At 39.2% G+C, this 72,089-nt stretch overlaps 1 protein-coding gene across 1 annotated transcript; it reads right to left on the bottom strand.

Annotated features, from left to right (window-relative positions):
* Window positions 1-20,684: 20,684 nt before the first annotated feature.
* On the bottom strand, window positions 20,685-69,850 carry has2 (hyaluronan synthase 2). The gene is made up of 4 exons (XM_061914743.1): window positions 69,326-69,850; window positions 34,925-35,551; window positions 25,499-25,600; window positions 20,685-24,453 (listed from the first exon to the last, which is right to left on the bottom strand). Exons 2-4 carry the CDS (start codon window positions 35,549-35,551, stop codon window positions 23,527-23,529), a joined length of 1,656 nt encoding a protein of 551 aa, XP_061770727.1. The 5' UTR covers window positions 69,326-69,850; the 3' UTR covers window positions 20,685-23,526.
* Between the last annotated feature and the right edge of the window lie 2,239 nt (window positions 69,851-72,089).

Below are 72,089 nucleotides of genomic sequence, written 5' to 3'. Positions count from 1 at the left end.
ATTTTACGGTAATGTGTTAATAATTTCACACATAAGTCGCTCTGGAGTGTATGTCGCACCCCCGGCCAAACTATGAAAAAAAAAAGCGATTTATAATCCCAAAAATACGGTACTTAATGTCCGAACTGGAAAACTTGGTTATTTTTTGCAAATATTAGTTCATTTGGAATTTGATGCCTGCAACATGTTTCAAAAAAGCTGGCACAAGTGGCAAAAAAGACTGAGAATGTTGAGGAATACTCATCAAACACCTATTTGACGGCGTGGCACAGTTGGGAGAGTGGCTGGGCCAGCACCCTGAGGGTTCCTGGTTCAATCTCCACCTTCTACAACCCTTGCAAGACATTTCACTCTTGCTCCTGATGGGTCGTGGTGAATGTGTGTGTGAATGGGTGAATGTGGAAATAGTGTCAAAGCACTGAGTACCTTGAAGGCAGAAAAGCGCTATACGAGTACAACCCATTTGGAACATACAATGGGCTGATTGGGTACAGGTAGGTTCCATGATTGGGTTTAAAATCACCTTCCATGAAATGCGCAGTCTTTCACAAACAAGGATGGGGCGAGGGTCACCACTTTGTGAACAAATTGTCGAATAGTTTAAGAACAACATTCCTCAACGAGCTATTGCAAGGAATTTGGGATTTCACCATCATTGCAATACTTTTTCATAACATGGTCACTACTGCTTAGTTTCTCTTGTTATGTTCTTATTTTACTGTTATATTTGTATTCTCATTGTTGCTTTTATTTTCATTGTAATATTTTTCTATTTTGTTTTCATTTATAGCCCCATTATTTACTTTTAACTTTTTAAATTTGATCTCAATTATGTACACTGCTGCTGTAATTTAAATTTTCTTGAGGGAACTCTCCTGAAGGAATCAATAAAGTACTATCTATCCATCTATCTATCTATCTATCTATCTATCTATCTATCTATCTATCTATCTATCTATCTATCTATCTATCCATCTATCTATCTATCTATCTATCTATCTATCTATCTATCTGTCTGTCTGTCTGTCTGTCTGTCTGTCTGTCTGTCTGTCTGTCTATCTATCTATCTATCTATCTATCTATCCATCTATCTATCTATCTATCTATCTATCTATCTATCTATCTATCTATCTATCTATCTATCCATCTATCTATCTATCTATCTATCTATCTATCTATCTATCTAACCATCCATCCATCCATCCATCCATCCATCCATCTATCTATCTATCTATCTATCTATCTATCTATCTATCCATCCATCTACCTATCTATCTATAGTCCGTAATATCATCAAAAGGTTCAGAAAATCTGGAGAAATCACTGGCCGTAAGCGGCGAGCCTGAAAACCAACATTGAATGCCCATGAACTTCGATCCCTCAGGCAGTACTACATCAAAATGACATCAGTGTGTAAAGGATATCCCCACATGGGCTCAGGAACACTTCAGAAAACCAGTGTCAGTAACTGCAGTTGGTCGCTACATCTGTAAGTGCAAGTTAAAACTCTACTATGCGAAACAAAAACCATTTATAAACAACACCCAGAAACGACGCCGGCTTTGCTGGGCCCGAGCTCATCTAAAATGGACTGATGCAAAGTGCAAAAGTGTTCTGTGGTCTGATGAGTCCACATTTCAAATTGTTTTTGGCAACTGTGGACGTTGTGTCCTCCGGACCAAAGAGGAAAAGAACAATCCAGATTTTTATAGGCGCATTAAATTCTAAGTTAATGATTATTTGCAAAACAAAACAGTATGTTTTTCAGTTCGAACTTTAACTATCTTGTCTTTGCAGTGTATTCAATTGAATATTAGTAGAAAAAGATAATATACAAATTGCTGTATTCTGTTTTTAATTACGATTTACACAATGCGCCAACTTCACTGGTTTTGGGGTTAGTACTTTCAATTGTTTTCAGGACAGTTTAAACAATATATATCTAATATAAAATACAAATGAATCCTTCCATTATAAATCCTTTGTTGTTGAACAATTTACTGGTTTATAATGGATTTAAGACCACCCAGAATTCCATTAAAGATTGGGTAGTTTGTTACATTGACATGTTAGGGCTTTTTGAGTCAATCTTTCATCTAACTTCGTCTAAGTGGTATTAATTTCAAAAGGGACTTAAAATCTGGAGTCTTCACAGCGGAGACGTTGGTTTGCCATTCTGAAAGAGTCTCTCATTTCAGCCATTGAGTCACTGTGTGATTAATGTGTTTGCTTTTGCTGTTTCCAAACGTATGTGATAGGCGGAGCTGGATTTCCTCCTTTTTGGAAATTGGACCACAGGGCAGGTGTGAGATTACATTTGCCGGAAGAAGGTGATGGAGTGGCCGTGGATGTTTCAAGACCTGAACACAATTAATCACAAGTAGGACAGTCTCAAGGGGAAGATGGAGTGAAGGGTGTCTAACATCCACTCGCTCTGTGTTTAACAACCTGTGCAGTTTTGGTAAAATCTACGTCCAAGAGGACTGAGCTTTGTTTGAGCCTAATGATGCCAAATGCTGCACACAGGAGTAAACACTTGGCAAAACATGCGCCCCCTATTATGTTGCATATGCTAGCATATTTTATAACATTTTTGGAGCACAGAACGCATGCGCTATCGCAAATGTTATTCACGGTCATGTGGGTAAAACATAAATAGGTGTTCTATTTTTTCATATGACTTCATATCCATGTTTACACTTATTATAGTAAAGCTGGGTATTGGCAAGGACTTCACGATACGATGCATAGCACAAGATAATACGGTATTGCGATTAGTGTTGTCCTGATACCAATATTTTGATACTGGTACCAGTACTAAAATTATTTTGATACTTTCCAGTAATTTTCTAAATAAAGGGTGCCACAAAAAAATTGCATTTATGTTAACAAAACATCTTAGAGTACATTAAACATATGTTTCTTATTGCAAGTTTGTCCTTCAATAAAATAGTGAACATTCAACAAAACTTGTCTTTTAGTAGTAAGTAAGTAAACAAAGACTCCTATGTTGCGATCCGCTACTCGGATCTTTACATATTCCTTGTTTATTGTTCCTTTTCTGTATCACGTTTTGTTGTTTGACCTCCTTAGTTCCTGTTTAGTCTGTCACCATGGTTTCAGATTGTTTTCACCTGCTACTCACGGTCCCTGCTCACCTGTTGTACTAATCACCTTCCTTATTTAAGCTCGCCCCTTTTGTTAGTTCAGCCTGGGTTCCTAATTTGCCTACGTGCAACAGAGACGACTACTCATAGGTATATTCTCGCTAGCTTTCATGCTACACTCTTTCCTTTTTCTTAGTGCTCATGCTAATTGTGTTGTTTACCTTTTTGTGCCTACGTGCCAAGTTTAGTTTAGCTTTTTGTATTCCTAGCCTTCTATGCTAGCGTTTTTATTTGCCTTTGTGCTTAGCTCCAGTATTTTTGTTCCTTAGCTCTTTTTGTTACTTTAATACATTCATTATATCTTACCTTACGGCTTATGCTGTGTTCATTGTCGACGCATCCTTGGAAGATCGAACTCGGCAACAATATGCCACATAGCCGTTTTTCATCCTAATTAGTCCGCTGACGTATGCAGTAACATATTGTGTCATGTATCATTCTATTATTTTGTCAAAATGATTAAGGACAAGTGGTAGAAAATGAATTATTATTCTACTTGTTCTTTCAAAATGACTGCGAACAATAGGCAAAATTCCCCCCCAAAATGTGCAGTCTCCTTTAAGTCACCCAGCAGCTAGCATCCCAGCATCCATATATGTTGCATTACTGACATCTTAAATTGCATTTTATAATTACAATAAAGTCTCTCCTTGAGTCCACTGCAGGATAAACTGCAGTTAGCTCTTGGTTATGACTGCTAAAAAATACTTTGTCGACGTTAAAGCTTATACTAACAACATTATTAATATTTGTTTAAATATATATAATTTTTTACAGATTTTGGTTGTTGTTTTGTGGGCAAAATAGAGAACCCCCATAGCTTCCATTGTTAGCGTACTTTTGATGTATTTATTTATTTATGACTCAGAAAGCATAAAAATCTAAAACATGTGTACATGCCTTATATAGAGATTGTGAATGATACACAGCATCTCTTTCAACATGTTTTTCAATTTTTTGTGTATTTTCAGTATGACCAATCTGATACTATGGTCAGAGTGCAGAAGTGTTAGTAAAGTGACATAAATCTCTGGAAATAGCCGAAGGTATTCGGAGCACAACATAAAAAATGGTTGACTGAATTGATGGCATATTGTGAGGTTTAGACGGTATTGTAGTATACTTTGCGGATTGTAACACAATTAAACATGCATGGTCAACTTGTTTTTCCACTCTCGTACTTTAATAGATCAGCTGTGCATGTGCTATCAGGTTTGCACGTGTTTCAATACATGCAAACCTTTAGTTGATCAGGCCATATGTGTTTGGTCGATGTGTAATGATAACCTAATGCAAACCCTCAAACATAATTTCTCCAAAACAACACAACCAATATCTTGACTAATGCCAAATTATCAATCATCAACAATAAATCCGTCCTCCTTCCTCATTTGACTTTGTAGAAAGTCAAATCATGCTCTAATATCGATTTTCACAATAACATTTTGATACTTTTAAATATGTGGTGAATTTTGATTTATATCAGCAACACATTAAATTCACACATTTTTAAGTCTTACCAGACACATTGAAATATTTGCACAAAACATCGGATTCGAATCCAAGCCTGAATTTTACTCTGTATCAGATCGCAAAGAAAATCTGTGGTATCGCACATTGCTAACATTTGTAATAACTTGAAAAAGGAATGCATGTCTAAACGTAGCGGCCACATGCTGAAAATTAAATTTCGGATCAGCGACACATGTTGCATCATCTCTCCACCAATAATAAAGTCCAGAGAAACAATTGTGCTTCTTCAATTGCCAATAGTTCACACTGTAATCACTTTGGCCAAGACGCTTGCAACATGCAGCCATGCCAAGTCACGTCTTTGGAACTGTCACTTTGAAAAGTACAAACACATCTGTAATTGTTGAGGTTGTTCAATACTGTCCAGAATAAATCCATGGTTGGTTTAACTGATCCCTGTGACTTCTCTTTGTTATTATTAAAACTGGATGTCAGATCAGCCTCTATTGAAATAATCAGATACTATAATACTCAAATATGAACTGCACATTGGAACTTCCAACTTCAAAATACATATTGTGAAAAAATTCGAAAAAATGGCATTTTCATTCATATGGGAAATATTGATTCATTGAGTAGTTTATTGACATCTTAAAGAATTTAATCTATGTAATGCTTTAAAAAGGCAAATGGATGGCACAAAAAGCCAAAAGGCTTGTTTCTTTTGTGGTCCATTAACTATTCATCACATTTGATACATTCAATGATAAAATATATATAACCTGCAACATTTATATAAAAAAAATATGTTAAAAAATGGATAAACTATGTACATATACACAGTATACATTTCAGGTGATTTGAAAAACAATATATACAAAAAATAGGGGTATGGGAGGTGTACACACTATGCACATGTTGACTACGAGAGTGTGCAAAAAAAAATGAGAAACTTTAAATACACTATAACCACATATAAACCTGTTTGATGCTTCGGAAAGTTACTGGGGATCAGTTTTGGTAAAGGTTGAGCTGAGCCAGGATTTTATGGCAGTTTTAAAATTTAGTACGGAAGTTTGAACTTTAAAGGGGAACATTATCACCATTTCAGAAGGGTTAAAACCAAAAAAAATCAGTTCCGAGTGGCTTATTTTATTTTTCGAAGTTTTTTTTCAAAATTTTACCCATCATGGAATATCCCGAAAAAAGGCTTTAAAGTGCCTAATTTTCGCTATCTGTAAATCCACCCGTCCATTTTCCTGTGACGTCACATAGTGACGCCAATACAAACATACATGACGGATAGAACAGCAAGATATAGCGACATTAGCTCAGATTCAGACTCGGATTTCAGCGGTTCAAACGATTTGACAGATTACGCATGTATTGAAATGGATGGTTGGAGTGTGGAGGCAGATAGCGAAAACTAAATTGAAGAAGAAACTGAAGCTATTGAGCGAATAGCTATTGAAGCTATTCGGCGATCGCGTTCTAACCAACGATTGCGTCTTTTGACCATCCGTCGATTGGTAAGTGTTTGTTTGGCATTAAATGTGGGTGGAGGGAAAGGCTGGATGCAAATATAGCTACAAATGTACATACAGCTAGCCTAAATAGCATGTTAGCATCGATTAACTGGCAGTCATGCCGTGACCAAATATGTCTGATTAGCACATAAGTCAATAACATCAACACAACTCACCTTTGTGATTTTGTTGACTTTATTGTTGGAAATACATCTGCTGTGAGTGTCGCAGGATATCCACACAATCTTGCCATTTCTGCCATGTTAGCATCGATTAGCATGCCGTGCTAATCGATGCACACTCCACATAAATCAACTTGAATCCGTCCCTGATCGTGTTGTTACACCCTCCGACAACACACCGACGAGTCATGATGTCTCTAAGGTATGGAAAACAGGCGAAAAAACTGAAAATAACAGAGCTGATTTGACTTGGTGTGTGTAATGTGTTTGAGAAAATGGCGGATTACTTCCCGTTGTAACGTCACGGGTGAAAGGTCATCGCTCCAACAGCGAACAATTGAAAGTCGTTTAAATCACCAAATTCACCCTTTTAGAGTTTGGAAATCGGTTAAAAAAAACATATGGTCTTTTTTCTGCAACATCAAGGTATATATTGACGCTTACATAGGTCTGGTGATTGTGTTCCCCTTTAAGGTCTGTTGGAAGTGCAATCCACTATGTGGAATTCCACTAGAGGAGAGAGATTCATTTTGTCGGGGTTTGTTAAAGTTAAAGTACCAATGATTGTCACACATACACACACACACACACTAGGTGGGGTAAAATTAACCTCTGCATTTGACCCAACCCCTTGTTCACGTACCGGGTAGTGAGAGGAGCAGTGAGCAGCAACAGACGCCACGCCCAGGATTTTTTTGGGGTGATTTAACCCCCAATTTCAACCCTTGATGCTGAGTGCCAAGCAGGGAGGTAATGGGTCCCATTTTTATAGTCTTTTGTATGACTCGGCCGGGGTTTAAACTCGCGACCTACCGATCCCAGGACAGACACTCTAACCACAAAGTTACTAAGCAGTGACCCATCACGTTTAAGAAAATTAACCCCATGTTATGCCAGGGTTCTTTGTTAACATTGACAACTTCACATTGTCAGATTATAACCAGATTAGAGTTTTGTGCTGCGATGAGATGGCGACTTGTCCAGGGTGTACGCCGCCTTCTGCCCGATTGTAGCTCAGCGCCCCCTGCAACCCCAAAGGGAATAAAATGGATTTATGGATGGAGTTTTGTAATTAAAAATTATGCAATAAATCTGACCTACGATATAATTTTTAATTGTGTCACTCTGTCGTGAATCTGTTTATAACACAGTCTCGTCGTGTACCACAAAATTAAGAGCCACAAACTGCAACTGCTCCTCTAAGTTCCTAATACTTGTCACCACAGTGGTAAATAGGCTTCAACTAAAGTAGCACTATCACTGGAAATAACACACAGAGTAAAATAGAGCAGAAGGAGGCAGGAAGCCATGCTAATTGCCAAACTAGTTTGAATGTGAAGTAGCAAAATAACAGTGCTAAGCACACTCGCACACACAGAAATTTAGTTTTAAAAGTTAAAGTAATTAAGATTTCTGGAGTAAGCACTGAGCAGTAATGAACAGGAAATTAGAAATTGGATTAATGCGAGTCTAGAGAGACAATAATACACAAATCAACTACACTGAGGATTGCAGCAAAACATGTAAAAGGTTTTGAAAGGGTTGTATTATTATCTATATGCCAAATACTACTTAATATAGTGGTATGCAGAGGTGGGTAGAGTAGCCAGAACTTGTACTCAAGTAAGAGTACTGTTACTTTAGGGATTTATTACTCAAGTAAAAGTAAGGAGTAGTCACCCAAATATTTACTTGGGTAAAAGTAAAAAGTATGTTGTGAAAAAACTACTCAAGTACTGAGTAACTAATGAGTAACCTTTTCGTTTAACGATTACGGCAACAAATAATGCACAAAAACATAAAAATAGCAATGAGCAAATTCAGAGCCAGGAGTATTTCTTAAGCAACTAAAACAATAATATATATTAAATAATATAATACATGAACATAAAAATAAAAAAGGCACATTGAGCCACAATAACTTAACAGCACCATAGGCTCAGTAGGCATTCATTGATTGATTGATTGAAACTTGTATTAGTAGATTGCACAGCACAGTACATATTCCGTACAATTGACCACTAAATGGTAACACCCCAATAAGTTTTTCAACGTTGATCAATTACTTAATAAATGACCAAGTCGAGGTGATCTACCTCATATATACATACACACACACACACACATATATTATATATACACATTTATATATACAGTATATAATTTATATGTATTTATTTCGCCGTTTTTGTTCACATGTCAAAGTGTTTTAATGAATTTACATGCATGTTTAACATATAGATTCCTATCTTTCATGAAGACAAGAATATAAGTTGGTGTATTACCTGATTCTGATGACTTGCATTGATTGGAATCAGACAGTAGTGCTGTTAACGTCCACGTTTTCAAATGGAGGAGAGAAAAAAGTTCCTCCTTTCTGTCTAATACCACATGAAAGTCGTTTTTGGCATCTTGTTTGTCCAGCTTCCATATGTGTTTTTATACAGTTTACAAGAAATACATTGGCGGTAAACTCCTTAGCTTGCTAGCTTGTTTGCGCTGGCTTTCGGAGACTCTTATTTTGTTAGCGCAGGCGCGATGGAGTGGCACTTTTATTGTGAAGACAGGAACTGTGCGATCAGCCTTTAGGCTTTTGATAGGAAGTACGGTTGAAATAAAAAGTGTCTTTTTTCCTTTACACTTTTGATTGATTGATTGAAACTTTTATTAGCAGATTTCACAGTACAGTACATATTCCGTACAATTGACCACTAAATGGTAACACTCCAATAACTTTTTCAACTTTTTTAAGTCGGATTTGACGTGTGACGGTCACGTGACCCCCTGGCTCTGTTTGATTGGTCCAACGTCACCAGTGACTGCATGTGATTGGTGAAACGCAGGCCTGCGTAGATCCTACTTGGAATGTGTTTCTGACGAAATCAAAACAAACGAAGCGTGCATTAATAGATTGATTAAATAAAAGTAGCGAGTAGCGAACTGAATGTAGATAAATGTAGCGGAGTAAAAGTAGTGTTTTTTCTCTATAAATGTACTCGAGTAAAAGTAAAAGTATGTTGCATAAAAACTACTCTGAGAAGTACAATTTATCCCAAAAGTTACTCAAGTAGATGTAACGGAGTAAATGTAGCACTTTACGACCCACCTCTGGTGGTATGTATCGTTATTGGGGACGGCGTGGCGCAGTGGGAAAAGAGTGGCTGTGCGCAACCTGAGGGTCCCTGGTTCAATCCCCACCTAGTAACAACCTCGTCACGTCCATTGTGTCCTGAGCAAGACACTTCACCCTTGCTCCTGATGGGTGCTGGTTAGCCCCTTGCATGGCAGCTCCCTCCATCAGTGTGTGAATGTGTGTGTGAATGGGTAAATGTGGAAGTAGTGTCAAAGCGCTTTGAGTACCTTGAAGGTAGAAAAGCGCTATACAAGTACAACCCATTTATCATTTATTTATTTATTGCAAAATGCTGCAAAATACATCAGAAATGGGATTACCGGCACGTATCACCGATCCCTAGACCAGAGAGATGTTTATATTTGGAGCCACTACCATGGAAACTGGAATACACCAGGTTCCAGGAAGGAATCATTTAAATTAAATGCAGATTCAGGTTTAAATTTATTTATTTTTTAAAGTTGGACGAGCTGGAATAAAGTTGGAGTTAGATTCAACAATAGTGTCATTGTGGTGCCTCTCAAAGCAGCCTCAAACAATAAATCTAATTACTGATTATGAGTCATGGTCTCTGTCTCTCTTGTTTTCGCCCATCTTAATTGTTTCACTTTCGTTTCCCCCAGAGGGGTTTTGGGGGGTTTATCCCTCCAAATCTCAACATCTTCATTATTCACAGCTACCAAACAGCAGTAAAGGACTGCAAGAACTGCAAATATGATACGGATATTAGTTGAATCCTTAATGTCATCGATTGTAAGAATAACATTATAACACCATTCAAAAACCAAACTCATGGCAAACAATGCAAGAAAATTCCAACAGAGATTTAGTTTTTATTTACTGGGTTTCATTTTTGCTAAATTAAAATCAGGAGGGGATGGTCGCTTTGTTTCTAAACTGTCATTAAAGTGTAATTCTGAGAACATACAAAAGGAGGCGATAAGAAGGTCCCACCAACTTGGGTGTTGGTGTAAAAGAATAAAGTTTTGTAAACACCCTTCACCTTTTTTCAAACATTGTCTCCTCTGAGCGCATTTGTTGTGTTGGCTTCAAACTCGCACAGGAGAGTGATTGAACCCTTCTGATTAAAAGTTATTCACAGAGTTTTAATAACTGCTCCAGTTTTGATTTTACGCGCCTTCAAAGAACCCCTGCACAAAGTTTCCTAAAAAATGTCATTTTTGCCTCTTTGAGCTGTAATTTGACCCCCTTAAAATGCTTCAAAGTGCAAGTTAAAGCTCTACTATGCAAAGCGAAAGCCATTTATCAACAACATCCAGAAACACTGAGCTGTAATTTGACCCCCTTTACATGCTTCAAAACTCACCAAATTTTACACACATATCAGGACTGGCGAAAATTGCCATCTAATAAAAACCAAACCCCAAAAATCTAAATTGCGCTCCAGCGCCCCCTAGGAAAAAACACAGACAAAACTACTTGTAACTTCTGTTAGGAATGTCATACAGACATGAAACAAAAACCTCTATGTAGGCCTGACTTAGACCAGGGCTTGGGTAGAGAAACAAACAGCGGTATTGGATAGAACAACAATCGATAAAAGGTACATTTTCTTGAAATCCTCCGCTTCCTCTTTCACATTTAAAAAACAGAACATCGTCTTCTATGACATGAGTAAATAGTGGGTATCGTCCAACTCCAGTTCCTTGGTGGCCCATGCCAGATGGTTTGTTTCACAAGAGTTGATTTCCCCATTTCTTTTGAAAAGAGCCGATACATAAAAGATGGGAATAATTAACCACATATTTGAATTGGTCATGTTATGCAAAACCCACTTTTCTTGCACATCGGTACCAGGGCTTTAATTGCATTTTGTACTGAAAGAATATCGGTGTGGGCCCCTCTACCCCATTTATTCCCACCTTCAAAGTTCTTGTTTTTTCATTGTTCTAGACCAGGGGTCACCAACCTTTTTGAAACCAAGAACTACTTCTTGGGTACTGATTAATGCGAAGGGCTACCAGTTTGATACACAAATTGCCATGAAAAGCCAATTTGCTCAATTTACCTTTAACCCTTTGTTGTTATTAATAATTAATAATATTTATCTTTGTGGAAACACTGATCATTTTAACGATTTCTCACAATAAATATATATAAAAACAGATAAATCTTTTTGTAAATATATTTTGACTCTTTAAATTCAAAATTCAACCAAAAATAAGAAGAGAAAAACTAGCTAATTTGAATCTTTTTGAAAAAGTTAAAAAAAGAATTCATGGAACACCATTAGTCATTTTTTTCTGATTAAGAATTAATTTAAAAATGTTGATGACATGTTTTAAATAGGTTAAAATCCAATCTGCACTTTGTTAGACTATATAACAAATTGGACCAAGCTATATTTCTAACAAAGAGATATATATATTTTTTTATTTTACTCATACGTTTGAAGAGGTTGAAAAACACTGACCTAACCACAGAGATGTGTTTTAAATGTACATTTAATTAAAAACTAGTTGACACTTTATTGTCATCATTTCAAATTCTAAAGGACAGACGATAACATGTTTGTTTCTTGAATTTAGGTCTGAGTAGGAAGTCAAAGTAAGAAAATGTACCATAATCTATTGAAGTTCTTCCACACAGAAACATGCTGATATAGGCAGAAAATTAAGTGCACAAAGGTCTACAAAAACATGACTCCTACATTCAGAATGATTCAAATAAATGCAGTAAAATCTTATCACAGTTGAATCAGAAGAATATTTGAGGTAAAACGATAGAACATGCTAAACTGTGGGTGGTCATTATTTGTCATTAGCAGATGTTTGGACTCTACTAGTGTCATCTACTTAAGAGTCACTCTGCAAATTCAGGGCTGGATTATTGTAACATGAAAAACACAAAATAATATCAAAAGTTTTGTTTAATGATTGTTCACAAGATGAAAACTTACACAACCAATGGCAATAAGGTATTCCATGTGCTAATAAAAAATGTGCACTCATCAACAACCCTTTGAGTCAGAGAAAAAACACATGGGAGTTTTTAACTCAATTAGCCCAAGTGAAAGAGCTTCATTATGTGGTTAGGCGGGTCAGATTAGAGGAAAAGGAAGAGAGAGGTAACTTGGCTGCTGCATTCTACTTATATTACCTGAATAAAAGTAGCTTTGACCTATTGTGAGAAAGTACTCTGGGAGGGGTGCATGGAATGCATCAAAGTGACGAAAATACTCCACCTTGACAAGTCAATTACTGGAGTCTGAAGTCCAGACGGACTCAGATGGCATGATATCATCAAATTTTAAAAAAATATATGCAAAACCCAGAACCAGTGAAGTTGACACGTTGTGTATTTAGTGAATAAAAACAGAATGCAATGATCAGCAAATCGTTTTCAATGTAAATTTAATTGAATTGAGAGCAAGGACAAGATATTTAATGTTCGAACTGAGAAAATATTCTTATTTTGCAAACATACATTGTGGCAGAGGGGTTAGTGCGTCTGCCTCACAATACAAAGGTCCTGAGTAGTCCTGAGTTCAATCCCGGGCTTGGGATCTTTCTGTGCGGAGTTTGCATGGGTTCCCTCCGGGTACTCCGGCTTCCTCCCACTTCCAAAGACATGCACCTGGGGATAGGTTGATTGGCAACACTAAATTGGCCCTAGTGTGTGAATGTGAGTGTGAATGTTGTCTATCTGTGTTGGCCCTGCGATGAGGTGGCGACTTGTCCAGGGTGTACCCCACCTTCTGCTGGATTGTAGCTGAGATAGGCTCCAGCACCCTCAGCCACCCCGAAGAGAATAAGGGGTTAGAAAATGAATGGATGGATGGATAGATTAATTAGAATTCATGGATAGGTTGATTGGCAACACTAAATTGGCCCTAGTGTGTGAATGTGAGTGTGAATGTTGTCTGTCTATCTGTGTTGGCCCTGCGATGAGGTGGCGACTTGTCCAGGGTGTACCCTGCCTTCCGCCCGATTGTAGCTGAGATAGGCGCCAGCGCCCCCCGCGACTCCGAAAGGGAATAAGCGGTAGAAAATGGATGAATGGATGGATGGCAGCAACACATTGCAAAAAAGTTGGCACTGGGGCATTTTTACCACTGTGTTACATGGCCTTTCCTTTTAACAACACTCAGTAAATGTTTGGGAACTGTGGAGACCAATTTTTCAAGCTTTTCAGGTTGAATTATTTCCTCTTCTTGCTTGATGTACAGCTTAAGTTGCTCAACAGTCAATGGGAGACAGGTCTGGACTAAAGGCTGCCCAGTCTAGTACCCCCATTATTTTACTATGAAACCACGCTGTTGTAACACGTGGCTTGGGATTATCGTGCTGAAACAAGCAGAGGCGTCCATGATAACGTTGCTTGGATGGCAACATATGTTGCTCCAAAACTTGTATGTACTTTTCAGCATTAATGGTGCCTTCACAGCTGTGTAAATTATCCATGCTTTGGGCACCAATACACCCCCATACCACCACAGATGCTGGCTTTTGAACTTTACGCCTATAACAATCCCAATGGTTCTTTTCCACTTTGGTCCGGAGGACCAGACAGCCACCGTTCCCAAAAATAATTAGAAATGTGGACTTGTCAGAACACAGAACACTTTTCCACTTTACATCAATCTTAGATGACCGCGGGCCCAGCGAAGCCGGCACCATTTCTGGGTGTTGTTGATAAATGGCTTTTGCTTTGCATAGTAGTTTTAACTTGCACTTACAGATGTAGCGACCAGCTGTTGTTACTGACAGGGGTTTTCTGAAGTGTTCCTGAGCCCATTTGGGGATATCCTTTACACATTGATGTCACTTTTTTACGCAGTACCGCCTGAGGGATCGAAGGTCCATAATATCATCGCTTTCGTGCAGTGATTTCTCCAGATTCTCTGAATTTTTTGATGATATTACGGACCGTAGATGGTGAAATCCCTAAATTCCTTGCAATAGCTCTTTGGGAAGCGTTGTTCTTTAACTGTTCGACAATTTGCTCACCCATTTGTTCACAGAGTGGTGACCCTCGCCCCGTCCTTGTTTGTGAATGACTAAACATTTAATTAAAGCTGCTTTTATACCCAATCATGGCAGCCACCAATTAGCCTGTTCACCAATAAGTGTTTGATGAGCATTCATCAACTTTCTCAGTCATTTTGCCACTTGTGCCAGCTTTTTTGAAACATGTTGCAGGCATCAATTTCCAAATGAGCTAACATTTGCAAAAAATAACGTTTTCCAGTTTGAACGTTACGTACCTTATCTTTGCAATCCATTCGATTGAATATAAGTTGAAAAGGACTTGCAGATCATTGTATTCTGTTTTAGAATACAATGATCTGTATTCTGTTTTAATTTACGCGTCGTGCCAACTTCACTGGTATTTGGTTTTGTATACATAATGCATGCGTGTAACATGGTACAACCTCTATAGAACAACATTTGTTTGAAAAAATAAGAATGATTGAGAATGATTCAAAATGTGGTCTCGCTGTTGCTAAAAAGGACTGTTTATTTGTAATTGTTTTTTTCAGTGTATATTTGTAAAGTTGTTTTTTTTTAAATGTAGCATTTAATGGGAATTGGCTTAAGATATAATCCCCCTTTTGCTTCAGTATTATCGTCACGTAGAAAAATACCAGTTTTTACAGATGCTTTAAAAATGGGCGTAAGTCAGTGGCTTTTTTTTTTTTTTTTTTTTTTTCCAAGATGGCGCTGCTGTAGTGGCTGCTGTAGGCAGGAGCTCTGTGCTCTTGTGTCATCCTTTTGTGTTTCCCTCTTGTTTTCATGTGGTATTATATTTTTTTGCATTTTGGTCTGGGACCCTTTGGGACTGTGTAACAAGGGGTGGCACTTTCGTGACCTCTGTGGTGCTTTTTTTGTGGACTTCTGGATCTGCCTCCCGGGAGCCTTTTGGCCATGGAGACCAGCTGCAGGGTCTCTGCTACACAAGAGTCTGTTTGGATGTACTGGAGGAGATGCAAATGAGGGGACAGGACTGTGGAGCTAGCACTGAGCTACTGGGACGGAGAGGCTTCGCGGTGTCTTGACTGGGTGAGCAGGTGTCGGACACCTCAGTCACCTTGGACGTATCTTCGCTCATCCATGCGGACTGGACATTGGCCGAGAGTGGAGTCGGCTGTCTTGGTTGCTTTGTTGGGTCTGCTTCTGTCTCTGGCCATGCTCCCTCCACCCCAGCGGACGATGGCGTGGAACACCGCAGGGGCCACCACAGTGGATATGTTTCTTTTACTTTTTATTTATAGCTGTATGTAGAAGTGTCTGCTTGTACCTGCTGCTTTAATGTCTTTAATGTCCTCTGTGTTCTTTGTTGTTTGATGTTTCCCTCTTACACGCATGGAAGAGGGATGTGTACTATGGCTATGAGTGCACCCCCACTCCAGGGCCTAGGCTAAGACCGATTTTTTAATTTTATTTTAATCTTCTATTCCCCCCCCCCCACCCCACCCCCACCCCACTTGTTTACCTGTATGTCATCTTTTTTGTAAGGGGCGCTGGAAGCCGGCAGACCCGTCAGCGATCCTGTTCTGTCTCCCTGTAATGTTTGTCTGATCTTGAATGGGATTGTGCTGAAAATTGTAATTTTCCTGAAGGAACTCTCCTGACGGAATAAATAAAGTACTATCTATCTTCCTGAGTGGTATGGAACAAGTGAAGGCAAATGGTTGCAGAGAATTCCTTGGCTCAACATACTGCTGCCATATTTCTGTCCAGAATGGCTACTGCATGTGTGTGCAGTGGGGTGTGTGTTGCAGCAGCAGAGCTTTTAATCGCACATGCATTTTGCTACTGCATTAATATGATATACACGTTTTATATTCTCCGGTCTGGAGGCGCTAATTAAGTTGCTATAAAGCTAGTTCATTATTCTAAAGCAGGAGTCACCAACGCGGTACCCGCGGGCACCAGGTAGCCCGTAAGGACCAGATGAGTAGCCCGCTGGCCTGTTCTATAAATAGCTCAAATAGCAGCACTTACCAGTGAGCTGCCTGTATTTTTTAAATTGTATTTATTTACCAGCAAGCTGGTCTCGCTTTGCTCAACAGTTTTAATTCTAAGAGAGACAACACTCAAATAGAATTTGAAAATCCAAAGAAAATATTTTGAAGACTGTTTGAATAAATTCATTTATTTTTTTTACTTTGCTTCTTATAACTTTCAGAAAGACAATTTTAGAGAAATAATAGAACCTTAAAAATTATTTTAGGATTTTTAAACACATATTCCTTTTTCCTTCTTCCCTGACAATTAAAATTAATGTTCAAGTATTTATTTTTTATTGTAAAGAATAATAAATACATTTTAATGTAATTCTTAATTTTAGCTTCTGTTGTGAAATATTTCTTCAAATTTATGATTAAAATAAAAAAAAAAATATTCAGGCAAATCTAGAAAATCTGTAGAATCAAATTTAAAACTTTATTTCAAAGTGGAATTTTACCTATCTAAAACATGTCATCAAAGTTCTAAAATGTATCTTATTTAGGAAAAATTACTAATGATGTTCCACAAATTCTTTTTTAAATTTTTTCAAAAAGATTCGAATTAGCTAGTTTTTCTCTTCATTTTTTTTGGTTGAATTTTGAATTTTAATGAGTTGAAAATGAAGATAAATTATGTTTCAAAATTAAATTTTATTTTATTTTTTCGTGTTTTCTCCTCTTTTAAACCGTTCAATTTAGTGTTTTTTTTTCATCATTTATTCTTTACAAAAAAAACCTTCCTTAAAAGGAAAAAAATGTACGACGGAATGACAGACAGAAATACCCATTTTTTTAATATATATATATAGATTTATTTATTAAAGGTAAATTGAGCAAATTGGCTGTTTCTGGCAATTTATTTAAGTGTGTATCAAACTGGTAGCCCTTCGCATTAATCAGTACCCAAGAAGTAGCTCTTGGTTTCAAAAAGGTTGGTGACCCCTGTTCTAAAGTATACTTCAGAGAACATGTTTAGGGGTAACTGAATCAGAAAAAACACATTTGTGAAACTCAATGTTATTTACGTGTGCAAAATCTTGATTAAATGAAAACGCCACAAACAGCAAATACAATCAAAGTTTTATTCGGCACAACACAAAATTATTCTTCAAAACAATGCAGGTGACGAGTTTTGACAACCTATGTTCAAAAGATCAGTTTTCAAAAAACAACAAAAAACATGTTGCATTGTACCGAACCTCACAAAGTGAAAAATTATTTCAATTCTGAAATATTGCTGCAAAACTGATTTATTCAAGCCAATTATGTCAACCTGCCGAAGTAAATTGTATCTATGTGAAGTCTCCATGCATCTATAGAGGGACACATTTCAATATCAAATTGAATTAAATAAGCATGGGTATTACAAATGTAGGGATTATTGTATAATACAAAAACATGTTTTTGCCAAGTGTACATTCTTACATGTCCAGAATGCTACAAGCAAAAAAGTATGTTCAAATATAAATAGTCGGATTTTCAACAAAAAAAAATCACAGGTTTCCACTTCCCTCTTGAATTCAAATAACTTAATTCCAACAAATTGCATTTTTTATTGCCGTTATTGCAGATAAAAATTCCCCAGCTCATAATTTCACATTGGTTGGTCGGATAAACAAGTCATTGTCAGAACAGTTGAAAGCACAAAACACAGTTTCTTTTAGAAAAACAAAATAAGGAATCTTTGGTAGCCAAGCAACATAGAATCAACATGTCTATGTTCATATACAAATACAGGTGACAAAAGTAAAACGGCTACAGCAAAAAGGCCGACGAGGCAGAGAAATCCAGCTTTAAAACTGCGTATAAAAAGCACACTTGTTTGAACAAACAGGTCATAAATTAAATGAGCCCTTCAGAATGCGTTAGTCTTTGTATGGCATCCTGCATGGAGAACCACTGAGGTAGTTCATCTTGATTATGCCATGCATTGTTGCAAAGGACAACGGAGAGACGTAAAAGTGCATCGGGGTTAAACTCGTGTCTTCTCCTGGCTTGAGTATAGCAAACACATTTCACTCCAGAATCCTGGTTCTTCCCCTAATTTGTTCACTTTCCTTTTAACATGTATCCCATTAAGTTGCTCCCTTCCCTCCCCACAGCAGCATTTACACACAGTCTCTTTTCTGCTCACATGTTCACCCGATCTGGATGAGAGTAGATCTACCAATTAGTGATCAGTTTGAGATTCTTCACTTTGTAAACATATAGATAAATACTGCATTCAAGTCATATGGGTAGGGATGAGTGTGGAATTCTGTACATTTATAGGCGTGACCCAATTGGTGCTACTGAGTGTTGATTCACGTAAAATCAAATGGTGACATATTTCGATACCTTTGCTGCACGTTAGATCAGGTTTGACTGCAGTGTTCTGAAAAAATGTGCTACTTCGTAAAAAGAGTAAAAACGAGTTGCGTACATTTTCAGTAAATGTCTGAAATAGGTCCCAAAACAAGTACATCTGTAGTTTTTTATTATTATTCATATATGAGCCATGGGCTTTACGGTGGCAGAGGGGTTAGTGCAGGGGTCGGCAACCTTTTTGGCTGAGAGAGCCAAGAATCCAAATATTTTAAAATGTATTTCCGTAAGAGCCATATAAAACATTTTCAACACTGAATAACTAAATGTGTGCATTTTTAAGTAAGACCAATACTTCTAGAGTATAATAGGTCTCTTATTCTTTGTAATAACATTGTTATTCTGAAGCTAACTGTGGAGGGGGCGTGGCCTGCGGGCCTGCAGTGAAGCAAGGTGTTGCCAGGATCGACCTCGAAATCAGCGACAGATGCGTAGATGGCCCACTTTTGCCTTGTTATCTAATCACCTGTCTGTCTGTTATAAGCAGCAGCCAGGGGGAGAGACGGGGTTGGGGCTGGAGCCAGAGCGCGAGGGAGAACGAAAGAGGAAAAGACATTTGCTAGGAAACAACTGAGAGACTTTTTGAAAAATAAAACAATATTGTAACCCTGAAACAGGCTCTCATGTCGGTGCTTGGTGGTCTGAAGAACCTCCAGGAGGGCAAGCCCCACACTAACCAATAATAAATACATAACTTCTTACCATTAACGCAACTTCTTGAACAGGTGCGGTAGGAAACGGATGGATGGATTCAAAATGCATGAGAATTTTTTACATTTTGAGCGTTAATTTTAAACACTGTGATTACAAGTGGAATTATTCATTACTTATAGTGTTACGCAGTGTCAGCTCAGATGTATCCGAGAGCCAGATGCAGTCATCAAAAGAGCCACATCTGGCTCTAGAGCCATAGGTTCTCTACCCCTGCTCTAGCCTTTAAATAGACCCCCTTTTTAGACCAGTTGATCTGGCCTTTCTTTTCTTTGGGTGTCCCACGATTCGATTCAATATCAATTCTTGGGGTCACGATTCGATAACATATCGATTTTTTTCGATTCGATTCTATTCTCGATTCAAAAACGATTTTTTTTCCCGATTTAAAAGGATTTTGAATTCATTCAATACATAGGATTTCAGCAGGATCTACCCCAGTCTGCTGACATGTAAGTAGAGTAGTAGATTTTTGTAAAACAAATTTATAATTGTAAAGGACAATGTTTTATCAACTGATTGTATTAATATAAATTTGTTTTAACTATTAAACAAACCAAAAATATGACTTATTTTATCTTTGAGAAAATATTGGACACAGAGTGTTGTCAAGCTTATGAAATGCGATGCAAGTGTAAGCCACTGTGACACTTTTTTTTTTATTTTTATAAATGTCTAATGATAATGTCAATGAGGGATTTTTAATCACTGCTATGCTGAAATTATAACTAATATTGATACTGTTGTTGATTATATTAATTTTTGTTTCAATAAGTTTGGTTTGTTCTGTGTCGTGTTTGTGTCTCCTCTCAAGTGCTCTGTTTATTGCAGTTCTGAGTGTTGCTGGGTCAGGTTGTGTTTTGGAATTGGATTGCATTGTTATGGTATTGCTGTGGTTTGTTGGATTGATAAAAAAAAAAAAAAAAAATAGATTTTTAAAAAATTAGAATCGATTCTGAATCGCACAACATAAACAATTCAATTCGTATTCGAATCGATTTTTTCCCACACCCCTAATATATATATATATATATATATATATATATATATATATATATATATATATACATACACATACATACATATTTATATATATATATATATTAACACTTTTACATTCAAAGAAATGTATAAGTACATAAATACAGTACACTTAACACTCAACAAGTGCTGTCTTGTCATAATAATGTGGAGCAATTGGTTTCATTCACTAAGGTAATTTACTGGTTCATAAAGTAAAGAAGGCCGGATGAGCAAGATTGTCCCCATATGACTTGAAGACAATAAGAGAAAGAAAGCAGCTGTCAGTTTTATAGCCGTTCCTGCAAACATTTCCTCTGCCTGATTTGGCTCTTCCCTAAAGAAAACACTGACAAGGTACGACATTTTATGGCATCCAGAACAACTGAGATTATGCAAGGACACTATTCGTCATAATGATACTGTATGTGCTGTTTATATTCATTCAAGGGGAGCTGGACTTTTTTTTTTTTTTTAAATATTGCCCGTCATCCACGATCCTAGTGTATGACATGTATTATGCTTTTCTATGTGTTCTAAATATTGGAAAATTGCTGTTATTAGTAAAGGGATTAATCTTTTCCGCCTATAAAAAAAGAGAACAACGCTCCATTTACATGCTATGACCTGCATCTTAACTCAGCTATAGCGACATTTTTATTGTGAGCGCTAACACCGACACATTGCCTAGCTCACATTGCTACTCCGATCATTAGCGAATAGCCAGCTACTCGATAACTTTTGTTGGTAATAATGTTGGTTGCTAACCTCCATAAACTAAAGTACACGAAGGACCTTGAGCTGCTACAAGTTAATAGTAGATTATAAAACACGATTCGCACCTGTGTAGTAGAAGGTTGTGGCAGCAAACCGAGAAGTTGCAGGTCAACTTTGAAAATCCACAAGCTACCACATTTTTATCATATGGCTCTCAACGTGACGCTCAACAAACGGAACACATTGCAAGGAAGCATTTTTTCAGATCTAAGGAGTTAGGACGGTTATGAATCAAGTGTAACCCAGCCGGTTTGGCCCCCTAACTTTATCCCATTCCGCACAGGGACGCAAACCCTGGTCGTCCACATGAGAGGTCAGGTGCTGACCTTCGAGCTAAAAGCCCAGTCTGACTAACTCGGCCGCCAGCACACCCTTGAAGTTGTCGGGGTGTGAGCTGTACGCACATGGCACCGCCGCACTGACCGGCCCCCGTTACACAAGGACGGCACAAATATGGTGCTGGTAGACACACCATCCCATCAGTCGGCATTCCAGTGAGAGCCGATATTGTGAGTCTCGGTTTGAAGCTCTTATTTGAAATGTTCATTAGGTTAAAGTTAAAGTACCAATGATTGTCACACACACACACACACACACTAGGTGTGGTGAAATGTGTCCTCTGCATTTGACCCATCACCTTGTTCACCCCATGGGAGGTGAGGGGAGCAGTGGGCAGCAGCGCCCAGGAATCATTTTTGGTGATTTAACCGCCAATTCCAACCCTTGATGCTGAGTGCCAAGCAGGGAGGTAATGGGTCCCATTTTAATAGTCTTTGGTATGACTCCGCCGGGGTTTGAACTCACAACCTACCGATCTCAGGGCGTACACTCTAACCACTAGGCCACCGAGTAGGTATTGCTATGTGCTCTCTGAAATCAATGCGCTCAACTCTCGGTTATACTCAAATTAACCAACATACTGTGAATATTAAATGTTATTAAAAATAGTGGATAGTTCTGGATGGTTTTTAGATTCTTACGCGGTTCGCGGCATGTTGATGCCGGACGTGGTCTTTCCAGGAAGCGGCGGGAGGACAGGAAGCAGCTTGCAGGTAAGAAGAATGATTTATTCTTCGGGAAAACATACAAAATACAAAATAAACAAAATGAGTGTGCCTATAGCGCGTTAAGCTAACGGAGTAGCCAAAAAGAAAAGCAAAACACACGAACAAGGCCAAGCTTAGCTCAGGAATAGAATATGAGGCGACAGGCAGGACTAAACAGCTCTCTGATTAGTGCCCAGGAACAGGTGAGCATCCCAAACACTAATCAGAGGGAGGTGACACTAATCAGCACTAATGACAACCAAGAAACCCAAAAGAGGGGTGCTGAAACAGAACTTAAACCACACGTGAATCAAAAACGTAAATAAACTATGATCCGGGGAACAGATCATAACATAGATCAGGGGTAGGGAACCTATGGTTCTTCTCATAGTCATCATTGTCACCGACGTCCCACAATAGGTTATTGTGTTCTGGTTTGTGCAGCCCTTTGAGACACTAGTGATTTACGGCTATATAAATGAGCATTGATTGATTGATTGATTGATAGATTGCGCAGAAAGGGAAAGTTATGTGTTCTTGTCTCACATACGGACTGTGGATGATGGGCAAAATTCCAATAAGAAGTGAAGTTCCCCCTTAATGTAAGTTTTGATCGACCGTAAAATGCACAACCTGGCAAGGGATCATTCATTTTTCTAGCGAGGCTCAACAAATTTGCACAGTTGGGCTCTGGAGTTGAACTATACAGTATAAATCCTCAATTCACATGATTCACAGTTTCTTTAGCGGGGATGCTAAAGTAATAGTGAAGCCCAGTGAGCATGACAAGTCTAAGAGGTAGCTATACAAAGTCTTGCATTCTTGCTCCCAACGCAAAATGGTTCATTTAGCCATACTGAGTCATCAGCGATAACTGTAGCAAGCCTATAGAAGCTGTTTTTTCAGATGAACAAAGGCAGTAACAATAAATATAGGCAGGGTAATTGTTGTGTCGTACCACAATTAGGAATGCTATGGTACTCCTGAATGAACTCAAAGCAGCCACTGTCATGTTTTTGTTTTCTTACTCTTGCCATTCAAGTTTGAGCATTTTGGACTTGCCCATTGTTTAACTCAACATATAACTCCAGATCAGAGGAGCGTCTTGAAGAAATATACCATATTTGTGGTAAATAAGGAGTTTTCTAAAGAAGTCATACGTCCAGCACCATATCGTAATGTTCCTTCTTCCTCTTTCCACACTTGTTTATGAGCACTGCGTACAAAGACAAAAGCATCACCCAGTAACTGGCATAGACAACTGCTCCTATAAACAGAATAAGCATTTCTGATTCAGGGAAGGGTTTTCTAGTCTGCAGGATTGTCGTGTAGATAATCCCGACGAAGAGGATGGTAAACCAAACTGATATTGGGATGAGACCAATAAAGTTCACCACTACTGTTTTCCTCCCCGAGGTCCCCCATCCAGATTTGTTAATTGTTGCGATTGCAAACATTTTTGCTGGCAACAGGCTTGACATGTACAGTACAGAATAAAAGGACATGAACACCATGACGATGTTGCCTCTGAGACAGCTGGCAAATGTTGACTTGATCAGGGCCACTGCCTGAACAATGAGAAGAAATAACAGAATATTCCAGAGTCTTCCTTGGTAGAAGAGTTGGATCGCAGTGGCGATGAGAAAAAATGGGAAGAACCCAGTGATCACAGCCTCATAGGTCATCCAGAGATGATGTTTGTGAAACCACATGGAGTTGTAAAGCCATTCTCGGAAATAGGACTTACTCCATCTAGTCTGCTGATTCAGCCAACGCAAGTAAGTAATGGGTGTCTCTGTTAGGCACTTTGACCGTGCGGTGTACTTGGTTGCATATCCGAGACTGAGAACTCGGTTCGTAAGATGGCGGTCGTCCCCAAAACTGCAGTGCGATCCCATGAAGGTCTGATTGTACCAGTCTTCTAGAAACTCATGCAGGAGTGAGTTCCGGTACATTCCTAAAGGCCCGCTGATGCACTGCACGCAGCCAAAGTAAGATTGGCAAGCTCGCTCGATGTTGAAGGCCATCCAGTATCGTACGCTACTCAGGAAGGAGATCCACGACTCGTATTTGTTTAGGATCTGTGGAGACATGAACAGGCAATGGGAGAAAGCAAGAGATATGAAGATGTCAACAAACCACCTAGAGAACAGAGTTACAGTAAATTCACACTGCAGGGTATGATCCCCAATTAATTTTTTGTACTTGTTTAGCGCTTTTCCACATTTTTTTAAGGGACTCTAAGCGCTTTGACACTATTTTCACATTCACCCATTCACACACACATTCACACACTGATGGTGGGAGCTGCCATGCAAGGCGCTAATCAGGACCCATCAGGACAAGACAACGCATATTTGCAAGGCCATTTTCAAGAAGGATATTTAAAGAGAAACTACATCTTGTGAGATCATGTTAACAAAATAATGTGCAACTTCTTTGTATGTCTAATGTGAGCAGAATGCATCTATGAACTGATGCGCATGCACACAAAACGTGATGTCACACATTGAGAGTAAACATGGCCCCGATTTGTGTTGGGGTCACGCCGCCCTTGCTTATTTATGGCAATTTCAACAGTTTTGGGCAACCACAGTCAACATTTATTATTCCTTGTATAAGATTAAGGAAGAAGGCATGCCTTTTAGCTATGGTAGCTATGGTAATTTCTGGGGACACTAGTCCAGACGTCTGTACTAAGGAGCGTGCGGGCGAGGAGGCCCAGTGACGGGACATTGACGTACGTCCTATATTTGAATGTTCAATTTTCATAATTCCCAATTCAATTCTTCAATCTCAATTCTCATATTTTCACCACTGATTAATTTCGGCTCCATCGTCTAGCATTTAAATTTGCATGTCAGCTTTGGCGAAAAATGGTGATGTTTTTCACCTTTTAATGATGTATCGGTCAGATGACCGCAAATACCCTTTCAGACTGCAGTCGCATCGGCTAGATGTCAGATGTATAGCCAGGACTTGTCAGATTAAAAAAAAAATCTAAATTGTAGTGCTCATATTGATGTAAAATAAAAAGAAACATGTCATACATTGGCAAAAAAAACGGAGTTGACCTGCAGTGTGAACATAGCCTGACATTTATAATCTGAGTTTTTACTATTTTACCTGTACATCTCCTCCGACACCACCAACCATGGGATCCTCTTCAAGAACTTTAACCATTTCCACGGATGATGCTGGATCCAGCATGGTATCAGAGTCACACACCTGTGTTACAAGTACAAAAGCAGGACAAATTATTATATTTAGCCATGAAAATTAAGGTTTAATGTACAATACAGTCAAGCTTCACTACTACATCGTGATTCAAAAACATTGCAGATTATTATCATTTTTTTAAATCATCTTTTTTAAACTGCATATTCCACATTTTTGGCAAAAATTAAGTGTTTATTTATTGGTATTTTTGTATGAATTATATTGACTTGTGCAGTGTTTGGCACCAAGAGGGACTTACGTTTCCGGGTTAAAGGAGAACTGCACTTTTTTGGGGAATTTTGTCTATCGCTCACATTCATTATGAGGGACAAGAACTCAGTTGTCTTTTTTTTTTCTTACGATTTCAAAGATGATAAAAAATTGCTTGAAAAATGTGGCTAATGGCAGTCACCATTGTAGCCTTCAAAGCCCTCTAAAATAACTTCAAAATCCTCCATCAACGTTTGCAAGGTTGTATATCATGTAGTAACAGACACCTTCATAACAATATGTCATATGTTCAATATTTACCGTATTTTAATAATTTCCGGGACTGATTTTTTTCTGCGCATTGATTTCTTTGTCCATAGCACCGCACGTCCGACTTCTGGCCACAAATGTGTGTTCCTACTTCCGGAAGACTACACAGACGACTATTTTTGGACAAATGATGATTTACAACCTTATACTTTTCAGTCTAAATATACTGCTGCTTATAGAAGCCAGCACAAAGGAGTGAGACGTTGGAACAGACGGAATATAAATGATAATATAAATACATTTAATAAAGTCAAAATCAAATAAGGCAACAAGAGAAGTATCCTACACTTCTCTTTTGTAAAAGTAAATCTGAACAGCCGACCGATATGGGCATCTACATCAACTATATGATTTGCCTGAGAAGCTGGACAGGACAAAAAAAAAAAAAAAAAGGAACAGACGGAAGCAAGGAGAATGAGGTGAACAAGATTTTGACGCTATGAATACGGAAATTGGAACCAAGCTATTTGGACATAAATGGAGTGCTTATCCAAAATCAACAGGAAACATACCCGGCCAGCTGGACCAGACGAACTGTCCATTGAGTGAGTCTTTATAGTATCGACCATGATACACGCAGCACGCCCTGCATCTCATTACATCTACGGTACATACGCTTTCTAGCTAGCTCAGCTGTGTACAAACAAAACATTAAATGTGGGCTAATACTTTACAGATACTGTAATATGGCTGTTCATGTTTTTCAGACTGTACAGATTGGGGTCTTATCTTAGTGTTGTGCATTACAAATTCAAACGCGTTTCGTGCTGACATAAAAGCTAGCTTTTCTCTTGCCTATCTAGCTTTAACAGCTAATATCGTAGCATGGCAATGTGTCACTGCGCTAAAAAGAGACTTCCCTAGTGTTGGCTTTTACCATAACAATGTTGCTACAGCTTGGTCATTATACAGTTTACTGAAGTATTTTTGGTGGTTTTGGAGTACATTTTTAAGTGATTTAAAGCTAGAATTGACTGCTCCTATTAGCTGCATTGGTAGCTACCTAGAACAAGCCAATTTTTATGTTAGCAAGCAAAAAAAAACCTACTTTTGTCTTCTTGTCTCGTGTCGTAAACGATAGGTAAGATTTTTAAAAGTGCAGTTTCCCTTTAACACGGCTGATAACAACATGGCAGCTAATCGTACACTACCTTCCCATTTTCAAATTGATCAATCAACTTTTAACGGACTTCATCTTCAATCCCTGCCTCATCAATAACACATTTTTACATGTGCAAGACTTTGACACAAGCGATCTTAAAATGGTAAATGGGTTGCATAGCGCTTTTTTACCTTCAAGGTACTCAAAGCGCTTTGACATTACTTCCACATTTACCCATTCACACACACATTCACACACTGATGGAGGGAGCTGCCATGCAAGGCCCTTACCAGCACCCATCAGGAGCAAGGGTGAAGTGTCTTGCTCAGGACACAACGGACGTGACAAGGTTGGTACTAGGTGGGGATACAATCGCAGTCGGCACAGAACTTCAGGCTAACAAGACTGCTATAAACTATCAGCAACTGTCTGGCCAAACTGGAGATTAACTTTTTTGATGCGCGTTACCTTCGACATCAGTAAAATAGTTTTGCCCGCAGCGATGCAAAATGGCAACACAGACACGCAATGCTAAAATCACATTTAATAAACCTAGATTCAACCGTCATGTTGACCAAGAACAACTTGCAGAACAACTTATGACCATGTTTCAGCACATTGAACCCTAGTTCTACCTTAAAAGAAAGACTCAGGATGTGATGAAGTTTGAACTTCCTGTTTCCCAAAAATCAGAACCCATGGCAACAAAGAATACAAACAAGAGTGCTGAACCAGATATATACAACAACCATGTTTTAGTGGCTTGGTGACAATCGCAGCAATGACGCTTGGAGGATCCAAGTACTGTACTGTAGTATACAGTAGAACACACTCAGGACTATTATATTGGGTGAAAGGAGTGTAAAGGGGACTAAATATGGGATATTTCGTGTTAAGAGGGCTCCAGTATTGTTAAAAAAAATGTATTTGGAAGATCTTAAACAGTTTTTTATGCACTAACTATGAAAATATTTGATCCTACTCTGCGAAAATGTGTCTACCAAAGTCATGTCCGTTCCCATTTAACCGCGATATACAAGGGACAACTGTACACGCACCTAACTTATTAAGCTGTTTCTGTTGGTCTGATTGGGGTCTAAAAATCCAAAAATTAATACAATTAGAGGATCATTATGAGATAATTTTTTAATCTATTTTTGCCAAAACTGTCACGTCGGGGTTGTATGGTTTTGCGGTGGTTGTTTTGCCAAGATGCAGAAGGACGTCGGGAAGCATTATGCAGGTAAACTAACTCGGCAAAAATACGAAAATGGAAAATGGGCCGATGGCACGGGAAGCCACGGCAAAGGCTTAACAAAAAGATTTAGCAAAAACAGGAGCAAATTTAATTCTAAACTTGTAACAACGAGGATTTTACTGCGTGGATCGTTCTCTCAAGATGCAGCAGGAACTCACCTGCGATGTGCAGGTAAGTTCCATTTCATTGATTTATTGTTCATGAAATTATGCAAAAATACAAAAACACCGAAAAGCGTGCCGATAGCGTGGGAGCTATGGCGAAGCTTAGCACAGGAACAGGAATCAAAGATCGTAGAAAATACTTAACGTAACGGGTTGCATGGAAGTAAATAGAAGACCTTTTCACTGTTGCATAGTGCAAACAAGGAAGCCAGACTGATTGTGGCGAAAAACAGGAATAAGTAGCTCTCTGATTAGTGCCCAGGAGCAGGTGAGTGTCCCAAACACTAATCAGAGGCAGGTGAAACTAATTTGCAGTCATGGCAACTAAAACACAAACCCAGGGGTGCTGAAAACAGAACTGAGGTAGTCATACTAACAGACCAAAACATGATCCGGGTAAGGATTATAACAAAACTCTCCTTAAAACAAATGCCAACGAATGACCGCCAGACAGAGTATGGCGTGAGGTAGGAATAAATAGGTCTTTGATTGGTGAACAGGATCAGGTGAGCGCCCTGTCCACTAATCAGAGGCAGGTGACAACATTTATGACCCATAGCAACAAAGAAAACAAATAAGAGTGCTGAACCACAACTAAACAACAACTAAGAAAACACTAAACTAAAAAAAACATGAACCAGGCATGACAAAAACCTGTGAGCAAAAGAAACTTCAAACTTCTGTCCACCTTTTGTCTTTGTGGTGCTTTTGTAGCTGACCAATTTTCTCTATAAATGGTCATTTTACTCCATGGACTCACTCAGTCTGAAACGCACCTCGTACGACAACATCTGCCTCCTTAGTTTCGGTACTAACATTGCTGGCTTCAGAACAGTCAGTGCTTTTATAGGAGAGTCTTAAACAAGGCGAGTTGTTTTCAGACATGTGTTAACATCATAGCTAAAAGGTTTCTTCTGCCAATTACAAATTGAACAAAATATTGTAACTGTGTCTTTGCCGACAAAGATACATTAAAGTTTTAGTTCCATTGACTGTTTTAGCCTTACAAATGACTGCGGTAGAACTAATAAACATTTCATAAACCTTAACACAGTGACCCCTGTAGAATCTTAAATGTCTCAATACTAAAACTTTCATCCATCCGTCCATTTTCTACCGCTTGTCCCTTACTGGGATGCGGGAGGTGCAGGCGCCTATCTCAGCTGCATTCAGGCGGAAGGCGGAGTACACCCTGTACAAGTCACCAGTTAAAGAAAATGTTACATACTTTGCCTCAACTGCTCTGGTTGTGGTATACTTATCAACCATTCCTGTACTTTACTTCCTTGCCCAAAACCTTTATCTGATTCCAACTGTTCCTGTTCTGCATACTTTATATTCCAGATACAGAGGTACCTCGGTTATCATACACCCCTATTTCAGTAAGAGTCCTTGTTTCCAGAATGTCACTGAACACACCAGACTACTATGGTAAGTCTAGACCAGAGGTTATTATTTATCTAATTTTTTTACTAAGTACTACTTTGGAAAACACTCGGCTCCCCAAGTACCACGATAAGGACCAACTTTAAAATTGAGTTGCTTGATTATTCATTAAAAACAAGGCAGAGGTTTTATTTAATAAACATACCTAATAATATTGGCCATTGTAACATTACACACAGTTTGAACAGTAACACTGTTGGAATATTGGAAAATAAAACACTGTACTTTCATCAAATTATTATTTGGCGTACCACCAGATGGAGCTCACGTACCACAGTCTGACAATCACTGGTGTAGTAGACAATCAAGAATAATATGGCCATGTATCATAGTTTTGTAGAGAGCCTGGTCTAGCCCTTTTAACTTTTTTCTCGCTCTAAGAGAGCTACTCATGTTGCTTGCGATACGCCATTTTACACGTACCAGGCATGCTCAGTTTGCCTCAAAGGTAATTATCATCATTCAGCCATATTTCCACCGACTTCTCGTCATATTGAAGTCAACCGAAGCAAAAAGATGCCATTGGTGGAACGTGGAACTCTCCTAAACTACCCTTGTCCTTTCCTTCTTAAGAGTCTTTAAAGGACACCTAATGAGGATTTTACTATAAATGTAAAACATTTTCTTATGGTCTAGATCAGTGGTTCTCAACCTTTTTTCAGTGATGTACCCCCTGTGAATATTTTTTTAATTCAAATACCCCCTAATCAGAGCAAAGCATTTTTGGTTGAAAAAAAGAGATAAAGAAGTAAAATACAGCACTATGTCATCAGTTTCTGATTCATTAAATTGTATAACAGTGCAAAATATTGCTCATTTGTAGTGGTCTTTCTTGAACTATTTGGAAAAAAAGATATAAAAAAACTAAAAACTTGTTGAAAAATAAACATTTGATTCAATTATAAATAAAGATTTCTACACAGAAGTAATCATCAACTTAAGGTGTAGTGTAAAAGATTGTAATAGAGATCCATCTGGATTCATGAACTTAATTCTAAACATTTCTTCGCAAAAAAATAAATCTTTAACATCAATATTTATGGAACATGTCCACAAAAAAATCTAGCTGTCAACACTGAATATTGCATTGTTGCATTTCTTTTCACCATTTATGAACTTAAATTCATATTTTGTTGAACTATTATTCAATAAATGTATTTAAAAATGATTTTTGAATTGTTGCTTTTTTTAGAATATTTAAAAAAAATCTCCCGTACCCCTTGGCATACCTTCAAGTACCCCCAGGAGTACGCCTACCCCCATTTGAGAACCACTGGTCTAGATAATATGTGTTGCAGATTTATGGTGTACATTTTACATAAATCCTGCTCCACAGTCACATTTGTAAGCTACTTTTTGATTTCTAGATGTTCCATTTTAGAGGCATTCGCAGATTGCAAATGAAACCATGCCCCACCCTCTCCAGAGGTATGATCATTTATCTTTTGAAAATGTACATTGTTGAATGTATATCTTGAAGAAGAATGTCACCGCTTTTTTTTACATACTCGGTCGAATATAAACTTCATAAACGTAGTCTCCTCCAGGCTCGACTGCTGCAACGCACTTCTTGTCGGGCTCCCCAGCAAGAACATTCAGAAGCTGCAGTACATACAAAATAGTGCTGCCAGGATCCTGATGAGAGTGCGGAAATACAGTATGAGCACATCACACCAACTCTCAAATCCCTTCACTGGCCTCCTGTTCCACTCAGGATTGAATTAAAAATCTCCCTACTAACTCACCAGTGCCTCCATGGAAATGCCCCCGTCTACCTCAAAGAACTGCTCACCCCCAAATCCTCCACACGACACTTCCGCTCCAAACAGGCTAACCTCCTCCAACCTCCAAGGACAAAGCTACGAACTATGGGAGACCGGGCTTTCTGCTCCGCTGCTCCCAGTCTGTGGAACGCTCTCCCTGACCACATGAGGGCACCTCAGACTGTGGATGCTTTTAAAAAAGGCTTAAAAACCCATCTTTTTTAAAAAGCCTTTTTATAGATATGCATGCTGGTTCTAGCTATTGGGCTGTTTCTAGTTTTATATTTTATTTGTTTTTATTATGTTTTTATTATTATTATTATTATTACTATTTTTTACACTGTGGCACATTGAGGTTGTTTGCTCAACGTAAAGTGTTTTTTTTTACAAATAAAATCTATTATTACTATTTTTATTAAATAAATTCAACAGTAATTAGGTACCCCAGCCCACTCTCTGATCTGTATGTCACATGTCAGTTGAGAGTTGATGGACAGTTGCGATAGCCAATCAGATCAGAAGTTGTCGACAGTAGCCTATCTAGGTAGCCTGATGTTAACGAGACTGTGATTGGATACACACTTGTCATTCCAAAGTGAGTATCCAATCACAAGTTTCAATTTAGCAGGAAGCAGGAAGTGTTGCGCCGTAGCCAGACCGCAATAGCAGAGAAGGAGAACAAAACGTTGATTAGGTGGCTGATATATATTTGCAAGGCCATTTTCAAGAAGGATATTCAAAGAGAAACTACATATTTTGAGCCGATGTCGGCCAACCCCAGAAGCGGGATTAGCTGTACTGGCGATGAAATATGGAAATGCTCGCCAGTACCATTGGTTTATACAGCGTCGAATAGTGAGTTAGAATATTTAATTTTTCACTTTTAATGTTTTTTGCAATTTTAATTTTGAGAGTACCACATAAGATATGTTTTAGTATTTCTCCTGCAATTGTCATGTGGTGACAACAATTATGGTATTTTGAGGGGTAATCTTTGAAGTCGGACATCACTGAAGGCCTAGGTGGGAAACGCAGGGCCCACCACTGAGACACGGTCGGTGAGGTGTAGAAAATTAGGTCTTTTAATTAGGACTAATTAGTCAGGCAAAAATCTGAAGGTACACAATTAACATTAGTCAACAAACCAGTGTTGTGAGGAAAGCGACACTGGCAGAGCAACCCTCCTGATGAGCCACCGATCACTAATCAAGAGGAGGTGAGGACAAGGAACGCTCAAGCCAGTGATAAAATGACTGAGAAAGAAGGCAAACAGGAAATGGAAAGCAAAATAAAAATGGCAAAATCAGCGCACTATGAAACATAATGTCATAAACTATCATCACTTGAAACTTATGATTTGATGCTTTGTTTTTGTTTAACACAAGTATCCAACATTATAAGAACATTTATAAATCAGGAAAGAAGAACATCTTTTTAGGTCCCCTTTTATAAGGGTAAAAGTTATTTTAAATGTTCATTTATCCTTTTAATGTGTCATTTATATGAATTATCCATTGTTTTCTGTGTGTAAAACTATAATTATCTACAAAATAAGTGGTTTGATTTAACATGTTTGAGTTTGTTTAAAGGGGCGCATTATCACAATTTCAGAAGGGTTAAAACCAATAAAAATCAGTTCCCAGTGGCTTATTTTATTTTTCGAAGTTTTTTTCAAAATTGTACCCATCATGAAATATCCCGAAAAAAGGCTTTAAAGTGACTGATTTTCGCTATCTGTAAATCCACCCGTCCATTTTTCTGTGACGTCACATAGTGACGCCAATACAGAAAAACATGGCGGATAGAACAGCAAGATATAGCGACATTAGCTTGGATTCAGACTCAGATTTCAGCGGTTTAAGCGATTTAACAGATTACGCATGTATTGAAACGGATGATTGGAGTGTAGAGGCAGATATCGAAAACAAAACTGAAGAAGAAACTGAAGATATTGAGCGAATAGCTATTGAAGCTATTCGGCTATCGCCTTGTAACCAACGATTGCATCTTTTGACCACTGGAGGAAATTAAATCCGTCGATTGGTAAGTGTTTGTTTGGCATTAAATGTGGGTGGAAGGAAAGGCTGGATGCAAATATAGCTAAAAATGTACATACAGCTAGCCTAAATAGCATGTTAGCATCAATTAGCTGGCATTCATGCCGTGACCAAATATATATGATTAGCACATAAATCAATAACATCAACCAAACTCACCTTTGTGATTTCGTTGACTTTATCGTTAGATATGCTTCTGCTTTGAGTGTCGCAGGATATCCACACATCTCTGTCACATCGCTATCGTCTGTAATATGTGCAGAACAAACGAGGGACTTTCGCATCTTTTGACACTGGTGCAACGTAAATCAGTCGATTGGTATGTGTTTGTTTGGCATTAAATGTGGGTGGAGGGAAAGGCTGGATGCAAATATAGCTACAAATGAGGCATAACGTTGGAATGTGTACATACAGCTAGCCTAAATAGCATGTAAGCATCGATTAGCATGCCGTGCTAATCGATGCACATTCCACGTAAGTCAACTTGAATCCGTTCCTGATCGTGTTGTTACACCCTCCGACAACACACCGACGAGACATGATGTCTCCAATGTACGGAAAACAGTCGAAAAAACGGAAAATAACAGAGCTGTTTTGACTTGTGTGTGTAATGTGTTTGAAAAAATGGCGGATTGCTTCCCATTGTAACGTCACGGGTGAAAAGGTCATCGCTCCGACAGCGAACAATTGAAAGGCGTTTAAATCCCCAAATTCACCCTTTTAGAGTTCGGAAATCGGTTAAAAAAACATATGGTCTTTTTTCTGCAACATCAAGGTATATATTGACGCTTGCGTAGGTCTGGTGATAATGTTCCCCTTTAACAAATTATCTGGAGTGACTTTGTTTCCCACCGGAAAAATGGTTTTCGGTTTTCATAAGACGGACCCTTTGGAGGGGATTGACAATGAAAAGACCGACAAATGTGGAATCCCGTTCTCACTGCAGTGGTTTTTCCAACCACTAATGATGTTTTTCTTGCATGAAAGTGTTGCACCTTCTCACCTGCACATAGTCAACGCTCCTACCGAGCGCTTTGAAGGCGGTGTACATGACTTCTCTTTTGCCTCCCCACTTCTGCATGATACACACGCACTTGTTGTTAAGCACCAGTCTGGATATCTGCTGCAGGCTCTCAGCATAGCTCTCGTCCGTCTCCTCGGGGCCCCTGCTGTGAAAGTTACTCCTCCACACATATGTGGCGACCTTGTCCCATCCCATGACTTCTTTGAAAATGTCCATCATGTACAAGTCTTCATCCGAGTTCCCGTCCACCACCAAGATGACTTTGATTCCAGGGTACGTCAGCCTCTTTACTGACACCAGGCATTTCCTCAGGTAGTTTGGATCCTCTTGATACGCGGCAATGCACAGCGCTAAAGATTTATTCAGTTTGATCGGCGTCTCTAAGGACCGCTTCATATTTCGATGTTCTAGGAGTGCAAAAAGGCTTTGGATAATGAGATGGACAACCAAGATGGCTCCGTACAGTCCAAAGGAGAGGTGGTTGTGGGCTGTGGTGAAGAACTGGTAGCCCATGATGTAGGCCGTGGAGATGCCCACCAAGAGGGACACGCCAAACATGGTGGTCCCAAATATCCGCAGGTAGGTGAGGACTCGTTGGCAACTCATCTGGGGAAATATTTGTTTTTAAGAATTAGTAATTGTGCATGGAGGAGAAAATCTTTCATTTTAGTACATTTAAAGTCCTTTTAAATCAGTTAAAACATGTCATATGCTATTTTTTTTCTCTGGGGACCATTTCATCATTAAGGGAACAATAAATATTGAAGCAAAAACAACCTTAAATTATGAGTGCTTGGATTTGATTTTAATATTTATACTATCTCAGTAAAAAGAAGACTTTTGAGTTGAGTTTATTTTGAAAATGCATATAAATCCAGCAAAAATAACTGGCATGTAACCCCTCGCTCAATGTCATCTAAATCAGTGGTCCCCAACCTTTTTGTATCCGCGGACCGGTCAACGCTTAATCATTTGTCCCTCCCCCTTTGTCATGAAAAAGGGAGGTTTTTGTGGTTGATGCACTAATCGTAAGTGTATATTGTGTTTTTTATGTTGATTTAATAAAAATATATATGTATATTTTTTAAAAATAAAAATGTATAAAAAATTCTTCTGCGGCCCGGTGGTTGGGGACCACTGATCTAAAGCTCACCTTTTAAGTTCACACTTTGCACCAGCATTTTGGAACGAGGTGATCGAAGAAAGGTAAAAAAAATAATAAAACTATCTGTTGCAGCATAGGATAAATTTATGTGCAACTTTTACATGTCATTGCCTATAACTGCGGTGCGTTCAAAGACCATTGATTGAGATTAAGAAAAAGAGAGGCATCACTAGTTTTTAAAGACAGAGGGAGAGAGTTTTAAACCACCTGGAGATGTACGAATAAAAATATAGTAATAACAAAAATAATGATGTATTATTAGGATTCACATGATCCACAGATGATATTCCTACGTGTATCAGGTAATATCAACTTTACATTCTGAAATAAAGGGAAACTTTAAATAAATAAATAAATAAATGGGTTGTACTTGTATAGCGCTTTTCTACCTTCAAGGTACTCAAAGCGCTTTGACACTACTTCCACATTAACCATTCACACACACATTCACACACTGATGGAGGGAGCTGCCATGCAAGGCGCCAACCAGCACCCATCAGGAGCAAGGGTGAAGTGTCTTGCTCAGGACACAACGGACGTGACGAGGTTGGTACTAGGTGGGAATTGAACCAGGGACGCTCGGGTTGCGCACGGCCACTCTCTCCACTGCGCCACGCCGTCCCTTATTTACCAATCTTCATTCATATTTAAGTGAATAATAATGGGTTATATGATTATTTCATATTGTGGCCAATTTATATTAAGTTGCTGTCAAAAAAAAATATATATATATATATACATATATATATATATATATATATGTATATCCATTTTCTACCACTTATTCCCCGTTGGAGTCGCGGGGGGCGCTGGTGCCTATCTCCGCTACAATCTGGCGGAAGGCAGCGTACACCCTGGACAAGTCGCCACCTCATCGCAGGGCCAACACAGATAGACAGACAACATTCACACACTAGGGCCAATTTAGTGTTGCCAATCAACCTATCCCCAGGTGCATGTCTTTGGAAGTGGGAGGAAGCCGGAATACCCGGAGGGAACCCACACATTCACGGGGAGGAGATGCAAACTCTACACAGAAAGATCCCGAGCCCAGGATTGTGAGGCAGTTGCACTAACCCCTCTGCCACTGTGAAGCCCATATATAACTGGGATGAGGTGGCGACTTGCCCAGGGTGTACACCACCTTCTGCCCGATTGTAGCTGAGATAGGCAACAGCGCCCCCCGCTACCCCAAAGGGAATAAGCGGTAGACAATGGATGGATGGATATACTGTATATATATATATATATATATATATATATATATATACAGTACAGGCCAAAAGTTTGGAAACACCTTCTAATTCAATGCGTTTTCTTTATTTTCATGATAATTTACATAGTAAATTGTCACTGAAGGCATCAAAACTATGAATGAACACATGTGGAGTTATGTACTTAACAAAAAAAAGGGGAAATAACTGAAAACATGTTTTATATCGTAGTTCCTTCAAAATAGCCACCCTGATTATTTTTTTGCACACTCTTGGCATTCTCTCCATGAGCTTCGAGAGGTAGTCACCTTAAATAGTTTTCACTCCACAGGTATCATGTGACATCACCAGGCGCTATCAGTCATCAAAACAAGTAGGGCGAATACCTGAAGACAGGGTTTACGTGGGGCATTAAAAGTCATTTTATTGATTTTGCGAAGATTAAGGCCTTAAATGGCATTAAAAAGCATTACATTTGATGTCCCAAGGCATTGAAACAATTATACAATTGCAGGACCGGGCTGATAGTAGTAAGTCAATCAATCGAACAGTTAATGAAAATGAACTCAATAACTTTGCCATCATCGATACACTGCTTCGTCTGTCTATGTGTTTCTTCCCTTCGGCTGCAGCTTTCAATCTGGGCACCAGAGGTTAGGTAAAGTCCAAAAGTGTGAAAAGTGCTGCCTCAATACGGCAAAATGAAACGGCTCTTGGGGCTCAAACTTTGCCATTCTTTGGTCACTGTAAGCGTGTAATTCTTTACTCTGATGCCATGTCATGTTTTTTAGGAGACTGAACTCGTTATGGGGCTTCACGGTGGCAGAGGGGTTAGTGCGTCTGCCTCAAAATACGAAGTTCCTGCAGTCCTGGGTTCAAATCCAGGCTCGGGATCTTTCTGTGTGGAGTTTGCATGTTCTCCCCGTGAATGCGTGGGTTCCCTCCGGGTACTCCGGCTTCCTCCCACTTCCAAAGACATGCACCTGGGGATAGGTTGATTGGCAACACTAAATTGGCCCTAGTGTGTGAATGTGAGTGTGAATGTTGTCTGTCTATCTGTGTTGGCCCTGCGATGAGGTGGCGACTTGTCCAGGGTGTATCCCGCCTTCCGCCCGATTGTAGCTGAGATAGGCGCCAGCGCCCCCCGCGACCCCAAAAGGGAATAAGCGGTAGAAGATGGATGGATGGATGGAGGTATCATAGTTTTGATACCTCCATGTACAATGTAAATAGTTATAAAAATAAAGAAACGAGTGTGTGTATGTGTATATCTAGAGGGTATATTTAAATATGTTCTAGCTATATTAACCTCAACTTTAAAAAGTCAAAATCCAAATTAAGTTGTTGTTTTTTTTAAAGATGGTTTCAACCAAATCCATTTAATAATTGTTTTTTTTTTAGTCTATGTAAACATACTTAGTGTGTATGGGGCATCAACTTTGGGTCTATGGTGGGATGGTGTATGGGGTCCCAGAATTTTGTGCTCCAGCCCTGCATGTTACCATTCACTTTTGAACCCATGTCCCCCTTTCATTATCCACTGAGCAAACCACCCACCCAAGATAGACTTCCTCCATGAATGCACATTTTCTTTGTAAATCTGTTTAAGTTTATTATTCGGGTGATGTTTGGTCGGCCAAAAGAAAGGTATTGGCGGGCCATATTTGGCCCACGAGCCACCGATATACGACAACCGTTTTAGTTTATGCAACATACAAAGATGGAGTAACATGTTTTAGATTAGATTATATTAGATAGTACTTTATTTATTCCGTCAGGAGAGTTCCTTCAGGAAAATTACAATTTTCAGCACAATCCCATTCAAGATCAGACAAACATTACAGGGAGACAGAACAGGATCGCTGACGGGTCTGCCGGCTTAACAGCCATAGTACACATCCCTCTCACATGTGTGTAAGACTTTAACACCAGCAGTATTTAATGATAAAGTTAATTGCAGTTATCAAATTGTATAAATATAATCCCAAAATAAACAACACTGATTTATAGAGTATTCCAAGGTCGGGAACAAAATCCCCAAATCCTCAGTTTAAACGGTAAACCAGAACTGAGATTCTTCTTTTGATTTGAAGCTGTGTTCATCCAACAAGTCACTTCATTTTGTTGTTTTTTTTATTGCGGGAGCAAATTAGGATGATCCTCTGTTTATTCCTCTGAGCTATGAATGACAGTCTTCTATGAAATGACCGCGCTGGCAGTGTTGTTTCCAGCAGTCATTATGTTGCTACCTCCATCTGTTTGGCAGACCTACGGAGACCCACTCAGCGTGGCTCGGCACAGAGGGGACCACCCTGTGATGTCATCTGTTTATATCTCCGTGGGAAGAAAACGACAAATAGCTTTTTGGGAGTCCCAGTTGCTGCATATTCACTCGGTGTCTCCTCATACTTGCAAAGAAGAAAACATATAAAAACTACTGCTATAAACTATTAATCAACAAATATGAATGGATTAAAGAAGCATTTGGGGTTAGGCTAGACCTCTTATTTCTGCCGGAATTATAACCAAGCTGTCCACCAAAACATTGTCTTTAAATGCAAGGAGTCTCCACCCACCGGGAGGGAACATTTTCAGAAGCAAAACTTTATTTTCTTGTTGATTGGTAAATAGTTATATCAAATGTAATATAAATGAATCTCCATTTCTTATTATTGCCAATAAGACACTATATTTGATTAGAAAAATAAGGTCCAATAAGGTCTTGTTCACAAGTGAGGGAAGAGTGGATCGTGAGATCGACAGGCGGATCGGTGCGGCGTCTTCAGTAATGCGGACGTTGTACCGATCCGTTGCTGTGAAGAAGGAGCTGAGCCGGAAGGCAAAGTGTCAGAGTTGCCACTGAGAGTTTGTTTGTGTTTTAGTTTCTCCTCCGTGTGTTTAGTATTTCCTGTCCTTAGTTCCTGTCTAGTGCTCTTATTTTGGTTCAGCTTCCTGTTTGTTTCCCTGTGTCCTGTTTTCACTCAGCTGTGGCTGATTGGCATCTGGTCACACCGGATGTCAATCGGCCAGCTCGTATTTTACCTGCTTTGTTCCTCCAGTCAGTGCTGGATCATTGTATTGTATTGTCGTTGCCTCATGTCACTCTTGTGTCTTTGCTACCTGTCTGGCATCATTTCAGCTATTACCTGTCGTGCTACATCTTGCCCTGGTCGTCGTAGTGGTAAGCTGTTTTTGTTAGCCATTAGCTATTTCCAGTTTTTCTGTTTGTTATCCTCTAGCTTCCATACTAAAGTTCCTTTTTGTTTTTCTAGCTCCCAGTGCTAGCTCTCTTAGTTTGTTATTCCGCCCACGTGCGTGCTTTTTGTTTGTTCTTGTGTAGTTTTAATTAAATCAGGTTTTCATATACCATGCCTGCCTCCATCTCTGCATCTCGGGGTTCGACAACAACAAATAACTGTGACACAAAGCTCTCAATTTACCGGTCGATCTACATTCCCATCCTCACCTATGGTCATGAGCTTTGGGTCATGACCGAAAGGACAAGATCACGGGTACAAGCGGCCGAAATGAGTTTCCTCCGCCGGGTAGCGGGGATCTCCCTTAGAGATAGGGTGAGAAGCTCTGCCATCCGGGAGGAGCTCAAAGTAAAGCCGCTGCTCCTCCACATCGAGAGGAGCCAGATAAGGGTGGTTCGGGCATCTGGTCAGGATGCCACCCGAACGCCTCCCTGGGCACGTCCAACCGGTAGGAGGCCACGGGGAAGACCCAGGACACGTTGGGAAGAATATGTCTCCCGGCTGGCCTGGGAACGCCTCGGGATCCCCCGGGACGAGCTATACGAAGTGGCTGGGGAGAAGGAAATCTGGGCTTCCCTGCTTAGGCTGCTGCCCCCGTGACCCGACTTCAGATAAGCGGAAGAAAATGGATGGATGGATGAAAGGTCCCAAGAAACTGCTCAACACTCTGGTGTGAGAGAGGGATGGGGGGAGAGAATCAAATGCTTGCATGATGGCTGAGGGTGTGACCCCCAAGGTGCAGAAACAGGTAGATGACGTGCAGGGAAAAATGTTTTTTTTATCAGGAACACCCAAATAAAGTTGCAACTGTGGTTAAAAAAAAACATAGTCGAGCAGTGTGCAAAAAATATGCAACATCTCCTGATTTAAAGTTAAAGTTAAAGTACCAATGATTGTCACATACACACTAGATGTGGCGAAATTATTCTCTGCATTTAACCCATCACCCTTAATCACCCCCCGGGAGGTGAGGGGAGCAGTGGGCAGCAGCGGTGCCGCGCCCGGGAATCATTTATGGTGATTTAACCCCCAATTCCAACCCTTAATGCTGAGTGCCAAGCAGGGAGGTAATGGGTCCCATTTTTATAGTCTTTGGCATGACTCGGCCGGGATTTGAACTCACGACCTACCGGGACACTCCTTTCTGCAAACATGGGGCAGGTGTCTCAAGGATTTGATTCATACTGCACTTATACTGCACAACCTGCTCAGTAGACTTGTGGTTAGAGTGTAGGTCGCGAGTTCAAACCCCGGTCATACTCCAGTCTATAAAAATGAGACCCGTCACCTCCCTGCTTGGCACTCAGCATCATGGGTTGGAATTGGGGGTTGAATCACCAAAATGATTCCCGAGTGCGGCCACTGCTGCTGCTCACTGCTCCCCTCACCTCCCAGGGGGTGGTACAAGAGAATGGGTCATACGCAGAGGGTAATTTCACCACACCGAGTGTGTGTGTGACTATTAGTGGTACTTTTAACTTTAACTTTTCTAGACACTCTACTCATCATTCATTCACTCCACACTCACACAACGGTGGTGGTAGGCTACATTTGTAGCCACAGCTGCTGGGTAGACTGACAGAAGTCTACGCCACCAAACATTCATGTACATTCCTACACCAGTGTTAGCAAAGGTGGGTGCCCAAGGACACAACAGCGGGGATCGGGATGACGGGAGCCGGAATCGAACCAGGAACCCTCAATTTGCAGCCCCACCTGATACCAGATGATCACCTCAATAGTTAACTCGGAACTTCAGCTGCTCTTCTGTTTAAATGGGACACAAATTGCCAGAAAAGGTTATAATAATAATCTGAAAAGACATGACAATGAATAAACGATACAGTTATCAAACCGCCAGGGCAGAGCGATGCTGATTGACATGAAAAGAACGATACAGAAGGACGCAAATAACCGACCGCAGAGCAGTCCAGTAAACTCTTGGCTGCAACATAACGTCTTGTTCATTTGCCTGCTGGATGAGAAGCCCCCAAGCAGTGCAGCAGACCTCTTCTGGCACACGGCGAGGCTGTTAACGTCAAACACTCTTTTATAAGACCCCTGATACAAACTGTATTCATGCTCACTGAAGACAAATGCGCGCATAAAAGCTCATTACGCCACAACAAACTGTAATGTTTATATAAAGACACATTAATTGTTCGATGCTGAGTGTGCAATTCACCCCCCTCAGCTTGTGTATACGTGTGAATTATACACGTGTACACAACTTTACATAACAATTAAAGCCGAATAAACCCCTTCACCCTTTCTTGTTGGATCAACTTTGGATGAACTGCATTACGGTCAACCAACATAGTATTAATTCCAACATAATGGGATAACAATGTGACATATGTTATATTCTGATACCACCATGGCAACTCACCACATGCTCACATTAACACCTACTGAGGGTTTGGAGCAGAGGTGTCAAACTTGTTTTCATTGAGGGCCACATTGCACTTATGGCTGCTCTCAGAGGGCCACATGTTACAGTGAATATTATATTAGTGTTGTCCCAATAACCGGTAACGGTTCCAAAATTATTTCGATACTTTTTGATACTTTTGTAATTAAAAGGGACCACAAAAAATTGCTTTTTTGCCTTTGTTTGAACAAAAAATCCTACGGTACATTAAACATAAGTTTCTTATTGCAAGTTTTCTTTGAATAAAATAGGGGATAGGTTGATAGACAACACTAAATTGGCCCTAGTGTGTGAATGTGAGTGAGAATGTTGTCTGTCTAGCTGTGTTGGCCCTGTTATGAGGTAGCAACTTGTCCAGGGTGTACGGCGCCTTCCGCCCGATTGTAGCTGTGATAGGCACCGCGACCCCAAAGGGAAAAAGCGGTAGAAAATGGATGGATGGATGGATGAAATAGTGAACATACAAGACAACGTGTCTTTTATTAGTAAGTAGGCAAACAAAGACTGTCTGCCTACTTACTATATATATTGTATACAATATATATATAATTGTATACAATTATATATATATTGTGTCATTTTCCATTCTATTATATTGTCAAAATTATTAAGGACAAGTGGTAGAGAATTAATTATGAATCTACTTGTTTATTTACAGTTAAATGGTAAATGGGTTATACTTGTATAGCACTTTTCTACCTTCAAGGTACTCAAAGCGCTTTGACACTATTTCCACGTTCACCCATTCACACACTGATGGCGGGAGCTGCCATGCAAGGCGCTCACCAGGACCCATCAGGAGCAAGGGTGAAGTGTCTTGCCCAAGGACACAACAGACGTGACTAGGATGGTAGAAGGTGGGGATTGTACCAGTAACCCTCAGATTGCTAGCACAGCCACTCTACCAACTTCGCCACGCCGTAATATCTGCTTACTTTCTTTTTTAACATGTTCTGTTTACACTTGTGTTAAAATGTAATAATCACTTATTCTTCTGTTGTTTGGATGCTATATATTAGTTTTTAATGATACCACAAATTTAGGTATCAATCCGATACCAAGTAGTTACAGGATCATACATTGGTCATATTCAAAGTCCTCATGTGTCCAGGGACATATTTCCTGAGTTTATAAACATAATATGAATTTATTTTAAAATGTTGTGAGGCCAAAAAATATCGACGTAATCATAGTAGTATCGACTATACAGGATGTTAGGTGTAGATACACCAATAGTATTTGTTTACATTTTCACGTTGGTGAGCTACAGTGTGTAGTGAAGCATGTTTAGCTATTCCTCGTCCTGCAGGGATGATACTTGTAGAAAACTTAATTTATTTTTCGCCATGGAGACGAGGTTTAGCTAAAACACTGCCGACTGGGGTTAGACTTTAGCCGCTAACTGGCTAGCCGTGTCTCAAAGCACCTCTTCCTGAGGGCGTTTTAGTGACATAACTTCACCTTTATCGTTAGTTTTTAAGACAAAATGTATTCGTTCTCCCTTTTCTGTCTACACACAGTGTCTGCTTGTAAGTACTCTGTGATTGTGTGCTGCCGAACATGCTCCTCTGCTCGTAAAACCAGCAATGACACGACATGATTTCGGGCTCCAGTACTCTGGAATACCCTCCCGGTAACAGTTCGCGATGCCACCTCAGTAGAAGCATTTAAGTCTCACCTTAAAACTCATTTGTATACTCTAGCCTTTAAATAGACTCCCTTTTTAGACCAGTTGAGCTGCCGTTTCTTTTCTTTTTCTTCTATGTCCCACTCTCCCGTGTGGAGGGGGTCCGGTCCGATCCGGTGGCCATGTACTGCTCGCCTGTGTATCGGCTGGGGACATCTCTGCACTGCTGGTCCGCCTACGCTTGGGATGGTTTCCTGCTGGCTCCGCTGTGAACGGGACTCTCGCTGCTGTGTCTTGGATCCTCTTTGGACTGGACTCTCGCGACTGTGTTGTATCCATTGTGGATTGAACTTTCACAGTATCATGTTAGATCCGCTCGACATCCATTGCTTTCCTCCTCTCTAAGGTTCTCATAGTCATCATTGTCACCGACGTCCCACTGGGTCATTATTGTCACCAATGTCCCACTGGGTGTGAGTTTTCCTTGCCCTTATGTGGGCCTACCGAGGATGTCGTGGTGGTTTGTGCAGCCCTTTGAGACACTAGTGATTTAGGGCTATATAAGTAAACATTGATTGATTGATTGATTGATGATGACGACGACGACGGGGGCGCTGTGGGTGGCGGACCGGTACTTTTCAGAGACGGTATACTACCGAATATGATTCATTACTTTTGCGGTATTATACTAATACTGGTATACCGTACAACCATAATATATACATATATATATATATATATATATATATATATATATACTGGTATACTGTACAACCATAATATATACATATATATATATATATATATATATATATATATATATATATATGTATATATATATATATATATATATATATATATATATATATATATATATATATATATATATATATATATATATATATATATCGCCTCATTATTGTATTACATAATTCTGGAAGAATTTAATTATTCCCATTTCACGAATAATTTAATTATTCCCATTTCACGTAGAATTGATGAATAATGTACTTGCTTTTGAAATCACAATTCAGAGGGACAAACATTTTATTCCAACAAAAATATTTGGAATATATGTCAACCATACAGGTAGGTGCAACTTTTTGAAACAAGGGCCCGCATAGTTAAAGTCTAAGTATGCAGGAACCATTTTGATGTATTTTTTCCAATCCATTCATTGGCTATAGATTGTCCCTCTCGGGGTCTTGTGGGGGCTGGAGCCTATCCCAGCTGCACTCAGTCGAAAACACAGTACACCATGGACAAGTCGCCGCCTAATTGCAGGGCCCTCACAGATATATTTTGTAAAAACAGTTGCTAAAACAGACATTTCATATGTTTGAAGACGACACTTATAAAGTAAAGGAAAGTACCAATGATTGTCACACACACACTAGGTGTGGTGAAATTAACCTCTGCATTTGACCCATCCCCTTGATCACCCCCTGGGAGGTGAGGAGAGCAGTGAGCAGCAGCGGTGGCCGCGCCCAGGTATAATTTCTGGTGATCCAACCCCCAATTCCAACACTTGATGCTGAGTGCCAAGCAGGGATGTAATAGGTCCTATCCATATAGTCTATAGTTTCAGCGTTGTGTTATAGGTGACAAAGTGAACTATTATTAATCATTACACAGGTAAACAACAACAGTAAAATTACAAAAAAGTAATGTGATGAGAAAAAGCTAAATTTCTATATTCCATCCTTCCATCCATTTTCTACCACTTGTCCGGTTCAGGGTCGCGGGGGGTGCTGGAGCCTATCTCAGCTGCATTTGGGCGGAAAGCGGGGTACACCCTGGACAAGTCACCACCTCATCACAGGGCCAACACAGATAGACAGACAACATTCACACTCACATTCACGCACTAGGGCCTATCAACACTTTTTTTTTTTTTTGATCTAATCAAATGAGTTTTGAGTCTCACCTTAAAACTCATTTGTATACTCTAGCCTTTAAATAGACCTCCTTTTTACACCAGTTGATCTGCCGCTTCTTTTCTTTTTCTCCTCTGTCCCCCCCTCCGATGACCATGGATGAAGTACTGGCTGTCTAGAGTCGGGACCCAGGATGGACCGCTCGTCGGGACCCAGGATGGACCGCTCGCCTGTGTATCGGTTGGGGACATCTCTACGATGCTGATCCGACTCCGCTTGGGATGGTTTCCTGTGGACGGGACTCTCGCTGCTGTCTTGGCTCTGCTTTGAACTGAACTCTTGCGGCTGTGTTGGAGCCACTATGGATTGAACTTTCACAGTATCATGTTAGACCCGCTCGACATCCATTGCTTTCGGTCCCCTAGAGGGGGGGGTTTGCCCACATTTGAGGTCCTCTCCAAGGTTCTCATAGTCATCATTGTCACTGGCGTCCCACTGGGTGTGAATTCTCCCTGTCCACTAGGTGTGAGTTTTTCTTGCCCTTATGTGGGTTCTTCCGAGGATGTCGTAGTCGTAGTGGTTTGTACAGTCCTTTGAGACATTTGTGATTTAGGGCTATATAAATAAACATTGATTGATTGATTGATTGATTGATTGATCTTTTTTTGTTTGCGAAACAAAAAGAAAAAAAATGGCCGCTGTATTATTTGACTTTTCAGTACGAGACCCTTAATGTAAGAAGTTCTTAATACCAAATCGTCAGCTTTTTTAACATTACATCACAATTTTTTTTACACACATTTACACTGTTATTTTTTTTTTTTTGCTTCGGGCAAAGAAAACTGGAGCTGCAGGCCACACTTTGGACACCCATTTTGTTAATATAATGTTTTTTGCATGGTCAGATTGTTCTCAAAATTAAAATTTTATGCAATTGTTTGCAATAGATGCAATTCTTCAGTCAAAATTAAAGAAACCCACTTAAAAGGATGTGACTGTCCACATTTGGCCCCCGGGCCTTGAGTTTGACACCGGTGGTTTAGAGTTTCCGCCTCAACACCTTAGCTTCTTTTGAACTGGAGGAGATCCTGCTTGAAGCCAGACCACACAACCCCATGGATGACATGCAGACTTGACACACAATTTGTTGCTCCGTGACTCCTTGTGTGTTTATTTGCAAGCACTTCCCATGCATGAAACGCTTACGCTGGGTAAGCCCTTCCGTTTCTTCTGCTGTGGCGTCCTTGCCGAAAGCTGTGTGGCAAACTGCAAGGTGTCAGACTTTTCAGATATGTGTGAATTCAGGAATTCGGCGAGGAAACCGGGCAACTTGTGAGGGGGCTTTGTTCTTTTGCAGCTTGTCATAAGCCCTTTTGGGCGTACAATCCAACGCTAAGGTCAGACCACCAAGTGGGCCGGTGTGGAAGTTAACGCCCACGGCATACTCTAAACTTGGACCCCTGGGCCTGTGTCACATAAAATGAGGAGGATCTGAGATGGTCATTAATGCATAAAGACCATTTATTGTGTGTTGATGTCAGCGCTTTGGACGCCGAGTGATGTCATTAACAATCTCTTGAGTCCAACTCACACAAAGTGACAATAACGTCAAGCATGGGAGGAGAGTGCATGGTTTGTATGAAAGAAATATGAATTATTGTATTTTTCGGATTATAAATCGCTCCAGAGTATTCGTCGCACAGGCCGAAAATGCATAATAAAGAAGGAAAAAAACATATATAAGTCGCACTGGAGTATAAGTCACATTTTTGGGGGGAAATTTATTTGATAAAAATAGACATTTGAAAGGCAATTTAAAAATAAATAAAGCCCTAGAGTAAACTGGGTAACACATGGTATATTGACAAAGCTTAACCCATTGTTACTATAACAATCTACAAGATTAATATAGGTTGCCTCTCTCTCTTCCCCTCCATCTTTCGGTATTCCTTTTTTATTTTAATTTTTTTTATTTCATTTATTTTTTTATTATCGCTCTAGCTATCATTAGGTATACGTATTGTTGCATTTGAACAACTGCATTGTTGAAAATAAAGGTAAACTATTGGTATTGTTCATGATCGATAGCGCTTTTTCTATTGGTATTTGTTTTGCTCCAGTTTTGGTGTAAAAATGCTCATCGTCATTTCTATATTATTGTTTATTTCACTAACTGCCTATTTGCTATCACTTTTACGATCATATTTGTACATATCGTATGTGCTGGTGTTGTTCTATTATTGTTGTTGTTATTGTTGTGTTTGCTGTTGTTGTTTGTGTCTTTCTGTCTTATCCCCCTCTTATCATCACAATTTCCCCCTCTGTCTTCCTTTTTTTCTCTCTATCCCAGGGGTAGGGAACCTATGGCTAGCAAGCCAGATTTGGCTCTTTTGATGACTGCATCTGGCTCTCGGATAAATCTGAGCTGACATTGCTTAACATGATAAGTAATGAATGATTCCACTTGTAATCACAGTGTTAAAAATAACGCTCAAAATATAAAACATTCTCATGCATTTTTATTCCATCCATCCGTTTCCTACCGCACCTGTTCAAGAAGTTGCATAATGGTAAGAAATTATTTATTTATTATTGGTTAGTGTGGGGCTTGCCCCTCTGGGGGTTCTTCAGACCACCAAGCACCGAAATGAGAGCCTGTTTCAGGGTTACAATATTGTTTTATCTTTCAATAAGTCTCTTAGTTGCTGTCCAGCAATTGTATTTTTGTCTTTCGTTCTCGCTCGCGCTCTGGCTCGAGCCCCAACCCCGTCTCTCCTACTGGCTGCTGCTTATAACAGAGCGACAGGTGATTAGATAACAAGGCCAAGGTGGACCATCTACGCACCTGTCGCTGATTTCGAGGCCTGTCCTGGCACACCCCAGTTCGCTGCAGGCCCGCAGGCCACGACCCCTCCACAGTTAGCTTCAGAATAACAATGTTATTACAAAGAATAGGAGACCAGTTATACCCTAGAAATGTTGGTCTTACTTAAAAATGCACACATTTAGTTGTGTTCAGTGTTAAGGAAAATATTATATGGCTCTTACGGAAATACTTTTTGAAATATTTGGCTTTTTGGCTCTCTCAGACAAAAAGGTTCCCAACCCCTGTTCTATCCCCTCCTGCTCCGGCCCGGCTGCACCAAATGATAATATAAATACATTTAATAAAGTCAAATTCAAATAAGGCAACAAGAGAAGTATCCTACACTTCTCTTTTGTAAATTAAATCTGAACAGCCGATATGGGCATCTACATCAACTATATGATTTGCCTGAGAAGCTGGACAGGACAAAAATAAATAAATAAATAAATAAATAAAGAATAGTGAACAACAGGCTGAATAAGTGTACGTTATATGACGCAAAAATAACCAACTGAGAAGGTGCCTGGTATGTTAACGTAACATATTATGGTAAGAGTCATTTAAATAGCTATAACATATAGAACATGCTATACGTTTAGCAAACAATCTGTCACTCCTAATCGATAAATCCGATGAAATCTTCTTCCTCGATGTCGCTTCTAAACAACTCTGCCAACTGCAAAGGCATGCGCCGCTTCCTATTGTTGTTTTCTGCTGCATATTTCACTACGTCCGGATTGTAATCTGCAGTACATGATTTCCTTTTCGGTGCCATTTTTGTTCAGCCCTTCTCAGTTTTTATAAGTTACCACCAATGTTGAAATGATATTTATCTTTGTGGAAACACTGATCATGTTAATGGTTTCTCACAATAAATATACTGTATATAGAAACAGATAAATATTTTAAAAAAAAATAATGGGTATTTCTGTCAGTCATTCCGTAGTACATTTTTTTTCCTTCTACAAAAAGTTTTTTGTAGGGAATGAATTATGAAAAAACACTTAATTGAACGGTTTAAAAGAGGAGAAAACATGATTAAAATGAAAATACAAATTTGAAACATAACTTATCTCCAATTTCGACTCTTTAAAATTCCAAATTCAACCAAAAAAAAGAAGAGAAAAACTAACTAATTTGAATCTTTTTGAAAAAAATGTAAAAAAAAAAATTTAGGGAACATCATTAGTAATTTTTCCTGATTAAGATTAATTTTAGAATTTTGATGAAATGTTTTCAATGGGTTAAATTCCAATCTGCACTTTGTTAGAATATGAAACAAATTGGACCAAGCTATATTTCTAACAAAGACAAATCATTATTTATTCTAGATTTTCTAAAACAAAAATTTTAAAAGAAATTCAAACAACTTTGAAATTAGATTTAAATTTGATTCAACAGATTTTCTAGATTTGCCTGAATAATTTTTTTCATTGAAATCATAAGTTTGAAGAAATATTTTGTCGAAAAAACAGAAGCTAAAATGAAAAATTTAATTTAAATGTATTTATTATTCTTTACAATAAAACATTTTATTTACTTGAACATTGATTTAAATTGAAGGAATAGGCGCCAGCGCCCCCCCGCGACCCCAAAAGGGAATAAGCGGTAGAAAAATGGATGGATGGATGGATGGAAAAAAGAGGAAGGAATTTAAAAGGTAAAAATGTATATGTGTTTAAAAATCCTAAAATAATTTTTAAGGTTTTATTTTTTCTCTAAAATTGTCTTTCTGAAAGTTATAAGAAGCAAAGTAAAAAAATAAATGAATTTATTTAAACAAATTCTATTTGAGTTTTGTCTCTCTTAGAATTAAAAATGACGAGCCAAGCGAGACCAGCTTGCTAGTAAATAAATACAATTTAAAAAATAGAGGCAGCTCACTGGTAAGTGCTGCTATTTGAGCTATTTTTAGAACAGGCCAGAGGGCGACTCATCTGGTCTTTACGGGTGACCTGGTGCCCGCGGGCACCGCGTTAGTGACCCCTGATATAGGATATAGCAGTTAGCATCCCGTGTCCCACAATGCACTTCTGCCATGACCCTCCCCCGCCCAATTCTTATTGATTGACATATGTGTGACGATTGCTGACATTTTCTTTGTCTCTTCCGCGAATGAGATAAATAATATTATTTAATATTTTACGGTAATGTGTTAATAAGTCGCTCCGGAGTATATGTCGCGCCCCCGGCCAAACTATGAAAAAAAATTGCGATTTATAATCCGAAAAGTACATTAGTTCCTGTTTCGCTGACATTAAAATTGGTCTGGAGGAGATTACATTTACTGTTTAAAATGGTAAAACCAAAAAAAACCTGAGATAACCCGGCCAAGCAACCCAACGACAGATGGATGTGTTTGTAGAAGCAGCAGCCTTGACGTTTGAATATTACTCATTTGGGAATTGTTACGGCTTTGAATATCAGCTGAGCTGGAGAAAGTATCAAGCAGCGAACTCCGGAAAACTACAGTTTTTACTTCTTTCATATCATGATAGCATGAAAGTAAACTTGCACTTCATGGGGGCACTGCTCTACTTTGAAGTTGTTGAAGAATGATGGATGTCACTTTGGCTTTTTTCTCTAACATTCTGTTAAAGTTAAAGCTAAAGTACCAATGATTGTCTCACACACACTAGGTGTGGTGAAATGTGTCCTCTGCATTTGACCCATCCCCTTGTTCCACCCCCTGGGAGGTGAGAGGAGCAGTGGGCATCATTTTTGGTGATTGAAGCCCCAATTCCAAACCTTGAGTGTCAAGCAGGGAGGTAATGGGTCCCATTTTATAGTCTTTGGTATGACTCGGCCGGGGTTTGAAATCACAACCTACCGATCTTAGGGCGGACGCTCTAACCACTATGCCACTGAGCAGGTATTCTCAGTGGCATAGGTGTTGATCAACACGTGCACTGCTCTATTTGTGCTGGTGTCCATTCATTCAAAGGGTACTCTATGTCCAGTTATGTCAAAGGCCGCCGTAATGCACAGGCTTAAGCCCAGGGGCCCCACTCAATTAGGGACCTCCGAGCTTTAATGATTGGTGTTCATAGCTGTTCATCACAAAATGCTCAGCTTTGTGTCGTGATTGTTTGTGTGAGAGGCCAGTGTGCTACCTCTGAGCAAAAAGCACAAGCAGCGCTTTTCTTGGAGTTGACTTGAACCACTAGGCCACCTGCTCAGTGGCCTTGTGGATTGAGTGTCCGACTTGAGCCTGGAAGGTCGTGAGTTCAAACCCCCTGGCCGAGTCATACTAAAGACTATAAAAATGGGACCCATTGCCTCCCTGCAGAAGTGGCGGCCCAACGTCTGCTGTCCCCTCCAGGGTTTCTCGTTGTATCCCATTGGGTTGAGTTTTTTCTTGAACCTGATGTGGGATCTCAGTGATGTCTTTGTGGCTTGTGCAGCCCTTTGAGACACTTTTGATTAAGGGCTATATAAATAAGCTTTGATTGACTTTGATTGATTGAGGAGTGGGCACTCCCCTCCTTTCTAATTGTTCACTTTTAAAGGACTACTGTCTCCTGTTCACATACTTGCCAACCCTCCCGGATTTTCCAGGAGACTCCCGAAATTCAGCGCCTCTCCCGAAAACCGCCCGGAAGAAATTTTCTCCCGGAAATCTCCCGAAATTCACGCCCCCTCCAGCTCCATGCGTACATGAGTGGGGACAGCCTGTTTTCACGTCCGCTTTCCTGTTATATAAACAGCTTGCCTGCCCAATCACGTTACAACGTCTACGGATTTTTAATAAAAAAACTGCACACACAAGAAGACGAAGCAGAAGAATGAGGAAGTTACAGCCATGGCGACGCCGTCTGTAATAGTGATTCGGTGAATGTTGGCTATAGTGTTATGGGGTTGCTTTTTGATTGGCCAACGATTTACGTTGTGTTGTGCACCTGACTGCAAGTGACTCTCGCCAGTACGCAAATGGCAGAACAAAGGTTACTCAAATAGTGAAAGCTAAGTGTTGTTGTTTTTTTTAATAACCAGCAAGCACAGTACAGTTAGTAGAACAACTGTGTTTTTATTACTGTGTATTTGATAGGTGCCGTCTGAAATTCAACTATTTATTTTATTTATATATATAAAAAAATAAATATATATAGCTAGAATTAATTGAAAGTCAAGTATTTCATACATACCGTGCTAGAGCATAAATCAAGCCTCACACCTGTACAGTAAAAGGTTGTGTTCAACAGCCGAGACGTTGGTCAACTTTGATATTCAACTTAGACCTGAAGATGCTTTTTTGCTCCCAGCTTTATTCACCTGAAGAATGAGGATTATGATGAACACATCATCTAAACGAGGAACACAAGCATTGTGCTTAAAGACCTAAATATTCTGTCAGTTGGCATCCCACTGAGAGCAGATATTGTACAGTAAGTGATTGTTTTATTTTGTTCCTACTTTGTATTTCCTGCTTATGACTTAGCAATAGTGCTACATGATGCTTAGTGTTTCACTATGGCATGAACAGTAGTTGTTAGTGAAAGAAATAGCAAATGTTGAGATGCGGGGCATAAAATGGTCAAAATACAGTAAATATTACGTGGTATCATGAATGCACCTGTTACTTTGTTACACATACAGTGGGGCAAAAAAGTATTAGGTCAGCCACCGATTGTGCAAGTTCTCCCACTTAAAATGATGACTGAGGTCTGTAATTTTCATCATAGGTACACTTCAACTGTGAGAGACAGAATGTGAAAAAAAATCCAGGAATTCACATTGTAGGAATTTTAAAGAATTTATTTGTAAATTAGTATAAGTATTTGGTCAACCATTCAATGCTCTCACTGATGGAAGGAGGTTTTGGCTCAAAATCTCACGAAACATGGCCCCATTCATTCTTTCCTTAACACGGATCAATCGTCCTGTCCCCTTAGCAGAAAAAAAGCCCCAAAGTATGTTTCCACCCCCATGCTTCACAGTAGTTATGGTGTTCTTGGGATGCAACTCAGTATTCTTCTTCCTCCAAACACGACGAGTTGAGTTTATACCCAAAAGTTCTATTTTGGTTTAATCTGACCACATGACATTCTCCCAATCTTCTGCTGTATCATCCATGTGCTCTCTGGCAAACTCCAGACGAGCCTGGACATGCACTGGCTTAAGCAGGGTGACACGTCTGGCTCTGCAGGATTTGATTCCCCGTCGGCGTAGTGTGTTACTGATGGTAACCTTCGTTACTTTGGTCCCAGCTCTCTGCAGGTCATTCACCAGGTCCCCCCATGTGGTTCTGGGATTTTTTCTCCCCGTTCCCGTGATCATTTTGACCCCACTGGATGATATCTTGCGTGGAGCACCAAATCGAGGGAGATTATCAGTGGTCTTGTATGTCTTCCACTTTCTGATAATTGCTCCCACAGTTGATTTTTTTCACACCAAGCTGCTTGCCTATTGTAGATTCACTCTTCCCAGTCTGGTTCGGGTCTACAATTATTTTCCTGGTGTCCTTACACAGCTCTTTGGTCTTGGTCATAGTGGAGTTTGGAGTCTGACTGTTTGAGGCTGTGGACAGGTGTCTTTTATACAGATAACGAGTTCAAACAGGTTCCCTTAATACAGGTAACGAGTGGAGGACAGAAGAGCTTCTTAAAGAAGAAGTTACAAGTCAGTGAGAGCCAGAGATCTTCCTTGTTTGAAGTGATCAAATACTTATTTTCCACCATAATTTACACATAAATTCTTTAAAATTCCTACAATGTGAATTCCTGGATTTTTTTTTCACATTATGTCCCTCACAGTTGAGGTGTACCTATAATGGAAATTACAGACCTCTGTCATCATTTTAAGTGGGAGAACTTGCACAATCGGTGGCTGACTAAATACTTTTTTGCCCCACTGTGTATATATATAAATGTATAAAATATTGGAGGTTTGTGGGTGTTTTTTAGAGGGCTTTATCGGTGGAATAGATGGCATCTCTATTACCTGCTGTTAGCACAGCAGCTTTAATAGTAGTGTTGTTACTAAAATTAATACAATTTTGATAGCGTACATTCAGACGACTTAATAGCGTGTATTGAAGACAGCTTAGAAACATTTGAACAGCAACTGCGTAGAATATGGAATCACACAGGAAGCACTGGAATGTGGCGATGTATCATAGCCTTCCGGCCACAAGCTGCAATAACTCGTATAAATGTTATGTAAGTGTAAAGGCCATAAAGTAGTGTTATTTCTTCTGAGCATGTGTATGTATGTGCACTGCACACAGGGTGATAGGAACAATCCCTGTGGGCAGAGGCCCAGTTTCCAGGCCTAACGGAACATAAAAGATGTAACGGTGTAATAAATGCACAGTATGAATTAAAATCTATGGTCAAGCCTATTTCAGCAGTAATCAGCAAAGACCTTAGTTACTAGAAAATGTGTGTGTGCGTGCGTGCTTGACTCCAGGATGCATTTAAAAAGCATTAAATGTAGAAATGGGCCTCCAGACAGTTGATGCAGGATGGTGGAGAATATAACTTTTGGATGCTTTATTGGCTGAGATATTTTATACTAAAGAGTCTATCGCATTCATTTTACTTGGTCCGGCTTCTTCCTAATTTGGTTTCATCTCCTTAATGATTGGTTTCTTTGTTACCGTTTTAAATATGGAATGACAAAGAAGTTAGTGTTGTCTCCATACCAATATTTTGGTACTGGTACCGGTACCAAAATCATCCGTGAGGCGGATTTTGGGCACAGCTGGTGTATTCTTTTAGGAAGCCTCATTTTGCATGTAAAACACAGACAAATCAATGACATGTTTTATCCCAATTTTATTCCTAGCACCTTCCTGCAAGATCATACTTGCCAACCCTCCCGGATTTTCCGGGAGACTCCCGAAATTCAGCGCCTCTCCCGAAAACCTCCTGGGACAAATTTTCTCCCGAAAATCTCCCGAAATTCCGGCGGAGCTGGAGGTCACGCCCCCTCCAGCTCCATGCTGACCCAAGTGACTCGTCCACAGCCTGTTTTCACTTCCGCTTTCCCACAATATAAACAGAGTGCCTGGCTAATGGCGTTATAACTGTAGAATGATCGAGGCCGAGTTCTTGGTTTCTTATGTGAGTTTATTGTTAGGCATTCTCATTAACGTCCTCCCAGCTTAGCAACAACACATAACAACAGCAGTCACGTTTTCGTCTACCGTAAAGCAGTTCGTCTGCCGTAAACAGCAATGTTGTGACACTCTTAAACAGGACAATACTGCCATCTACTGTGCATGCATATGTGACAATAACATCTACGGCTTTTAGAGCAGTGGTTCTCAACCTTTTTACAGAGATGTACCCCCTGTGAACATTTTTTTAATGCAAGTACCCCCTAATCAGAGTAAAGCACTTTTGGTTGAAAAAAGAAAGATAAAGAAGTAAAATACAGCACTATGTCATCAGTTTCTGATTTATGAAATTGTATAACAGTGCAAAATATTGCTCATTTGTAGTAGTCTTTCTTGAACTATTTGGAAAAAATATATAAAAATAACTAAAAACTTGTTGAAAAATAAACAAGTGATTCAATTATAAATAAAGATTTATACACATACTGCGATGAAGTGGAGACTTGTCCAGGGTGTATCCCGCCTTCCGCCACATTGTAGCTGAGATAGGCACCAGCGACCCCCGCGACCCCAAAGGGAATAAGCGGTAGGAAATGGATGGATGGCTAGCTGTAAATATACTCCTCCCCTCTTCACCACACCCTCAACAATGCCCCGCCCCAAACCACGGTCCTTGCCCAAACCCCGACTACGCCCCCCCTCCTTCTGAAATCAGAGGTCTCAAGGTTGGCAAGTATGTGCAAGAAAAATTTTATTTTCCTGAGGCAACTCTTCTGAAGGAATCAATAAAGTACTATCAATCTAATACGATGACAACTTGGAGTTCAATTGACTCAATAGTGATTGTCCTGAACGTCAATACTACTTGGATCAAATCGCAGTCCGAAATGGGATAGGATGGTTTTCTTTTTTAATGTTGAAATTGTTATTTTGCACACAAAAAATACCGTAATATTATTTCCTATGAAATTGTTTTAGTAAAAAATATGCATCAATTAGAATTTTTATTAAAAAGGTCAATCCTTTCACATAAATGAATAAAAAATTGTAATAGGGGGCCGTGAATACAATTCTGCTGCTACTAACAAAACCACAAACGCATTTCTTTACTCTGTGTAATTGACTTTGTGTTTAGTGTCATAATCAAACTTTTTATAGCTTTCTGTCAAATATTTATAGTGTCTTCTTTGAGAACATCCTGACACATATTAAATATGTATGTTTTCATGTGATAATATACTTTAAAATACACAATTATTTCAGCTTCTATATATTTACTTTGCATGCTTGTTGGTGAAAACTAGGGGTGTCCAAACTGTTTTCCACTAAGGGCCAAATAACAAAAAGTCAAAGTATGCAGGGGCCAATTTGATATATACATATTTTTTTTGTTTAAAAAACGCTGAAAATGGTTATTAGATATGTTTAAATACACAGCTTAGTGTCAGCGTTGTGTTTTGGGTGATAAATAATACTATTATTAGTTATTTCATGGATTTCCAAAGTTCGGCCAGGGGGCCATTTGTAGAGAGCAGCTCGGGTTTTGTTGGCCCGCAAAATTTAAGAAATAAAAGTAAAAAGACGTAACATTATAAGAAAAAGCTGACATACTGCTGAATCTGATAACTAATCAAAGTACAATATGTCACTTGTAACACAAAGCTGGCACTAAGTTTTGATTGGTGATGTGCGGATTGATACTGAAATGTCGATACTAGATCTTCAGGCTCTTATATGGATCCTCCAAATAAAATATTGACACTTGTGATCATTTAGTTCAAGGGGGTCCAAACGTTTTACACCAAGGGCCCCATACTGATAAGTCTAAGTATGCGGGAGTCATATTGGTGTATGTTTTTTCAATTAAAAAAATTCTACACCCAGATATTGTGACAACTATATATTATAGGTGACTAACTATATTATTATTAATTATCAGTCAGAACAATTCGGCTTTTTATCATATGCCAATTTCTTTGCCCTTTTTTCTTACATTTTTATTATTACTTTTTCAAAGGAATTAGTGTTCAGTTACACATTTAACAGTGTTTATTATGGTTGTTGTAATCTTTCAAATTAGTTCAAAAGTTAGTATTATTTTATTTTTTTAATTAATTAACTGAAGTTAGTTTATATTTTAAAGGGGAACATTATCACCAAACCTATGCAACCGTCAATATATACCATGATGTTGCAGAAAAAAGACCATGTATTTTTTTAACCGATTTCCGAACTCTAAATGGGTGAATTTTGGCAAATTAAACGCCTTTCTGTTTATTGGTCTTTTAGCGATGACGTCAGAACGTGACGTCACCGAGGTAATACAGCCGCCATTTTCATTTTCACATTACAAACACCGGGTCTAATCTCTGTTATTTTCCGTTTTTTCGACTATTTTTTGGAACCTTGGAGACATCATGCCTCGTCGGTGTGTTGTCGGAGGGGGTAACAACACTAACAGGGAGGGATTAAAGTTGCACCACTGGCAAGAAATCTGCCGCCAGACCTCCATTGAATTTGCCAGAGTGTCTGCACATTTTACCGGCGATGCTAAGACAGACATGGCACAGAGATGTATGGATGACCTGCAGATGATTTTGCACAATTAAGTCAACAAAATCACAAAGGTGAGTTTTGTTGATGTTGTTGACTTATGTGCTAATCAGACATATTTGGTCGCAGCATGACTGCCAGCTAATCGATGCTAACATGCTATGCTAATCGATGCTAACATGCTATTTACGCTAGCTGTATGTACATTTGAAACTAGATACCCACATTTAATGCGAAACAAAGACTTACCAATCGACGGATTTAAGTTGCTCCAGTGTCACAAGATGTGAAAGTCCTGATCGTTTGGTCCGCACATTTTACCGGCGATGCTAATAAGGCAGCCATGCTATGGGCCACTTCATTAGGTACACACATTTTATGGCCGAATAGCGTCAATAGCTATTCGCTCAATAGCTTCAATTTCTTCTTCAATTTCGTTTTCGCTATTTGCCTCCATACTCCGACCATCTGTTTCAATACATACGTAGTCTGTTGAATCGCTTAAGCCGCTGAAATCCGAGTCTGAATCCGAGCTAATGTCGCTATATCTTGCTGTGGTAACCGCCATGTTGTTTGTATTGGCACCCCTGTATGACGTCAAAGGGAAATGGACAGTGGCATCGCAAATAGTGAAAATCAAGAACTCTAAAGCTTTTTTTAGGGATATTCCGGGAGGTGTAAAATTTTGAAAAAAACTTCGAAAAATAAAACAAGCCACTGGGAACTGATTTTTATTGTTTTTAACCCTTTTGAAATTGTGATAATGTTCCACTTTAAGCATATTTAATTTTTATCTTGAGAGCTTCTAAGATTTTAAATCAGGATTGACTAAACTTTTTCCACCAAGCCCCGCATACTAAAAAGTCAAGTATGGGGTCGAGGGGGTGACATCTTGATATTTTTTTAATTGAAAAACAAAACAAAATGTTTTATACATTTGAAGACAAAACTTTGTGTTGGAGGTAATTAAGTATATTACTCTTAATTACTAATTGGAAAGCATCAGTTTTTTTCATTACATTTAGATTTTTTGCTCTTTTTTCTTACATTTTTACTGTTGTTGTTTTTTTGGGTTTTTTTTTAGAAATAAATGTTATTATTTAATATTACACAACTTAAAAATGTTCAGAAGACACAATAGGTATATTTGCACAAAGTATCGATATCAGATCAGCCAAAATTTTACTTGGAAAGAAAATCAATGGTATCGCACGTCACTCGTTATGATACATGTCTTCAAAATATCCCCTGCATACTTAGACTTTTCTAATTTTGTATGAAATTTTCAACGTTTTTCTCATCATGTTACATCTTTTTGCTCTTTTTTTCTTACATTTTCTTCACTGTTTTCCCCCCAGCATGTTGCGGGCCAACATAACACAGACAGGATCAGATTGACTTATAGCCATGTGATGTAGAATTCTTATTTCATGCCAAATTATTTGAGTAATCAGACTATTTTAGGGCATGGAAACCGACTGACTGACTTTCCTTTCCCTCCTGCATGTCGTAGGGGTTACAGTGTGCTGTTGTGCACACACTGCAGAGCTTCTTCGCGTGATTGGAATCATACGGACAAGGCGCCAACTGGCGGACGTACAATCTCACAACATGACAGGGAGTTGATTGCGACTATCTCTTTTAGTTCACCCTGTAAAAGTTATGTTTACAGTTACGCTTGCCATGATTCAAACCCTATTGGGAATACGATAGGATAAAACCGAAACCATTGAAATATTTCAACGGATTCAGCAATCTCTAGTGGTCACTATTTTTTAGATTTTGTATTTAAAGGGGAATATTATCACAATTTCAGAAGGGTTGAATCCAATAAAAATCAGTTCCCAGTGGCTTATTTGATTTTTTAAATTTTTTTTTAAAAATGTTATCCAAAGCTTCAAAGTGCCTGATTTTCGCTATCTGTGAAGCCGTCGTCCATTTTCCTGTGACGTCATCCAGTGATGCCAATACGGGTAGCACAGCAAGATATAGCGACATTAGCTCGGATTCAGACTCGTATTTCAGCGGCTTAAGCGATTCAACAGATTACGCATGTATTGAAACGGATGGTTGGAGTATGGAGGCAGTTAGCGAAAACGAAATTGAAGAGGAAACTGAAGCTATTGAGCGAATAGCTATGGACGCTATTCGGCCATGTTTGCCTTAGCATCGCCGGTAAAATGTGCAGACCAACGATCGGAAGTTTCGCATCTTGTGACACTGGATGAACTTAAATCCATCGATTGGTAAGTGTTTGTTTGGCATTAAATGTTGGTGGAGGGAAACGCTGGATGTAAACATAGTTTCAAATGTACATACAGCTAGCCTAAATAGCATGTTAGCATCGATTAGCTGGCAGTCATGCCGCGACCAAATATGTCTGATTAGCACATAAGTCAACAATCGCCGGTAAAATGTGCAGACACTCCGGCACATTCAATGGGGGACTGGCGGCAGATTTCTTTGACTTTATCGTTGGAAATGTATCTGCTTTGAGTGTTGCAGGATATCCACACAATCTTGCCATCTCTGTAGTAGCATAGCTTTCATCGGTAAAGTGTGCGGAACAAACGACTGACCATTTCGTCGGCTTTCCCCACACCCTCGTATTTTGAACAAATTTCGTCCAATTTCATGCCACTTTCGCATCTTTGAGCCAGTGGTGCAACTTGAATCCCTCCCTGTTAGTGTTGTTACACCCTCCGACAACACACCGACGAGGCATGATGTCTCCAAGGTTCCAGAAAATAGTCTAAAAAACGTAAAATAACAGAGCTGAGACGCAGTGTTTGTAATGTGTTTGAGAAAATGGCGGCTTTATTACCTAGGTGTCGTCACGTTCTGACGTCATCGCTCTGAGAGCCATAAATAGAAAGGCGTTTAATTCGCCAAAATTCACCCATTTAGAGTTCGGAAATCGGTTAAAAAAATATATGGTCTTTTTTCTGCAACATCAAGGTATATATTGACGCTTACATAGGTCTGGTGATAATGTTCCCCTTCAAAGTATTCACATCGCTTTACTTTTTCCACAATTAGTTATGTTACAGCAGTAATACAAAATTTAACAAATACTGTGTTGTCCTCAAAATTCTACAAACAATACCCCAGAATAACAATGGGAAAAGGTGTGTTCAAAACATTTGCAAATTGACTAAAAAATTACAAAAAATCACATATGTATTCACAGCCTTTGCTCAATATTTTGTTGATGCACCTTTGGCGGCACTTAAAGCCTCAAGTCTTTTTGAATGCGATGCCACAAGCTTGGCACACCTATCTTTGGGCTGTTTCCCCCATTCCTCTTTGCAGCACCTCTCAAGCTCCATTAGGTTGTATGGGAAGTGTTAGTTTTCATCCAGGATGTCTCAGTACATTACTGCATTTATATTAGTCGAGTCATGGAGGTGACCAAGAATTCGATGGTCACTCTGTCAGAGCTACAACACTCCTTCTGTGGAGAGAAGAGAACCTTCCAGAAGGACAACCATTTCTGCAGCAATCGACCAGTCAGGCCTGTATGATACAGTGGCCGGACGGAAGCCATTTTTTAGTCGAAAGTTTGCCAAAATACACCTGAAAAATGTTCAGACCATGGCAAACAAAATTCTGTGGTCAGATAAGACAAAGATTGAACTCTTTGGCGTGAATCCCAGGTGTCATGTTTGGTGGAAACCAAGCACCACTCATCACGGGGCGGTATAGCATGGTTGGTAGAGTGGCCGTGCCAGCAACTTGAGAATTCCAGGTTCAAACCCCGCTTCCGCCATCCTAGTCACTGCCATTATGTCTTTGGGCATGACACTTTACCCACCTGCTCCCAGTGCCACCCACACTGGTTTAAAAATGTAACTTAGATATTGGGTTTCACTATGTAAAGCGCTTTGAGTCACTAGAGAAAAGCGCTACATAAAATATAATTCACATCACTTCATCATTGAGGTGGCGACTTGTCCAGGGTGTACCCTGCCTTCCGCCCGATTGTAGCTGAGATAGGCGCCAGCGCCCCCCGCGACCCCGAAAGGGAATAAGCGGTAGAAAATGGATGGATGGATGGATCACTTCATCACCAAATCAATACCATCCCCACAGAGAAGCATGGGGGTGGTAGCATTATGCTGTGGGGGTGGTTTTCAGTGGCAGGAACTGGGAGACTAGTCAGGATAGAGGGAAAGATGAATACAGCAGTGTACAGAGACATCCTGGATGAAAATACAATAAAGCGTGTTAAGGAGCTTGAAGGTAGAAAAGTGCTATACAAGTACAACCCATCTAACCTTTTCAAATGTATTTAAAACCAACGCTTCCCGTCCAATCTTGAGAAGTGTTGCAAAGAGGAATGGGCCAAACTGCCCAAAAGTAGGTGAGCCCAGCAAATACTTGAGGCTGTAGTTGCTGCCTAAGATGCGCGAACAAAGTGTTGAGCAAATGCAGTGAATGCTTATGTAAAGTACATGGACGTAACCTCGCTCATCCATTCGGACTGGACACTGGCCGAGAGTGGAGTCGGCTGTCTTGGTTGCTTTGTTGGGTCTGCTCCTGTCTCTGGCCATGCTCCCTCCACCCCAGCAGACGATGCCGTGGAACACCGCAGAGGCCACCACAGTGGATATGTTTATTTTACTTTTTATTCATAGCTGTATGTAGAAGTGCCTGGTTCTATCTGCTGCTTTAATGTCTTTAATGTCCTCTGTGTTCTTTGATGTTTGATGTTTCGCTCTTACACACATGTAAGAGGGATGTGTACTATGGCTATGAGTTGTTTTTTTCCCTTGGCCTCAGTCTGCACCCCCTCTCCAGGGCCCAGGCTCAGACCGATTTTTTTTAATTTTATTTTAATCTGCTTTTTTTTCTCCCATTACCCCCCCTTGTTTACCTGTATCTCATCTTTTTTGTAAGGGGCGCTGGAAGCCGGCAGACCCGTCAGCCATCCTGTTCTGTCTCCCTGTAATGTTTGTCTGATCTTGAATGGGATTGTGCTGAAAATTCTAATTTTCCTGAAGGAACTCTCCTGACGGAATAAATAAAGTACTATCTAATCTAATCTAATGTAAATTAAAAAAAAACAACTTTTCACAATGTCATTATGGGGTATTGCATGTAGAATTTTGAGGCCAAAAATGAATATATTCCATTTCGGAAAAAGGCTGTAACATGACAAGATGTGAAAAAAGTGAAGAAAGTGAAGCGCCGCAAATATTTTCCGGACACACCGTAATTTACAATGGGGTGATGAATAACTTCAAGTTCAAATTCCGCCGCCGAACGTCTGGGGACATTTTTATGTTGATGGAGCTTTTTTGTGAATGAGTAATAGTGAAGGCATGATGAAGAAGCCGAGCGATTCAAAAAGAAGGCGGAGAGAGCCGCACTGTTCAGACTAAACAGTGAGAAAGTGGGTTGGAATTAGCCGAAAGGGGGCAGGGGAGCGGGCGCCTAAATAGGGAAGGCGGGGGGCGGGGAGGCACTGTGGTGGAGTTGGCTTTCCTCTGTGGTGCACGGTTAAGTGTTCTGGCAAATGACATACTCATGTCAGCTGGGAAGTAATCTTATCAGAGACATTTGTCCGTGTTTAAATTTTGTGCGACACGTGTAAATATAGCACTTTGGTAACGGTATCCCTCAAAATACAGTACAGGCCAAAAGTTTGGACGCCACTTTTCCTCATTCGATGCGTTTTCTTTATTTTGTAGATTGTCACTGAAGGCATCACAACTATGAATGAACACATGTGGAGTTATGTACAAACCTACTTAACAAAAAAAAAAAAGTGAAATACCTGTAAACATGTTGAGATAGGCTCCAGCACCCACCGTGACCCCAAAAGGGATAAGCGGTAGAATATGGATGGATGAATGTTTTGTATTCGAGTTTCTTCACTGCTTTGCACACTCTTGGTATTCTCTCAACTATCTTCAAGCACACCTGTGAAGTGAAAACCATTTCAGGTGACTACCTCTTGAAGCTCATGGAGAGAATGCCGAGAGTTTGCAAAACAGCAATGATAGCAAAGGGTGGCTATTTTGAAGAAACTAGAATATGAAACATGTTTTCAGTTATTTCACCTTTTTTCCGTTAAGTACACAACTCCAGATTCATATTTTTAAAGCGTTCAGTGACAATCTACAACAGGGGTGTCAAACTCAAATACAGAGTGGGACAAAATTTAAAACCGAACAAAGCCGCGGGCCGAAGTTGAACATCTTCACCTTTTAATAGGGACCCAAACAAGTTTTGCATTGAATATTGAACAAGCAAGGCTTATATAACTTTATAGTGACATGACATGCAAAATCGAGTTTAAAATAATAATAATAATTAAAAAATATCAATGGCATATCAAATAAAATTTAAATAAAAATTGAATGCCTCTTTTCGGCGGTGGGGTTGAGGTGGACGGGGTTTGGTGATAGCGGGGGTGTATATTGTAGCGTCCCGGAAGAGTTAGTGCTGCAAAGCGTTCTGGGTATTTGTTCTGTTGTGTTTATGTTGTGTTACGGTGCGGATGTTCTCCCGAAATGTGTTTGTCATTCTTGTTTGGTGTGGGTTCACAGTGTGGCGCATATTTCTAACAGTGTTAAAGTTATTTATTCGGCCACCCTCAGAGTGACCTGTATGGCTGTTGACCAAGTATGCATGCATTCATTTGTGTGTGTGTGTATGAGCCGCATATATTATGTGACTGGGCCGGAACGCTGTTTGTATGGAGGAAAAGCGGACGTGGAGACAGGTTATAGAGAACGCCAAAGGCAGTGCCTTTAAAGCCCACCCCAAATATTGTTGTCCCAGATGAAATTCGGGAGGGGCACTGAACTCCGGGAGTCTCCCGGGAAAATCGAGAGGGTTGGCAAGTAGGAGTGTTAGCGGTGAATGCGGTGTTACAGCGGCGGGCCAGCTCTAATGTTAATTTGACATTGCCTCAAGGGCCAAGTGAAATTACACGACGGGCCAAATTTGGCCCGCGGGCCAGAGTTTGACACCCATGATCTACAATGTAAATACTCATGAAAATAAAAATAAATAATTGAATGAGAGGGTGTGTCCAAACGTTTGGCCTGTACTGTGTATGCATACTGTTAGTTAGCATTTAGTGCATGCACTAGACGTGCCTGATAACAGAGCACAGACTACACACAACAATAACTCCATTGGTAAAAATCCACACTCACATTTCAAGTACATTTAAGCAACTATTTGATGTTATTTGTTAAATCCAACCTGGGTCTTTCTTATGTCACTCAGATGCTTAAAACAATGCTACTCTGCTTGTTAGACAACCGTCTGACGACTAATTGGAAAATGATATTGATATCATCTTGCATATCACACTGGCAAAGGGATTAAGAAAAAATATCAGCTCCAAGAATTAATGTAAATAACAACATTGGGTTGTTTTAATTAAAAAAGGAAGTTTACAAAGCACCGGTTTATGTAGTGACTGGGTTATTTTGCAGCACACCGTTAGTCTTTAAAGGCCTACTGAAACCCACTACTACCCACCACGCAGTCTGATAGTTTATATATCAATGATGAAATATTAACATTGCAACACATGCCAATACAGCCTTTTTAGTTTACTAAATTACAATTTCAAATTTGCCTTTGCGATGATAATAATAGGGTCATGAATTGATTTACGTGGACCCCGACTTAAACAAGTTGAAAAACGTATTCGGGTGTTACCATTTAGTGGTCAAATTGTAGGGAATATGTACTCTACTGTGCAATCTACTAATACAAGTTTCAATCAATCAATCAATCTACAGCAGGGCAAAAAAGTATTTTGTCAGCCACCGATTGTGCAAGTTCTCCCACATAAAATGATGACAGAGGTCTGTAATTTTCATCATAGGTACACTTCAACTGTGAGAGACAGAGTTGAGCATATAACAAAAAGTTCTATTTTGGTTTCATCTGAGACACATGACATTCCTCCAATCCTCTGCTGTATCATCCATGTATCCATTTTGGTATAAACTCTACTCGTCGTGTTTGGAGGAAGAAGAATACCGAGTTGCATCCCAAGAACACCATACCTACTGTGAAGCATGGGGGTGGAAACATCATGCTTTGGGGCTGTTTTTCTGCTAAAGGGACAGGACGATTGATCCGTGTTAAGGAAACAATGAATGGGGCCATGTATCGTGAGATTTTGAGCCAAAACCTCCTTCCATCAGTGAGAGCTTTGAATGGTTGACCAAATAGTTATTTTCCACCATAATTTACAAATAAATTCTTTAAAATTCCTACAATGTGAATTCCTGGATTTTCTTTTCACATTCTGTCTCTCACAGTTGAAGTGTACCTATGAGGAAAATTACAGACCCCTGTCATCATTTTAAGTGGGAGAACTTTATTCTTCTGACTGGCACCGATTCACTCATACTGTTTGACTGCAGTGCTGCTTTTGTCGTACTTTTGTACAAAATAAATGATCTAGGTGGTGATGTATGTAGTGTGCAGTTGTGACCGAGCAGCCCCCCGGGCCTGTGCAATGAAGGGTCCCTCACACACTAATGGCACGTGAGCCCTAATGGGGACCAGTCATGGAATGCCTTCCTCTTTTAGACCGCTTTCTGCTCGATTTGGATGCACATCCTGTAACACTGATGAGCTGCGTATTTGACTGGGAACAAGACTTCTAACACTCTCTTGCACTAACACACATCTGCGGTGTATTGCTGCATGAGAAAGTACTTTCTGTGACACCAGGCTGCAAACTCCCCCGAGGGCTAATATGAGAGGGACAATATGTTAGCATTAATTTTGCCTTAAGTCAATATGCAAAGATGACAAAAACTGCACAAGATTTTAGTGGTGTATTGTAACCCATAACGCTGAAGAATGGTCCCAAACAGAAATCGCACAAACATCATACAACGTCTGTTTGTTTTTAAATGCTGCAATTGTGTTGCAATATCAAAAAAAAAAAAGGAAAACAAATATGCTGCAACTGCCAAAAACACACACGACCAATAAAATTGCTGCAAATGGGATGTCTTCATGTTAACATAAGTTACATAAATACTTTGCTGTCAGTGTAACAAAGACACAAAGTTGGTGTGTAATTATGGCAGTTTTTATGTTTTAATGCATGTTTTAAACTCCACAGGAGAAAGGCTGATGTTGTTGTCCTTTCGGTACATTTTGCTGTATTGTGGGGCATCATTTTTGTTGTGGAACTCCCTTATACATGATTTTTCCCAAGATGGGATTCTTTTTGTTAATTTTAAAATTTCAACGTCCAATACTCATTCAGAACTCCAAAGCCCTTCAGTTTTAAGGGTCATAAAACCATTTTGGATTCATATTTTTGGCTCGAATGTCTCAACTTTAGTCCTCTTCAAATCCATGAAAAAATATATATATATTTTTGTCAATTTTATTGAAACAATTTAAAGGTCTTTTGATCAAATTATCACCGTTGTTTATTAGTATACATTTTTGTTTTGATTTAAAAATTTAAACCTGTGACAGTATGTTACCAAAAGACATACGCCATGTCAAAATTAAACAATGTATATATTTTGTTTAAGAATGATGTTCATTGAGACATTTTAGCCAAAAAAAAAAAAAAGTTTAAAACATGTATGTAAGCCAAAAATGTTGATCCCTGCAAAAACTTTAAGACTTGTATGTCTTGTTTGACTTTGAAGATAATTAAAATAGCCCCATAAGGTTAATTTGCAGCATTTCCATATTGCATTTGTTGTATTGTAATTGTGTTTTTGGATCGTTTAGAGAAGCCACTCTATTCTTACAAGTTAACATAATACACATTTACCAACTGTTTACTGTCTATTATGACTACCAAAGTGGATGAAAAGTCATTTATTTAAATTATTAAACACAATCTGTATAAAAAGCAACCAAACGTTTTCCAAATGAAATCTCTTGAACTGCGCGCGCATTTGATGACGTAAACGGCATCCGAACGAAGCCCTCCTATTGGCGCATACGTCTCTAGCGAATGACGTAATGGTGCGTTCAGGCACTGGTTTTAATTACCGTGTAGTTATGAATGAAAATGAGTTTTTTTTGCGCTGACATGTTTTACGCACACGCACAGCTGGCAAAGACCCACACAATTTAGACTTCTAATAAGACTTTTTGTAGTTTCAGAAAGATTTGGAACGTTTTGAAAAGGATGTGATTATACAGAAGAAACATTTTATTTCTCAGTAAAATCAGCCTGTAATGCATTTTTACGCATGTGCGCTCTTTCAGACAAGTACACTGTGAACGTCATTTATGTTTTCCGAGTCAAGCATGGTAAAATACGGCTTGTTAGAGGCAGCAACAGAACGATGGCAGTGATGATGCCACCTACCTTGAGGCAGCAGCCGCTGCAGGGGGAAAAGATGCGGTCAACTCCGGTGGTGTGTCAAAAAAGTTTCACCGGACAACTTTGAGACTCTCATGGATCCTCTCAAATGTGCTTTCAAAGAGAGAGAAAAAAAAAATCTTGAAGTTAGACGCTCAAGAATATTGACCAATTTGTGCAGGCAGCATCCTTGCAACGCGTGGTCTGGCCAACATGTCAGTCAACTTTGGCATCATCCAGACTGAAAAGTATAAATAAACGTATAAAAAATCATAAATATGTACCCCGAAAGGGACAATCAGTAGAAAATGGATGGATGGATGGATGTTCCCCATCAATCATATTCTCAAAACATGGGGAAAAAGAGCAGCTGTCAGATTTGACAGCATTATCATTTTAAATATAAGGTCAAAATAAAACAAAACAAAAAAAAAAGTTTATGCAAATTGTGCTTGTTCGTCTCTATGGGCATGTGAGAATAATCTTCCCCAGCAGCATCCAAGAAGAAGTGGCCCCAAAGTCGTGTTTCTGCTGCCCCAAAGCCCTTTTTACCGGCTTGCACCAGGTTGGCCTGTTGTTTTAATAAGAGGGGGAGGTTTTTGGGGGTGTGTGAGGAGGAGGAGGAGGAGGAGAGGAAAGCAAGAAGGAGAGAGGGAGAGAGAGAGAGAGAGAGACCCACTCATTCAAGATCATTGAGAGAGGAAAAGAGGGGGAGGGAGTGAGAGGGAGGATGTCTGTGCCTTGTCTGGCACTTGAAAAAGTGGATTTTTTTTTTGCCCCGCTCATCAATTAGCTCCTTGAAAAAGTGAATACTGTCTGATGTCCCTGTTAAATGCAGATGACCAGTGTGAGTTTACAGGGATTGTCAGTGATGCTGCAGTGGTGACAGATGTGGTGTTAAATGGTCAGGGATATAACTTGGCCACATGCAGCTGGATGTAGAGATATAACAGTGCAGTCATCTGTGGGAGAAATGCAGCTGCAGTCTTTGCAGCTGCACTCTTGGTCACATGATGGCGCAGTTGCAAGATTTTGTCAGCAGGCAGTGCTGTGCAACTCAGAACCTGAAATAGTCCTGCAGCTACAAGCGCCTACTGGGTGGGAGTCGCTCAGTGATGCAATAGCTGGATGAAAATGCTGACACAGTAAAAAAAAAAAAGTTTGTGCAATTGCGTTTTATTAATTGGATGCCCCGTTCCTGTCAAATTTGAAACAAATGCGTACGTCTGTTGTTGGTGTGAAAGCATGGAATTATCTAAAAAGTTGCAAAAATTGTTTTGAATTTAAAAGGACTTACAAAATGAGACGACTGGAATTATATTAAACAGATTTTTTATTTTTATTGGATGTGTCACGGTGAAAATGCTTAAACGGAAATCAAAAAAGTATGTTGAAGTTCGGGTGTTGGTAGAGGGAACAGTGATAAAGTCATCTAAATATATATATATATATATATATATATATATATATATATATATATATATATATATGTATATTTTTTTTTTTAAAAGGGATCGGATAAATATAAGATTATTATTTTTCAATCTGCTCCTTTCTGATCATGAAAATGTGTAAGAAACAAAAAACAATGGAAGTGTGAACTGTACATGGTTTTTACATATGCATTTTCATAAAAGGATGATTATTTAAATTTATATTCAGGCCACGTTATATTAAATTTGTTGGCACCTTTTTCTGTTAAAAAAAAACAGTAAAAAAAAACGAACAAAAAAAAATTGATTATATGTATATATATATATATATATATATATATGCGTATATATATATATATATATATATATATATATATATATATATATATATATATATATATTAGGGCTGTGAATCTTTGGGTGTCCCACAATTCAATTCAATATCGATTCTTTGGGTCAAGATTAGATTCAAAATATATATATTTTTTCAATTCAACACGATTCTCGATTCAAAAACGATTTTTTTTCCCGATTCAAAAGGATTCTTTATTCATTCAATACATAGGATTTCAGCAGGATCTACCCCAGTCTGCTGACATGCAAGCAAAGTAGTAGATTTTTGTAAAAAGCTTTTCTAATTGTAAAGGACAATGTTTTATCAACTGATTGCAATAATGTAAATTTGTTTTAACTATTAAATGAACCAAAAAGACGACTTATTTTATCTTTGTGAAAACATTGGACACAGTGTGTTGTCAAGCTTATGAGATGCGATGCAAGTGTAAGCCACTGTGACACTATTGTTCTTTTATTTTTACTTTTATAAATGTCTAATGATAATGTCAATGAGGGATTTTTAATCACTGCTATGTTGAAATTATAACTAATATTGATACTGTTGTTGATAATATTCATTTTTGTTTCGCTACTTTTGGTTTGTTCTGTGTGGTGTTTGTGTCTCCTCTCAATTGCTCTGTTTATTGCAGTTCTGTGTGTTGCTGGGTCAGGTTTGGTTTTGGAATTGGATTGCATTGTTATGGTATTGCTGTGTATTATTTTGTTGGATTGATCTATTAAAAAAAATAAAAATAAAAAAATAAAAAAAATAAAATTAAATAAAAAAAATAGATTTTTTAAAAATGAGAATTGATTCTGACTCGCACAACGTGAAAAACGTGATTCAAATTCGAATCGATATTCTCCCACACCCCTAATATATATATTGTTCCCATTATTTTAAAGCAAAAACCTAATTAAGGTTTTGGCAGCTGAGATAGACTGTGGCACCCCCCGCAACTCCAAAAAGGATCAATCAATCAATCAATGTTTATTTATAT

The sequence above is a fragment of the Nerophis ophidion genome, linkage group LG11 (genome assembly GCF_033978795.1).
Source record: "Nerophis ophidion isolate RoL-2023_Sa linkage group LG11, RoL_Noph_v1.0, whole genome shotgun sequence".
NCBI classification, from domain to species: Eukaryota; Metazoa; Chordata; class Actinopteri; order Syngnathiformes; family Syngnathidae; genus Nerophis; species Nerophis ophidion.
The sequence above is the reverse complement of the archived record's forward strand: the minus strand, read 5'-3'. Positions and strand labels throughout refer to the sequence as shown.

Bases quoted from the DNA above. Each gene is read 5' to 3' on its own strand.
- has2 (XM_061914743.1), bottom strand. From the start codon at position 35,551: ATGAGTTGCCAACGAGTCCTCACCTACCTGCGGATATTTGGGACCACC. The intron at 25,601-34,924 runs GTGAGAAGGTGC...CTTGTAACACAG, and splicing joins GGAGCGTTGACTATGTGCAG to GTGTGTGACTCTGATACCAT. The intron at 24,454-25,498 runs GTAAAATAGTAA...ATGTCTCCACAG, and splicing joins GTGTCGGAGGAGATGTACAG to ATCCTAAACAAATACGAGTC.